This window comes from Zingiber officinale, chromosome 5A (assembly GCF_018446385.1).
Source record: "Zingiber officinale cultivar Zhangliang chromosome 5A, Zo_v1.1, whole genome shotgun sequence".
Lineage (NCBI taxonomy): Eukaryota > Viridiplantae > Streptophyta > Magnoliopsida > Zingiberales > Zingiberaceae > Zingiber > Zingiber officinale.
In genome coordinates this window covers 68,515,864-68,587,952 of record NC_055994.1, presented here as the reverse complement: position 1 = coordinate 68,587,952, position 72,089 = coordinate 68,515,864, and the positions used below count along the sequence as shown (strand labels likewise).

Sequence of the window (72,089 nt, the reverse complement as noted above, 5' to 3'; positions counted from 1 at the left end):
CCCTCTCTGACTTTGCGTGCCAAGTATCCGTACTTGGACTTTTCCTCTCCACATGATCAACCTTGATCATTAATCAGTCTGAATTTAATTAATATCTGATACAAACTTAAATCAGTGTCAATATCAAAACAATAGCCAGGTCAGACTGTATTAACATTCATGACTAATAAAAATCTGCACTATGAATGTTACAAAATTCTGCATGAAATTCTGCACTATAATACTCTAAAGGCTGTTCGAAAATAGCAAGGAGAGTCTAAGTCAAAAATGCTAACATGAAGAGCCTGTTCCTGCTCATGGAATAGCAAAGAAAACTAAAAACTAAAATACCAAACTACACAAAAACCCAATGTACAACAGAAAGAACTAGATGCTTAAAAGGGATCCAAAATTCTGCACTTAATGGAAGAAATCTGCACTTAATGAAAAACTGCACTTAATGGAAAATTGCACTTAATGGAAGAAATCTGCACTTAAAATTTTGCACCTCTACTAATTATGGTACATGCCTACTGCCAAAACAAAAAGGAAACTAGAAACTAAATTAGAAATCTAACTATATACTTGGAAAATAAAGGGCAGTTCGGGTTTTGTACAGCAGCAAAGAAAACTAACTAAAAATTGAATCTGTACTTGCTAAAACTGCAAATTGAAAGGGTTGTTCTAAACTCTAAACAGAGCTGTTCGTTTCTGCAGCGAATACAAAGAAACCTGGACTGGAATGAGCTCCAAAGGGGGTTGTTCTAAGCTCCAAATGGAGCTGTTCACGCCTCTATCGTAGCGTAAATCAAACTAGAACTCGCTGGAATTTTGGAACCTATATAACTTGTTTCGTTTGTTCAAATTTAAACTTGCTAGGATTTAGAACCTTTAATTTTTTTTACTACAATAGAGATAAAAAGAAAGAGAGCAAAGAACACATGCTACTCATAAACCTCTAGCTATCCCAATACTGTACAGTATAATCCGAGAGCAAAGAAAGCAAAGAAACCCATGCTACTCTTAAATCCCTTCTCATCTTCTTAAAAAAAACTCACGGCAGCATACTCAAGAACAATCTCCTTGTGGGATACATCAAAGAAAACAACAAGAAGAAGCAAGAATTCGAGAGCTACTCTTACTGCAGGTGAGAAAACAACTTACATTGACGTTCTTGGACTTACAACCGAAGAAAGGTGGCTAGGGCTTCGGATAGCTCAAGATTCCGGCTCTCCCTCGTGCCCCCGAGCTCTCCTCAACGAAGAGGTCGTGATGGTGGAGAGAGCCCCTCGAAGAACACCTTAAGCCGACGTCGGAGAAAAACCCTAATCCCGGCTTCGGTTTCGCTCGGGCAGAAACGCCGCGCGCGAGAGAGAAGAAGGGAGGGGAAAAGTTAGGTCACGGAAAAAATCAAGCCCTAAGTTCCTCTCTTTATAACTCAAGTATCCTATTACCAACTACTACTTAAATAAAATTCGCTCCTTCCTTAATCAGCAACGCCCGCTTGGGCACTTGGTCAGCCGAGACAACTTAAGGCTTTGCTTAACCGGAGGTCTCCGGTTCGATCCTTGACCGAACCTCTTTATTTTTTTTCAACTTCTTTCTTTTGGTAAAAATACCAAACGAACTCCAAAAATTACATAAAAATACTCTAAAAATTTCTAAAAATCTCTAGAATATTTCTATGGCATTTCTAAATATTTTTAAGCACTATTAGAACTCGTAATGAGGAAATTTGAGTTGTTATACAAAGTTCTTTCGTGTTCTGGTGCGTCCTACCCGGTTCAGCTCTTCCCTTGTCAGTCCGCATTGTAGCGTGTTGATTGCCTTGTTCTCCGTCGATGCTTTCTTTTTTATGTCCGAAGTTCACTGTTCCGAATCAAGTAGATTTCCGGAGTTGTCAACTGGTGCTCTGTAGGCTTTTGTGACGCTGAGCCATTGGTCGAAGTCCATCTTCAAATAGACTTCCATTATTTTCTTCCAGTAAAGAAAATCATCCCCGTTGAATAGGGGAGGACGTACCGTGCTGAAGCCTTCAATCTGAGACATGCTGACCCTGCACACATAAAGAAACAACAAACAAGGTCCTAAGACTTGGTCTTGGATGAGTAGTGCGGGAAGAATTAAGAATAATAAAAATAGCTAAATTGGTGTTGCACCAAATTAGATTTAATTGCAATGGAAAAATTTCCAAAAAGGTAATAATACCAATTTGGAATTATGTGAAAAATTGAAAGTCGAAAACGAATAAAAGGAAAGTTTCACCCCCTTATTTGATTAGCGGTTGCACCAAATTAAAGCGGTACCTGCTCTGATACCACTTGTTGGATCATGATCGTTTGATAGAGGGGGGTGAATATTGATTTAAAATTTTATTGAAAAGAGTTAAGCACAGCGGAAAAAGAAACGAGCCAAAGACGACACAGAGATTTACTTGGTTCGAAACCTTTGACGACTCCTACTCCAAGGCTCGCATACAAGGGTGCTTTCGGTGGGCAATTACTAATAATTTGAATAGTAATTACAGAATTGAGGTACAGGAATTAATTAGTAAAATAAAAACTGACAAATAGAAAAGGAAAAAAAACAAACTAGAACTTTGTCGGAGAGCTTTCGCAGCATCGCAGGAGCACAAGAGATCGAATTGAGAGTTGATGTTCGACTCTAGCCTTGACGCTCCTTATATATGAGGTTCGGGGCGCCTGGAACCTTCAGGATGCCCTAGTTGTGACGTAGCCGAGCCAACCAACGAACTCTACGTGGCACAACGACATTGAGGATAGAATTTGCCTCCGGGCGCCCTGGTACCTCCCGGGCGCCCAGACCCTGTTTTCTAACGGTTCCCTACCTGCAAGAAAACGTTAGTCCGAGGTAAATATATATCTTGCAAAATATAGTGTTAGCACAGTTTATCATTAAATAAAATATTAATTAGATTTTGTCTCTCCGAGGCCGGAATCTAGTCAAGATCTCGACTTAGAGTTCCGAAATGGTTCTAAGTTGGATCGACACCTAAGTTCCCTTCCCGGGAATGCGTCCTCACAGTCACTCCCTTCCAGTGACTTACCTACTAGCTATCCGGTCAGCTCGTCGACCTAGCTGGACTTCGTGCCAAATGTCCGGTCAGCCCGTCGACCCGTTTGGACTTCGTGTCAGCTATCCGGTCGGCCCGTCGACCCAGCTGGGCTTCGTGCCATATATCAGGTCAGCCCGTCGACCTGTCTAGACTTCTCCTACACACTCGGTCAGAGTGTTAGATCAACAACAAGACTAACTTAAACTATTTTATCATTCATCAAAACTTGGGTTAGACCGTTAGTGCTAACCGCACCAACACCTACTCAAGAGTAGTTGCTACAACATTTAGCAGCTACTGCTTCACGCTGTTGCAGCTAGTCGATAGTTGCTGCTACACAGTGTAGCAGCTAATCAGGAGTAACTACTACAACATGTAGTAGCTAGTACTGCATGTTATAGCAGCTACTCCTGATTAGTTGCTACACTGTGTAGCAACTACTCCTAAGTAGTTGTTACAATGTGAAAGTGACAGAGTAATTACCCTTATGCCCATATAGCTTCCACGACCACTATAACCGATATTAAGAGAAACATTTCAAACCATTCTACATTCCTACTTGGTTATTAATATGTACAATCTATAAGTGCACGGTTATCATCAAGTAATAAAAGATATCGATCCCATAAGGATTTGATATAAGCACTAGAGATTAGTCACGGTGAATTAGCTAAACGATTAATAGTTGAGAATCATGCACTCAAGTGAAGAGAAGTAAGATTAAGAGAAAAGAGAGAGAGAGAGAGAGAGAGAGTAGGTTGAGAGTTAGTTGAGGAACTTGGTTTGCAGGAATGTTCTAGGGGTTTGATTTCATTGTAATGCTAATCAATGAACTAAGAATCACCAATTACCCATCCTCTATCCCTATCTACATGTAGGAAGATTGATTCATTACCAACACTTTTTCGTGGTGGTCATGTTAGAGCGTCATCTCTATTAACAACCAATACTACCTAATGCAAGTGATTTCTATGAAGTCCAGTTCAAGGGTTACCCTTATCAATAGGGCCCCCCGGTCATACATCCACAAGAATACATAAAACACTAGATAACATGAACGTAGAAATAATCTTATAAGTTTAATTCTACACTTCCTTATAGAGAATTGTTCCCTCCTTTCAAGGCGATACTCTAGATGTCCGGTTAAAGGGTTACCCTTGTCACTAGGGCCCCTGGTCATACAATTTAGGACATTCCCTCTATAGAAAGAATACAATCATACAATCATTCAATCATACATGAGATTTAAGCACAAACACATCATACACATATAAGATCGAATGAATACAAGATATAAGCAAGTCATATGGAAAGGAAATTGACAAATCCAAGAGTATACATCTATCTCACGTCATAATTACTCTCTTAATCCTAGAATAATAAGATTTACTCCATAACAAGGAGGAAAAAAAAAATCCAAAGATAATGAAATTGTAAACATCAAACCCCAATATAAAGAGAAGAAGAGAGAAGAAGCTTATCCAAGATGTTGAGTGTTCTTCAGATGATTTATAGGAAAAATGATTCTAACAACATTAACTCTTGATAAAGACAACTCAAACTGAAGCATTTTTTCGAGACTATAAAAAGGGTCATTAAAAGACTCGCTACAACTCCTCAAAACCTATAAAAAAGATAAGATAGAAAATAAAGACAAGGATAACCAAACGTCGTGTCTTAAATCCTATCGTGCACCAACAGTGCAGAAGCTGTTTCAACGTGTCACAACTTAAAATTTATCAAAAGAAAAGATTACAAGCCCTAAACACTAATAAAAAGTATGTAACAATTTATTCTTACAATGGGGTGAATAGTCTTTTATTTTGATAAATTTTATTCTACTACACATTGTAGTAGCAGTTGCACAGTTACTGCTAGAATGTCTAACAATTACAACATGAAGTCTGTGTTATAGCAGTTATGGATCTATAATTGCTACAACATCATCTTGATTATAAATATTAAATTTCATCAACTCCTCTTATTCCATTTAATGCGCTATATAGAAATGATGTTTCTACTATCTGAAATAAATTTCATCACTCCTCGCACTTTACCTCTAGAATTGATGACATCACACCATATAAAGATGACATCCTAAACTCTTTATCATTTATTACCCTAAACCCTTTAATTTTAGATAATGACTTCTCCATTGGGAGCCAAGAAAACAACACCTTCTCATGGTCATGTGATACTGGTTGATGAATCAACATCTTCCTCTTCTTTTGGGTCTTGGGTGTTGGATCGTGAAAACGCTAGAGGGGGGTGAATAGCGATCGAAAATTCGTAGCAAATTCAAGTCAAGTACGTAGTGGAAAAATAAAAGGCACAATGATAACACAAACTAATTTTACTTGGTTCGGAGCCTTCGTCGACTCTTACTCCAAGGCCCGCACTGGTCGAGTGCTTTCCTTGGACAATTCTCTAGCAGTTTGAAGAATGATTACAAATGTAAGTACAAGAACTCTTTAAAAAATACCGACAATAGGAAAATAAACTCAAGTCGCAAGTTGTCGAAGAAGTCTCGTAGCGTCGTAGGAGCAGTGCATAATAGAGCAGTCATAGAAGCAGTTGTTGTGCTTTGCTCCAGGTGGTGGCCTCCTTATATAGGAAGCTCCGGGTGCCCAGATCCCTTCTAGGCGCCTGGAGAGTGATGCCAGTCCAGCCAATTAGTGCGCTCCATGTTGCGTTGGGATAAAATTTGCATTCCTGGCGCCTAGATCCCTTCCGGGCGCTCGGACCACCATTTTCAAGCAACTCAATTTTCTGTAAAAAAATGTTAGTCTGAGGTAAATGTAAATTATACTACCCTGCAAAATAAAGTGTTAGCACAATTATAGAGTAGTAATTAGATTTCATCTCACCGAGACTGGAATCTAGTCATGATCTCAACTTAGATTCCTGAAATGATTCTAAGTTGGATTGACACCTAAGTTCCCTAACTGGGAACGCGTCTTCACCAAGTCACTCCCCTACAGTGACTTACCTTAACTTATCTACCAGACATCCGGTTAGTCCGTCGACCTGTCTGGACTTCGTCTCAGCTATCATGTTAGCCCTTTGACCTAGCTGGACTTCGTGCTAGACATCCGATCAACCCTGTCGACCTGTTTGGATTTCGTGCCAACTATCAAATCAGCCCGTCAACCTAGCTGGATTCGTGCCAATTATCTGGTTAGCCATCGACCTAATTGGACTTCGTGTTAGATATCCAGTCAACCCTGTCGACCTATCTGGACTTCTCCTGTACACTCAGTTAAAGTGTTAGATCACAACGAAACTAACTTAACCTACTTTATCATTCATCAAAACCTGAGTTAGATCGTTAGTGCTAATTGCACTGACAATCTTTCCTTTTTTGATGCAATGACAACCTGAGTTAAGTTAGTAAAAATATACAAAAATAACTGTTACCAAAGAAATGATTTTGATTTACTTTTTAATTAGTTTAGTGTTTGTTTAGTCTAGTTTTTACTAACTTAAGCCACCTAACCCTTCCCCTTTGACATTCATCAAAAAATAACAAGCATAAACAGGTTTAAGAAAAGTGGCTAAGTAAAGGAAAGACAAAAATTTAACAGAAATTTGTCAGGATTACTTGGGGAGTTTAACTTAAAAAATAAGTTAATGGACTTGAAGAGACTAAGTTAATAAAGTGATTTTGAAATTGTTTTCAACATGTACTTAGTTTTCAAAATATAAGATTTTCCAAAGGCAGGAATAACTTAAAAAGATTTGAAGTTGTTTTAAAAAATTACTAATTTTTCATAAGGCTTGCAAAAGAAAAAAGTCTTTGCAAAACTAACTTGAAGATCAGAAAATAAAAAATGATTCGAAAATAACTCAGTTTTTAAGATAACCCTTGAAAACCTTTTTCAAGAAATAGAAATTTGAAAAAGACATAAGGAATGATAAAACTGAATGAAGATTTTGAAAATTGTACTAAATTGTTTTCAAAAATACCTTTTAAATCAATATTTCAAAAAGTTGTCAACCTAATTTTTAAAAGATATATTTTAAAACACTTTTTGAAATTTTTAAGGCTGCAAAAAACTTTACAGCTTTAAAAATGCTAGTAGTTAAAAAATGAAGTAGTTTTTAAAAAAATTAAAGTTATTAATCCTCCCCTTGAATTTATTATTCCCCCAAAATTTATTATTCCCCCTGAAGTTAACACTTCCCCTTAATTTAACACTCCTCCTTAATTTAACACTCCCCCTTAATTTAACACTCCTCCTTAATTTAATACTCCCCCTTAAGTTAACACTCCCCCTTAAGTTAACACTGGATTTGGGTATCTTAAATTTCAAAACCTTAGCACATTTTTCTATCTAAGTGTTTTAGAGGATTTAGTGTTAGTAACACTTATGTTTATTGAGTATATTATTTAAATAAGTATTTCTATATACTTGGTATAATTGTTTGGTTAAAATAAGATTATTGAAATTAATCAATAATAAATTATTCTCAATAATAAGTAATTTGTTTATGTAATACTAAGTAATTTGTTACTAACTCAATAATAGTTAATCATTATCAATGGTTTATTGATTAACATTTATTTTACTTGACTTATTTGATTAGATTTTGTATTAATTGATTTCATATTAATTGATTGAAAATATTAGTTATAATTTACTTTTTCATTTACTTAATCTTTAAGTTTTGATTAAGTTTAATTTAAGTTACATTGAATTAGGATTAGCTAAGTTTAGAATTAATATTAATTTATTAAGTTATTAAACAAAGTTAAATAATGTTAAGGTTCAATTTGAGTCAATCTTTAATTATGATTTAATTATATTAAAGTTAAGATTTTGATTAATGTTGAAATTAAGATTGATTGAGTTAAATTAAGGTTAAGTTTTAATAAACCTTTTAATGTAAGGTCAAGTCTAATTTAAAGTGCATTCGAGTATAGTTAATGTTTGAAGTTTTTACTTCAATTATTTACTTTTTAATTATTTAATTCAGTTTAGAATGTTAAGTTAATCAAATTTTAATTATTTGTTAGGCTCTTCCTTTTGATTTGACTCGAGTCTAGATTCGATTTTGACTTGATCGTCTAACTCCAATGGTTCCTCATGAAGGTTGGTCAAGCAGGTCCAAAACTCATGGGCATCCTTGACCTTTTCTATCCTACAAGTAACTTTATTGGGTAATAAATATGAAAACTAACTTTATTATCTTTTGGTTTGCTTCTGAGTTTTGTGTTGATCTTCTTAATGTCATGCCACCATCAAAGTTGTTTATGAGGATAAAAGTTTCCATCTGCATCCTCCACAGATTGAATTTATGTCTCTTGTACATCTCATATGGAGGTGGTTCGTGAATGTTTCGTCATTCGACTTGAGTCATTAAGCATTGAAGATAGAAAACTAAAAAGAGGTGCCAAGACTTGGTCTTAGATTAGCAGTGTTGGAGAAAAAATATAGTATTTCACTAATTTCAAAAAAATAAAAAAATATTATTTCAAATTTTGGTAAATGCAATATTTTACTAATACTAACCAACTGTGAAAAGATGACAATAAATTTTTGAAAAATAATTTTTGAGGGAAAAAATGAAAGGCGTAAAGATATTTTTTAAACACAAACGATATCTATTTTTCTTTTAAAAAGAACCCCTCTTGCTCGATTGGTGGTTGCACCAATTCAGAGCGGTACATACTCTGATACTACTTGTTGGATCGTGAAAACGCTAGAGGGGGGGAGGGTGAATAGCGATCGAAAATTTGTAGCAAATTCAAGTCGAGTACGCAGCGGAAAAATAAAAGGCACAACACTAACACAAACCAGTTTTACTTGGTTCGGAGCCTTCGTCGACTCCTACTCCAAGGCCCGCACTCGTCGAATGCTTTCGTTGGACAATTCACTAGAAGTTCGAAGAATGATTACAAATATAAGTACAAGAACTCTTTAAAAAATACCGACAATAGGAAAATAAACTCGAGTCGCAGGTTGTCGGAGAAACCTCGTAGCGTCGCAGGAGTAGTGCAGAATAGAACAGTCGTAGAAGAAGTTGTTGTGCTTTGCTCCAGGTGGTGGCCTCCTTATATAGGAAGCTCTGGGCGCTCGGATCCCTTCCGGGCGCTTGGAGCGTGACATCAACCCGGCCAATCAGCACGCTCCACGTTGCGTCGGGATAGAATTTTGCATTCCTGGTGCCCAAATCCCTTCTGGGCGCCTAGACCACCATTTTCAAGCAACTCAATTTCCTGCAAGAAAATGTTAGTCCGAGGGAAATGCAAATTATTCTACCATGAAAAATAAAATATTAGCACAATTATAGAGTAGTAATTAGATTTCGTCTCACCGAGACTGGAATCTAGTCATGATCTCAACTTAGATTCTTGAAATCGTTCTAAGTTAGATCGATGCCTAAGTTCCCTAACTGGGAACGCATCCTCACCAAGTCACTCCCCTCCAATTACTTACCTGTCAGACATCCGGTCAGCCCGTAGACATGTCTGGACTTCATGCCAGTTATCAGGTCAGCCCGTCGACCTAGCTAGACTTCGTGCTAGACATTCGGTCAGCCCGTCAACCTATCTGGACTTTGTACCAGCTATCAAGTCAACCTGTCTGGACTTCGTGACAGCTATCAAGTTAGCCCGTCGACCTAGTTGAACTTTGTGTCAGCTATCAGATCAGTCCGTCGACCTAGCTGGACTTCATGCCAGATATCTGGTCAGCCCACCGACCTATCTGGACTTCTTCTGTACACTCAGCCAAAGTGTTATATCACAACGAAACTAACTTAACCTAATGTGTTATTCATCAAAACCTGAGTTAGACTGTTAGTGCTAACCGCACCAACATTGGGAAGACTCTTCGACCTCCCTCCCTTCTAAACCACTGACAACCCTTCAGCAAAAGCGAGATCAAGTGGTGAGCCAGTTAAAGGGAACCCTTCAAACATTGGTGGAGACTGAGGCAGCTGTGAAAGCAACCATCAATCTGTTGGAAAGTATGGAATGCTAGTGGCTTGCTTTAGAAGTCCGTAGGTTAGAGAAGAGTCATTTTGTAGCTCTTCCTTTTGTTGTGTTGATGTTCTTTTTTTTTTTTATTTTGTTAGTGTCTTAAAACAACTATCTTCTATATTTACCTGATTGTTAGCAGCTAAGTAGCTAACTGTTCAAGTAGCTACTACACATTGTAATAACTAACTATCTAAGTAGCTGCTACACGTTATGGTAGCTAGGACTTATACGTTGTAGCATAAATTTTAATAATATATATTAGGATTAGAGGAAATTATAACTTAAATTGAAACAACTTACCATCGAATGAATTGTGGGAATTGATGTTTGACACGTTTCTTGTAAATTATATAATCAAAAAATGGTAAGAAAAGGTTGTTTGGACTATTGAAGTTAATGTATAACAGCTAGTTGTCGAAGTAGTTGCTACAACGTGTAGTAGCTAACTATCTAAGTAGTTGCTACACATTGTAACAGCTAAGGATTTTACGTTGTAGCATAAATCCTAATAATATATTAGGATTTTAAGGGATTTCAACTTAAATTGAAATGATTACCATCGAATCAATTGTGAAAAATTAAAATGACTTAAATTGGTAAGTTTCTTATCAATTATATAACCCAAAAAAATAAATTTTATAAAAAAAAAAAATTATTAACATTGTAAGATTATACATTATAGGCTTCAAAAGCTCTTATTACATCATCTTTACTCTTGAATGACTGGTGCATAGCGCCCTTAAATCGATTAACTTGTGTAGATGTTTCTATCCAGGTGTCATAAACAACCGGTTAACGCCCAATAAAGACAAACATATGTTTTCCCCTATATAAATTAAATAAATCATTTCGAATCACGTATAAACAATATATTAGAATTAAAGGGAATTATAATTTAAAATGAAATGACTTACCAAGTAACTACTACACATTGTAGCAGCTAAATGTCCAAGTAGTTGCTAAAACGTGTAGCAGATAAATGTCCAAGTAGTTGCTACAACGTATAATAGCTAACTGTCTAAGTAGCTGCTACACGTTGTTGTAGCTAAATGTCTAAGTAGCTGCAACAACATGCTGCAGCTAACTGCCTAAGTAGCTACTACACATTGTAGCAATTAAATGTCCAAGTAGTTGCTACAATGTGTAACAGTAGTTAACTGTCCAAGTAGCTACTACACGTTATAACAACTAAATGTCCAAGTAGCTACTACACATTGTAGTAGAAATCGAGCTTGTACGTTGTAGTTTAAATCCTAATAATATATTAGGATTAAAGGGAATTACAACTTAAAATGAAATGACTTACCATTGATTATGAAATGTGAAAAATAATGTTTGACAAGTTCCCTACAAATTATATAATAAAAAAATAGTAAAAAAATATTATTTGAACTATCAAGTAGCCACTACAGGTTGTAGCAGCTAGGGCTTATACGTTGTAGGATAAATTTTAATAAAAAATATTGTATAAAGTTGAAAAACAGATAGTGGAGTGGAAAAGTTTACGATCGAGAATGGAGAGGGATGATAAGCAAAGCAGTGTCAGCTATGTTTGGGTGGCAGTTTGGGGAGTTTCTAGCCAGCTTGAGAATAAGCATGAGGTTGCTCAGCTTGTAGCGCCTTTGCTTTGCTTGCTAGCAGGAGCAAGATGGAGTGGAAGATGGCGATGAAGGAATGAACAAGAGCGAGGAAAATTTAGATTTGGGAAAGTCGAGAGATTAAAAGTCAAGGGCTGGGTTTTGAATAGGGCAGAAGGGGAGAGAGAATAAAAGGAATTTAATAATAAAGAAATTGAGCTGACAATGTCATGTAAGCGCGTCTCTCATAGTCACGTAGGAGGCGTTAGACAACATATCAATTTTTTTTCTCTCTCTATATATATATAGAAAAATTTTAGTATGCATACCCTTATCCTGAATCGGGGCGCCTGGGAGTGCGTCCGAGCACTCAAACATGTGAGGATCACCCATGAGTGTGCAAGATAAGAGTGTGTAGGGTATCATCTCTCTCTTTATATATACGATTTTTTTTTCTCAAAATCCATTACTTATTTTTGTTGATGTTAGGAATATATTATATGGATGTTTATTTTTTAAATTAATTATATATATATAATAATTGATGATAGTTGGATGGAAAGAAGAAAAATTATTAGTATAGAAGATATCCGATCCTTTAATGGATATGAGTATGAGGATGGATATCCAATACCGGATGATTATGAGGACAAAGGAATACAATCTGATCCTAACTCGATCTATATATTGTCATTCATAAGTGCATGATTGGAGTCTTGTGTAATTTATTAACGCGATGTTTTCGACCAAGTTATGTTCATGGACGGAACTTCTCGAGTGGACCATGTTCTTGAACGAATATACTTTGAAGTATATCACGAGGAATGGAAAAAAGAGTTAAGGTATAAGTGACTAGCACTAACACATGCATAACACAATGGTTCTTGTGATAACACAATCTTTTTTTTCCTTTCATTTTTTTGATAATCCAGGTGCATGGACTTTCAATCCAACTAGTTTGGACGTAGATGGCCCCGATCCCACAAACAATATGATGGCATAATTTTAGTTCCTTGTCGAGGATGACTTTGATGTGAGATGACCAATCTCTACTTAAGGACAGGTTATTAAAAGTCTAGTTTTAATCCATTTGATTTGATGCTAAGTTCCAATGTGCACAAGCACCCGAATTCAAGGTTGCATCTACATTTAATGGCAGTACTGATGAATATGATGCATCATTGGACGTTAGGGATGAGAATGAGTTTGAGTTGGGATAAGTTTAGGTAAACTCATAATCCGTCTCGCCTTCTTTTGGATCTGTCTTATCCTGTCCTGTGAATTTGGTGGGACGGATCCGGATTAGATTCGTTAGACTCATCATATTTTATTTTTTTAAAATATAAAATAAAATTTTTTAAAATTAATTAAACATTAAATTTAATTTCAACATTTATATTAATAATATTTTATAATAAAAAAATATTATCACAAATTAAAATCTATTAATTTTATTCAATTTAAAATTAATTATGAATTTTATTTAATTAATAATTAATAAAAATAAAAAAATATTATATGACACGGGTCTTGGGCGGATCCGGTTAAACCCATGATCCGTCTCAGATCCACCTTGAGACTCGTTTAGATGAATCTAAACTGACCACACTAAGATAGATTTATTACAGAGCTAAATTTTAACCCATCCTATTACCATCTCTATTGGACATCTTCTGTGATTAACCCCACTTGAAACAAGCTATCATGGTAGAAGATATTTTTATCAGTTGAATCAAATTAAGAATTGATCTTTACTCATTTTTATAAATCTATTACACAGGACTAACTCGATTATGTCCTAGAGCATATGATGTATCATGCATGTTAGATTATGGCGTTTTGCAATTGTCAGTCACTTTCACCTTTAGTGAATTCTTAGTTAATTTATTTAATAATTTTCTAAAATATATTTTTAGAATGGGCAGAAAATTTAATAGTTTAGAACTCTTTATTATATTTTAAGAGTAAATTTAAATAGAATGTCATTAGTTGCCTAACAATTTATCTATTTTTAAAAATAAACTCTCCTTGGTACCGTTCTGCTAAAAACAGCAAGTAAAATGACGTTAGCCGTAATAAAAAACAATTAGCAAAAATGGAATTTATTAGGGTACTTTATCGTCTTCCTTCCATGCTCTAATTCCAACCACCGGTCCTTGATGTGCTACTGCCAACCGAACCATGTATAAAGCTGCGTCCCTCGGACTCTTTCGTGCTCATCATCCTTCTCCTGCGTCTTCTGCCCTTCACTTTTCGTCGTCTGTTTCCCCGTCCCTGTTCAGATCCCTCGCTTCTCCACGGAAGCTTCGGTCGTCGCCCTCCGCGGCGAGATCCGTCGCCTTTTCGAGATCCTGCAGCTCTTTCTTCCCCAGATCGCGGGTCAGCTTGACCGCAGGTTGGCGTTCCCGCGGGAGTACCCCGTTCGTTTCCAGTGCTCAGATCAGGAATTCTGCTTAGGAAGATGGCGACTGTCGGTATGCAGAACCCTCGGATCTACTTTTACCCGCAAGAAACTTTTGACTTGGTTAATCGGTGTTCCGAAGGAATCTTACACATAATGGGAAGTTTGATACTTGGTGGTTGTTTGCAGTTTCGAAGTGGTCGGATTTTTTTATTTTTTATTTTCAGTTGGAAAAGTGATTACTAACCATGTCATTTTATGTTATTTTATTTGAATAGTAAAATAATGACGCTGGTCCGATAAAAACTTCGACTGGAAATTGGGTTGTAACGGACTCATGAAATGACATGCAACTTATGCGAGTCAAAATAATTGAACTTTTAGATTTGTGATATGATTGGGAAAGGAATATTTTATTATTATCCTAGGGAGGTCTAGTTTTTCATCCGTTTAGGCACGTAACAGTTTATTATTATTTTTCAAGTAGCTTATGCTCCAATGCAGTTGTTTACATGTATCTGAAATTCTAAATGCACACCAACAACATTAACAATCAAGCTTTATACTACTAGGTTGGAGTAGTGGGGCTAGTTATATAGATACTTCTACTCCATAAGATTTTATCTCCTACTATATCATCATTTATATTTAAATAAATTTTATCTTATTTTATTATTGATAATTAAATCTTTTTTGGTCTTCCTCGTTTGATGTGTATATTTGTCATAATTTCACATCGTCTAATTAAAACATTTATTGATCGTCTAAGTATATGCCCATATCCCTATCATCTTAAACGTGTCACTCAGAGTTTTTCCTCAATAAGTATAACCTCGACTTTCTCTTTAATATTTTTATTTCTTATCCTGTCTATCCTTATATCTACACATTCACTTTAACATTTTCGTTTCTACAACTCTTATATTCTACTCGTATGCTCGAGTCATAATCCAACATTTAGCTAGTCTTAGAGATACTTTACAATCACAAATAATACCTCACATTCTCCTCTATTTCAACCATTTTGCTTGTATTCTATGTAAGACTTCTCTTTCAATCCCTTCATCCTTTTGCAAAAATGATCCTAAATAGTTAAATTCTCAGTTACATATAACTTGTCTATCTCCTATCTTAACAAATATCTTATTACGTCTAATGTTACTAAATTTAAATTTCATATTCTATCTTCACTCTACTAAGTCTAAAACTTTCATTTATAGCGTTGCTAAGATTTGAGTTTAACATTTACTCTTTTACGAGTCTTATCTACCAAAACCAGTGTTGTAAATGGCGGAAGGAGGTGGCAGGGCGGTCAATGACCGCCTACCACGTTAGTTGCCTAGGAGGTTGATTTTTTTTTTTTATATTTTTTATATATAATATTTTAAATAATCATTATTCTTTATAATATTTATTTTTAATAAAATAAATTATATATATATAATTACTGACATAATTTTATTAGTCTTTGATTAAGTCTATTTAAATTATTTTAATCATAGCTAGGAGTTGATTAAAATTATTAACCTAAAGTTATTTAATTAAACCCTAACTTACAACTTACTAACATACCTTGTTTCGACCGGGCGATGAGTCTAACGCCTCGTTGGGACCGTGTGATGAGTCCAGACTCATCGTCGGGACTGCGCAACGCCTCTAGATGCGTCGCTGGCCGAGCGACGCGTGTGAACACGTCGCTAGGATCGCACAACGCGTCCAGATGGATTGCAGGGTGCATTCAAAGGTGTCGCAGGGTGGGGCGTTGCGTCCGGGCCATCGTTGAGCTTGGTTGCCACTTTCGGGATGGTGTGACATGTCTGGACTCGTCGCTGGAGCTGATGACGCCTTTGTGCTTGTCACGGTGGCGAAAAAGCGGCGACGACGGTGGAAGAAGGTGAGTTACCGCCTAAAACACTGCCTGGGAAAGGCCTTGTGGTTGATGCCCACCTCCTGCTTAGGCGGTTGCCTCGACTGACATTTAGAACACTGACCAAAACAATGTCATCTACAAACAACAAGCACCAGTATCATATCTTGGATGTGTCCAGTGAGTTCGTCTATGATTAGTATAAAAAGATAGAGACTTAGATCATTACACCCTTATACATATTTTTAATTAATTCAATATATGTTATGCTAGAAGGGGAGCCTTGGCGCAACGGTAAAGTTATTGCCATGTGACCAAAAGGTCACAGGTTCGAATCCTGGAAATAGCCTCTTGCAAAAAGTAGATAAGGCTGCGTACAATAATGGATCCTTCCCCGGGACCCCGCATGGCGGGAGCTTCGTGCACCGGGCTGCCCTTTAATATATGTTATGTTAATATCTCTCTTTTTTAGAATTTTCCATATAATTTTCTTTGTGATTTTATCATAATTTTTTCTAGATCGACGAATACCATGTGTAAGTCTTGCTTTTATTTCCGATACTTTTCAATTAGTTGTTTGAGAAGATATATAACTTCTATTGTCGACTTTCGAAGTACAAATCCAAATTGATTTGCAATCACTGTGATTTCCTTTCTTAATATTTTTCTATTATTTTTCCAAAAATTTCATAGTATGACTTATTAATTTAATACTCCTATAATTTGCATAATTTTGTACGTATCCTTTGTTTTTATATAAGGGCACTAGAATACTTACCCTTCAAACCTTTTTTTCGTTTTCAATATTATGTTGAATAACTTTGTAAGACATTCAATACCCTATTTCTCTAAACACTTCTATACCTCTATTAGAATATCATCTGGTCCAACTACTTTCCATTGTGCATCCCATTTAAAACTTATTTTACCTTTGAAGTTTGAAATCTACAATAAAAATTTAAATTTCATACTTATTTAATCTACTTAAATTACCTAAGTTAAGTTGCCTTAATTAAAAAGTGTTATCGTAATTTTATTTCCTCATCATTTAATAATATTATATTGCATTTATCTTTAATACATCTTATTTGATAAGATTTTGTCTTCCTCTCTTTCGCTTTAGCGATTTTTTAAATATCTCTTTCCTCTTCTTTTTTATTCAATTTTCGATATAAACATTCAAAAGTTTCATTCTTGGCTTTATTCACTTGTTTTTTGGTTTCTTTCTTAGATACTATATACTTTTAAAAAATTTTCTGAATCTTACCAGTGTATAATATCTTATAAGTTATTCATTTTTCTTCACTTTCTCCCCTACTTTCTCATTCCACCGCCACCACCACCAAGATTCTTTATTTGATGGTACAAGTCCCTTTGACTCATCTAGTACCCTCCTTGCTATTATTTTTAAATCTAATGCTATCTTATCTCATCTCTAATTCGAGTTGCTGTGTTTCTAATACTTATACTTCTACCCTCTACTTAAATATGCTTTGCTTTTCATCCTTTAGCTTCCACCACTTAATTCCAGGAGTCATGCACATTTTCCTTTTATTGATACTATACTTGAGGCGCATATCCAACATTACTAACCTATGTTAGATAGTTAAGTTTTATTCAGGGATGACCTTACAATCTTTATAAATCTTTTTATACTTATTCTTAATCATAAGAAAGTTAATTTACGACTTGTTATTCTCACTTTTGAAAGTGATCAAGTGTTTTTTTTTTCTTTTTTGAAAAACGTATTAGCTAGTACAAGGTCATATGTTATTGCAAAATCGAATATAATTTTTCCTTCTTTATTTCTTGATTTAAACACATAACCCTCATGCACCTTATTATATTCCTCATTTTTTACTCCTACATTCCATTTATATCTTCTATTAAAATCATTTCCTTTGTCGGAACATTTTGTAATTCCTCATCTAGGTCATCTTAAAATCTAGATTTGCTATCTTCATCTAATTTTACTTGAGTTGCATATATATTAATTACGTAATAGTTTCTTTCTCCACTATTATTTTGAGAGTTATAATCCTATCTCCTTCTATCTACTCCTACAATTTCATCTTTTAACGAATTATCTACAACACTATCTATTCCATTTCTTGTTTTACTCATTCTTTCTTGTCTTACTCATTCCTGTATGTATACCATAACCTAAAACCTAAGTTCTCTATCATCTTTGTCTTCTCTCCTATCCATTTTGTCTCTTGTACACATAAAATACTAATTCTTCTTTTAATTATCATATCTACTAGAAATTGGGTCGTAATGGACTCATGAAATGACATGTGACTTATGCGAGTCAAAATAATTGAACTTTTAGATTTGTGATATGATTGTGAAAGGAATATTTTATTATTATCTTAGGAAGGTCTAGTTTTTCGTCTGTTTAGGCACGTAACAATTTATTTATTTTTTTCAAGTTGCTTATGTTTCAATGCAATTGTTTACATATATCACCATAACAGTGTTGAAATTCCAAATGCATATCAACAACATCAACAATCAAACTTTAGACTACTATGTTAGAGTAGTAGGGTTAGTTCTATGGATCCTTCTACGCCATGAGACTCTATCCCCAATTATATCATCATTTATATTTAAATAAATTTTATCTTTTTTTATTGTTAATAATCAAATCTTTTTTGATCTTCCTCGTTTGATGTGTACATTTGTCATAGTTTTACATTGCCTAATTGGAGTATTTATTGATCATTTAAGTGTATGTCTATATTCGTACCATCTTTAACGTATCTCTCGGAGTTTTTCCTCAATAGATGCAATCCCGACTTTCTCTTTAATATTTTTATTTATTATCATGTCTATCCTTGTATATCTGCATATCTACTTTAACATCCTCATTTATGCAACTCTCATATTCTGCTCGTATGCTCAAGTCATAATCTAATATTTAGCTAGTCTTAGAGATACTTTATGATCACAAATAACACCTGACGCTCTCTTCCATTTCAACCATCTTGCTTGTATTCTATGTAAGACCTCTCATTCAATTCCTCCATTCTTTTGCAAAAATAATTCTAAATAGTTAAAGTTCTCAGTTACATATAACTTGTCTATTTCCTATCTTAACAATTCTCTTATTACGTCTAATATTACTAAATTTAGATTTCATATTCCGTCTTTAGTCAAGAAGGGGAGCCTTGGTGCAACAGTAAAGTTGTTACCATGTGACTAAAAGGTCACGGGCTCGAATCCTGGAAATATCCTCTTGCAAAAAGCAGGGTAAGGCTGCGTACAATGGATCCTTCCCCGGGACCCCGCATGGTGGGAGCTTCGTGCACCTGGCTATTTTTTTTTTTTTTAATTCCGTCTTTACTCTACTAAGCCTAAAACTTTCATTTGTAATGTTGCTTGCCAAGATTTGAGTTTAATATTTCCTCTTTCATGGGTCTCATCTACCAAAATCAGTGTTGTAAATGACGGTAGGCGGTGGCGGAGTGGTTAGTGACCGTCTATCACCTCGATTGCCTAGGCAGTGCCTAGGAGGTACTTAGGTAATGCCTAGGAGGTTGAAACTTTTTACTATTTTTTATATATAATATTTTAAATAATCATTATTTTTTATAATATTTATTTTTAATAAAATATATTAATTAAAAATTAATATAAATATTTAAAAATAAAAAATAATTTTGCAAAATTATATATATACATAATTTTATTAGACTTTAATTAAATCTATTTAAACTATCCCAATCATAGCTAGAAGCTGATTAAAATTATTAACTTAAAGTTATTTAATTGAACTCTAACTTACAACTTACTAACGTACACTGTTTTGGTCGAGCGATAAGTCTGATGCTTCGTTGGGATTGCGTGACGAGTGCAGACGTGTCATCGGGATTGCGCAAAGCGTCCGAATGCGTCGTCGGGCTCAGGCAACATGTTGCTGGGATTGCGCGACATGTAGGATGCATCAATGAGTGTGTTCGGACGTGTCGTTGTGCCGGGTGATGAGTCTGGGCCCGTCGTCGAGCTCGGGTGACACTTCCGGGATGGTACGATGCGTTTGGACTCATCGCTGGCCCCGACGATGCGTTCGTACTTGTTACGGTGGAGAAAAGGAGGTGGCGGCAGAAGGAGGTGAGTTACCGCCTAAAACATTGCATCAGGCAAAGAGCTTGCGGTTAATGCCCGCCTCTTGCCTAAGTGGCCGCCTCGATCGTCATTTAGAACACTGAATAAAATAATATCATCCACAAATAACAAGCACCATAGTATCATATCTTGGATGTGTCCAGTGAGTTCGTCTATGATTAGTATAAAAAAATAGAGACTTAGATCATTACATCTTTATACATATTTTTAATTAATTCAATATATGTCATGCTAATATCTCTCTTTTCTAGAATTTTTCATATAATTTCCTTTGTGATTTTATCATAAGTTTTTTCTAGATCGATGAATACTATGTGTAAGTCTTGCTTTTATTCCCAATATTTTTTAATTAGTTGTTTGAGAAGATATATAACTTATATTGTTGATTTTCGAAGCATAAATCCAAATTGATTTTCAATCACCGTGATTTCCTTTCTTAATTTTTTTTTCTATTATTTTTTCAAAAATTTCATAGCATGACTTATTAATTTAATACTTCTATAATTTGCATAATTTTGTACGTATCATTTATTTTTATATAAGGACACTAGAATACTTACCCTATCAAACCTTTTTTTTTTTTGTTTTCAATATTAGGTTGAATAACTTTGTAAGCCATTTAATACCTTATTTCCCTAGACATTTCCATATCTTTATTGGAATATCATCTGGTCCAATTACTTTACATTGTGCATCCCATTTAAAGATTGTTTTACCTGAAGTTTGAAATCTATAATAAAAGTTTAAATTTCATACTTATTTAATCTACTTAAATTATCCAAGTTAAGTTACCTTAATTAAAAAGTGCTATCGTTATTTTATTTCCTCATCATTTAATAATACCATATTGCATTTATCTTTAATACATCTTATTTGAATAAGATCTCGTTTTTCTCTCTCTCTCGCTTTATCTATTTTATAATGTCCCTTTCCTCTTATTTTTTATCCAATTTTCGATATAGGCATTCAAAAATTTCATTCTTGGCTTTATTCACTAGTTTCTTGGTTTCTTTCTGGATATTGTATACTTTTAAAAAATTTTCTCAATCTTACAAGTGTATAATATCTTATAAGTTATCTATTTTTCTTCACCTTCTCCCCTACTTTCTCATTTCACCACCATCAAGATTTTTTACTTGATGGTGCACGCTCCTTTGACTCATCTTGTACTCTCCTTGCTACTATTTTCAAATCTAATGCTATCATATCTCATCTCTATTTCGAGTTGTTGTGTTTCTAATACTTATACTTCTTCCCTCTACTTAAATATGTTTTGCTTTTCATCCTTTAGTTTCCACCACTTAATTCTAGGAGCCATGCACATTTTTCTTTATTGATACTATATTTGAGGCGCATATCCAACACTACAAACCTATGTTGGATTGTTAAGTTTTCTTTGAGGATGATCTTACAATCTTTACAAAACTTTTTATCCTTATTCCTAATCATAAGAAAGTCAATTTGCGACTTGTTATTCTCACTTTTGAAAGTGATCAAGTGCTTTTCTCTTTTTTTTGAAAAATGTATTAGCTAGTACAAGGTCATATGTTATTGAAAAATTCAATATAGTTTTTCCTTCTTCATTTCTTGATTTAAACCCATAACCCTTATGCACCTTATCACATTCCTCATTTTTCACTCATACATTCCATTTATATATCCTTCTATTAAAATCATTTCCTTTGGCAGAATATTTTATAATGCCTCATCTAGGTTATCTCAAAATCTAGATTTGGTATCTTCATTGAATCCTACTTGAGTTGCATATATGTTAATTACATAATAGTTTCTTTCTCCACTACTATTTTGAGAGTTATAATCCTATCTCCTTTCTAACTACTTCTACAACTTCATCCTTTAATGAATTATCTACAACAATATCATTTCCATTTCTTGTTTTACTTATTCCTTCTTGTTTTACTCATTCCTATGTACCATAACTTAAAACCTAAGTTCTCTATCATTTTTGCTTCTCTCCTATCCTTTTTGTCTTTTGTACACACAAAATACTAATTCTTCTTCTAATCATCATATTTACTACTTCCATTACTTTACAGTAAGTGTTCCTATACTCCAAAGCTTAGACTATTAGTTTACCTATAATATTGGTTCTTACCCAACTTATTGTGTGAGAATTTTTACATATTTAACATTACACTCAAGTTCTCATGGAGATGTAGTGATCCTTATCGATACGTTGTAGTCGGACCTTGTAATGCATTTCTTCCGAGAAACAACCTAGCATCAATATAATAGTTTAATGGATCCATTCATTGAACATTTGCTTAAAAGCCAACATCGACTGACAACCTAACACACAATCCTCATCCTTTTTCATCCAGATTTGGGACCGACATTGGCGGGTTTAATTGGATAACTAAGATATATTGGATTTAAATCGGTAATAAGGGACTAACATTTTTTTTCACCCTAAAGACATCATTCCTTTATGATGCAATGCATTGATCAGTTGTGCAATAAATTCTCTTAGAATTATCATCATCATAATCTTCTTCTTACCGTGTCTGCCTAACCTATTTGGGATTGGATACAAGGATTTTGTTTCTCCATTAAACTAGTTACAATATCATTAACCATGATTATTAAATTTTGAATTTTAAATCACTACTTGTATCTAAGATTCCCTTTTTTGTTTTTTTTTGAAGATTGGACTATGTTCAACTTGTTTTCAAGTCTAAAATTATGGATAATGTTTGTGCTAACAATCAACTTGGTTATAGTTATATTAATTTTAATGTCATACATTCAAGTTTGAGGGATGGATTCCCTATATTTAAATCTACAGTGCCTAATACAAAATCAATTTTGGAAGAATATATGTTGGTACATGTAATTCTCCTAATATTCAATGTTGGATTTTCTATGAACTTACCTATTTCTTTTCCATTGCTCCTTTTGATTTGAGGCCACTCTAGATAGTTGAATTTGCATTACTGTTTGTTTATTGTTGATGCTCCCAAATATTTATTACAACGCATATATCTTACTCAGACTTGGCTACGACCATCGGGATATGGATCTTAGTGACTGGCGCATGAGGGAGACATTTACCTCGGTTATGTTGAGAATCGAATCCTAGACCTCAAGTTGTCACCCGTGATTTACCTCGGCGGAGGTGCTGGGGGCAAGCGCAGTCTCCTTTTGCTAACTTTATTTCTGACATCTCATGTTTTAAGTCTTTTAATAGGAGTGCATTTTTCTGATAGAATGTCAGTGTCAGATTGTTGGGCGTGCCATCAAAGTGTCAGTGCCATATTGTTTATGTCAGAATGCTATCTGATTTAGTTATGGGGTTTTAGATGACGCATCTGATATTAGAGGAAGCTTCAATGATGAAATCCATGCTTCATATGCTACAATAGTGCATCTCCTTGGTAAAGATATACATGATTGGTGCTATCTAGGCATACATCTAGGAAGGATTTGTCAATAAATGTGACAATGCAAAAGGTTCTTGCATTCTTCAACTAATATTTATATGGCTTCTTAGGGAATAGGATGACTTTGTCCAATTGTTGTTTTGTTTGGTGGTTGTTTTTGCACATTTTTTTGGCACTCTGCACGCACATCTTTTTGATGGCATATATTACAACTGACTATAAATCATTATTTTATGATAAAATTGTCTTTGCCTCAACTAATGTGTTCTTATACCTCTATCTCTGTATGCAGCTACTGAAAATGCCTTCAATAGTATCCTGACGGGCCTTCCAAAGCCTAATGGTGGCGAATATGGCAAATACTTCAGTTTACCTGCTCTAGATGATCCAAGAATAGGTATTATTGGTTAAATATGTCAGTGATTGATACCTTGATATTATGTGCAGCTATTTTAATTTATACTGCTGCTTCCAAGTTTCAAGTTCTGACTTTTGTTTATGACTAAATAATAAAACAAAGAGAGCTAGAAAAACAATATCTCCTTTAATTGGGGTTTCATCTTATCATTAAAGAAACAAATGGATATAACAAGTAGCAATTATATAATCTACATAGTTCTTAATTTAGTAGATAATTATAATTTGTATTTTGTACACATAGAAATGAAGACCTAACTAAACCATTGTTAGTGATTTAGGGCTACAGGATACAGTTTTACATGATTGCCACTAATCTATCTGATTTGTTTGGTCTATTAAGAAAAATTGTGTATTCTAAGTAAGATACTTTATAAGGTTGGCAAGATCTGCTTAAGATATATAAATAAATCAAATATCAGCTTATCTTCTCTCTAAGTTATCTTTTGATCATCTAATCTTTTTCTTTGCTTTGTTTTTTTAGCACAAGTATTTTCATTTTTAATGTTCTTTCCTTTTTCAAAAGATTTGACTCTTCATAGAGTTATTATTGGTATTTATCAGTAGGCTGATCTGTAGGCCTTTGTTGTCAAATCTTGTTATTGTTGTCTGACTAAAAGCCAATCATTTTTCTGGATAACAGATAGACTGCCCTACTCTATCAGAATCCTTTTGGAGTCAGCTATCCGGAATTGTGATAATTTTCAGGTCACTAAGAAAGATGTAGAGAAGATAATTGATTGGGAGAACACTTCCCCAAAGTTGGTAGAGATTCCTTTTAAGCCTGCTCGTGTTCTTCTGCAGGTTTGCCAAGGTTATATGCACCCTACTTTCTGATTTTTGTTGTCTTCTATAACTTTTTTTTAAAAATTATATTGACAGGATTTTACTGGTGTCCCTGCGGTTGTTGACCTTGCTTGTATGCGTGATGCCATGAACAAGTTGGGTAGTGATTCTAACAAGATAAATCCCTTGGTGCGTGCTGGATTACATTGTTTCTCATTCTCTAAGAATAATTTTACTCTTTGGTCGATGTTAGGTAGGTCATTGTACTTTAGATGGTTTTGACATCTCATAACTGGCAGTAGTTTCTGGCTATGGAATTTCCTCTTGGATTACCCTCTTGCAATGCTTATCCGTGTAATTCTCATCTAAATCAAAGTTATTCGGACATGCTTGTATATGTTGATTAATTTCCACTTGCAAGTTGGTTCTGAATGTTATGGATTTCAGGGTAAATTATGCTACCAGAAGTTGCAAAAAGTATTAATCTCTATCCTTTGAGTCAACATTTGGCAAATAACTGATTTTTCTTTATCATGAAATATTGATGCCTTTTCACATGCAGCCAAACTTTTTTTTTTCTGACCTTTTCAACTCGTCCTTCTTGTATATCCTTTATCATGGTAATCAATCTTTCCATAGAGATTATGATAAGCATTATGATTTGTCATTTGTGCATACCTGCGTTATTTTCCATTGATATTATTTGCCTTCGCTTTTAGGTTCCCGTAGATCTTGTAATCGATCATTCAGTCCAGGTGGACGTAGCAAGATCTGAGAATGCAGTGCAAGCGAATATGGAACTTGAATTCCAAAGGAACAAGGAAAGATTTGGTTTTTTGAAGTGGGGATCTACTGCTTTCCAGAATATGCTAGTGGTTCCACCTGGTTCTGGCATTGTTCACCAGGTTGGATTCTTTTTGTTAAAACTTTTTGGCAAAACCTCTTGGCGATTTGAGTAAATAACCTAGATCCCCTTATTTGGCACAATTGAACAACGTTGTCTTTATTTTAACTGCACACACATATATGTTTCATGTTCTGTTCCAGGTTAATCTAGAATATCTTGGTCGTGTCGTTTTCAAGACCAATGATATTCTATACCCAGATAGTGTGGTAGGAACTGATTCCCATACCACTATGATTGATGGACTGGGAGTAGCTGGTTGGGGAGTTGGAGGAATTGAGGCAGAGGCTGCTATGCTTGGTCAGGTAATATTAATTAACATACAAATCAACTTCTTGAGCTTGAGATATACCTGACTTTTTGTTGTTTTCTCAAACCCGCACTGTACCTTTGATTTGTCAGGGCATTCAACATGTCAAGCAATTTCTTGTGCTTGAGATGTAGTTGATCATTGTTGCTTTCTAACCCAACTTTGATAACACTTTTATAGGAGTGTTATTTTAAAAATGTGAATTCTAATTTATTTTTGTTAAAGTTGATTAGTTAACCACTTATCCAAAAACTCAACGACTAGGAAAAACATTAATTTATATTTATATTTAAAATGAATTATCGCACTTATCCATGTGGGATTAATGGACATGGAGCTTCCTGGCTTCAATGTGTTTCCTCACGCCCATCATGACTTACAAGCACAAGCTTTTCTTTGGACGCAGATAGAATTTGAATCCAAAACCTCAGCCATGTTAAAGTTGATTGGCTAACGGCTTATTTCAAATGAATTAGCCAGATGGAAAGAGGCTAATTTATATTTATTTTTATAATGAACTACTGTACTTGCCTATGTGGGACCAATGGCCACCCCAAACCTCAACCATGCTAAAGGCGATCGGCTAACCACTTGCCTCAAAATCTTGAGCTAGAAGGAAACAGACTAATTTATATTTATTTTTATAATGAACTATTGCATTTGTCCATGTGGCATCAATGGGAACGGAGCCTTCTAGCTTCAACAATTTTTATTTTTTTTTCTCAATAATTCTTCTATATAGTTTCAAATATATTCAAAAATTCATCTATGTTTTGTTCCTATTTCTGCAGGTGAGTTAGCTATTGCTATGCAATCTAATGAGTGATGTTTTCACAACTAACAATATACCTCCATGTATAGCTATTAATGATGCTATGCTTTTTCTGAAGGAAATCAAACAAGGACAGATACCTATTGTTAGCAATAGATGCTCCATTACGTACTAACAGCAGGAGTATTGCCTACAAACCTCCAGCAATAAAAACATACTTCTGTTATTGCATTCCCTGAGTATTAATTTATTCTAGGATCATTCTTGGTCACTAGTATTCTAAATTGTTTGGAATTATATTTACTTAGAACACGGGGTTCTATCATTATCTCAACAAGAAGCATGTCAAGAAATCATCTTATTGATCGAGGATAAACGTCCAGATTGCAATTCCTTTTTCAATAAGAAACCATTTCTTTATTGTGCAGGAAAAACACAATTTGTATATCAAACAGAACTTGTGAAGTTGAATTTTTAACAGACTAAATACAGCTAAGTAATATTTAAAAATAATTATCAGTCAAATCAAGTTTGCCCAACCTATGTCTGGATGGTTTTATTTATATTGTGGAGAATAATTTTGTTTGGAGGTATAATTTATTGCAGGAGTTACACCTAATGAGTAGGATACTTAATATAAAGTTACTCTCACTGACGGCGGGTCTAAATGTTTAGCCTCTAGCTGACTCATTTAGACTGAGTTGCCAAATTGCTCCCACTTGGACTTGTTTGCCAAGCCTTCAGCTCCCAGCTGACTCCATCTGGACATGAGTCACCTAACACCCAGCTATGAATTTGTCTACCAAACCTTAATCACTTAGACTTGATTTACTTACCCTCCGGTTAGAAATTTGTCCGCCAAGCCTTAATGACTTGATTCACCTATCCTCCAGCTAGAAATTTATCTATTTGGTCTCTAACCAAGTCTTAGCTCTTGCCTGATTTCAATCAGGACTTCAGATGCCTAGATCCACTAAGACTTAGTCACTTCACAATTAGGATTTTAACATCTGTCAAGTATCCTGCACCTATAAACTTGACACAACTAGTTAGATCACAACTAATCTAATTTTAACTTTAGTCATATATCAAAACTTTGGGTTAAATGTTATGCACCCAGTATCGACAATTTTCTCGTGTTGATAATATGAAAGCTATGTTAAAGTTAGTAAACAATAATCAAAATAAGTTGGATTTATATTCAATGTATGAAAGGAACAAAAATTGAGTTAGAGTTAGTTCAATCATACATGAATAATAAAATATAACTTCCCCTTAAGAAATAAAATTGGGAAGTTTAAAGAACCAAGAACAATTTTATATTTAATCCTTTACTTTTCTCCCCCTTTTTCATAGATCAAAATGAGTTAAACACTAAAAAGAGCAAATAATGACTTAAGGCATATGATCAAGTATAGAATTTGCAAAAATTAATTAAATGAATCAGATAGAGAATAATTAATTTGCAATTAGATAAGTCAACTATAAATAGAGTTTAAGTCAAATCACAGTCAAATCATAGTTAAAGAGTCTGTAAGTCAAAATAAAAGTTAAGCATAGTCAAAAATAAAGTCAAGTATATTAACTAATAAATGCTTAAAATAATGAGCAAGATTGTATAAGTGTAGAAGCATTCTGAATGGTTAGATAAACAGTCTTTAAGCACATAAGCTTCAATGACATTAGATAGGTGATGAATTAATAAGCTTGAATTTAAGTAAAGTAAGCTTAACAACTTTGAAATCACATGAAGTCTAAACAAGTAGAATTGAAAATAAGTAGACTAAAGATATTTAGTAATCAGTAGGACTTGCAAATAGAGTAGTCAACATAAGTAACATTAAAAATAAGATCAAACATTCTCCAAGTCAACTAGTCAACTAAAAGTCAATGCGAGAGCCAACTTTAAGAATTAATCAAACACGTAAGCATTAGACTTATAACAATGCAAGACTTAATAACTTAGGTTTTAAATGATAATTAACTAAAGATGACTTGAATAATTAATAGACTTTTGAATGGTCATGTAAGTATAGATAAGTAAGCTCTAAGTAAGCAATAGACTTAGAATCATCTCAAGTAGGCTCAAATATCTACTAAGTAAGTCAAGCGTAGTAGGCTTAATGAGCATGAAATCTTTGAACAATGATGAGTATAGCTTACAAATTAGTAGGTAAACAAGTGAGTATTTAACCTAAATAAAGTAAGGGTTACTTAGACTTTGAATGAATTAGTGCATAATTAAGAAAACTTTTAAGTGAGTAATTTAAATCTTTTAAATAAATTCTTATGCAAGTAATTAAGTAAAGTTAAGTAGGTACATGGCTTTGAAATCAAATGACGTCAAATCAAAATAAAATATGTAATCATGTATCTTGACAAATAAGCTAAGTATCAACATTTGAAGTTAAGTTTAACTTTAAAGAATTTATTCCATAGTCAAAACAAGTCAAACTAGCTAAACCTAACAAGACCTAATCCTAGTCTAAGTAAAATTGAAAGTTATCTCCCCCTAAGTTGAAGGTTTATTTATTTTTGTCCAAAAGTCGAGAGTTGACATGAGTTGAACATGATATTTGGGGATCCAATACGGTTTATATCCTAAATGGTTATGACTTAATTTCTTACATTATTCAAAAGTGTCTTCTTGTTGTGTTGTAGGACACTCTTGTGAGTAATAAGCAAGGTTAAGTGTGCACATGGCATTTTTCTTAGTTCCTAATGGGTCAAGTTTGGTTCTTCAATGTACTTAGTTGAAAGACATTTTATTTTATAGCTAGTATCGCACCACTTATTCATGCTAAGCAAATTAGACAAGGAATTTTCAACATACAATTTTTTCAATAAATAAATTCAAATTTAAAGGGATGTTATCTGACTCTATTACCTTTAACTTGCCTTGTCCGGATTTTGACTTGGGTTCGAGTTTCGATTCGGGCTTTGATATTGACTTGGGTTGAGCTTCATTGGTTGAGTCCTTGGAATTTGATTCAGCCATAAGAGCGGTGCAGTTTATTTGTTTGGCACTTAGTTTTTCCCAAAGTTCTTTTTCTTCTTTAAATGGTCCAACTTTCTCAAGTTGAGCTTGAGTTAGACCACATAGAATTATGTTTGTTGCCTTTGCATTTGATTGAGCTGTTTGTTTCATGCTACTTGTCCATGCCTCAAACCTGCATAACTACCCTTTTGTGTCTTTTGCTAAGTCAATTCTATTTTGGATGCTTTCCCAACATTTTGAGTTTTCTAAGAATGTCTTCCATCTTTCTCCAATTGGCAAAACTTATGCCATTATAAAGAGGATAGATTGTGCTGAATCCTTCCTGCAAAGACATATCTCAAAAGAAAATTTGTTCAAGTTGTATTAAGTTTTAAGACAATTATGAGTTTGGTATGGTTGTAATTCGGGTTGAATTTAGGTTCAGGCTAGGCTTGGATTATTAATTTATTTGTTTGTTCATTTTCTCAAAGCACAAAGTTCGCCTAGATCCAAGTTTTGCTTTGAGCTAATTGAGCAATAGTTTTCGAAATTGTCTTTCAGGTCGTGGCGAGACACAGAGGTCCTTGAGTATCAGAATAACGACCACTTCGTAGATAAAGCTTTTTAAGAAATTGGAGCTAAATTAACTTTAATACAATACCTTGGTCTAACTAGTTTAGTGTGAGGTGAGTTAGCTTCTTTAATTCCACTTGACCCAACCCAAACATGCACCTAACCAGGCTTTCCTGGCTTACTATCAGCTCAACCCTGATAGTAATAAAAGCAATTGAATCTATCAGAGTTAGCACACCGGAAATAAAATTTACTTAGACTAATTCAATCAAGTAAGACAAGGCAATAAACATTCAATAAGTTTAGCTAACAGTTTAAGTATGCAAGTAGTTGATTAACCAAAACAAAAGTATAGACACGCAACAGTTATAAAATATGATTTTTATTTCTAAATTTCTCCTAGGTGGAGACACTTTACATAAAAAGAATCTAAAAAGTTTAAGACAAATAAGTCAACACTAAAACAAATAAAAATGTTACTTGCACTTATGTTGGGTCTAGATGCTCAGCTTCCCGCTGATTCATCTAGACTGAGTTGCTAAGCCACAACTCCTAGCTGCTTCTATTTGGATTTATTTGCTAAGCTTTCAGCTTCCTGGACTTGAGTCACCTAACACCCATATAGGAATTTATATTCTAAGCCTTAATCACTTGGACTTGATTCACCTAGCATCTAGCTAGGAATTTGTCTGTTAAACCTTAATCATTTGGACTTGATTCACCTACCCTCCAGCTAGAAATTCATCTAGATCATGCCTAATTCCCATTCATGACTTCAGATGCCTAGATCCACTAAGACTTAGTCTTTGCTTAGTTCACAACTAGGACTTTAACATTTGTCAGGTATCCTACGCCTATAAACTTGGCACAACTGGTTAGATCACAACTAACTTAATTTTAACTTAGTCATTAAATGTTGTATACCTAGCACCAACATATTGACTATTCCACCTTTAGTTTTTTTTTTGATATATCTAGTTTCGGGCATTATAGTTTGTCTTCTACAAGCATTCACATAAAGTTCTTGCTATTTTTTTTTAACAATTTTAGCACTTCCAAAGTTCCAGTTAATTTTTCTATTGTAATAATGTATAGAAAAATGAATGCAGATTCATGATCAGTACAAAATTCTTATTTATTATTAGTATTGAAGGGGAGCCTTGGCGCAACGGTAAAGTTGTTGCCATGTGATCAAAAGGTCACGGGTTCGAATCCTGGAAACAGCCTCTTGCAAAAAGCAGGGTAAGGTTGCGTACAATGGATCCTTCCCCGGGACCCCGCATGGCGGGAGCTTCGTGCACCGGACTGCCCTTTTTTTTATTGATAAAAAATTCTAATAAAATTTATTGCCTACTGTATAGTGCATAGCCTTTTCTTTCCCCGGTAAACAATTTTATGTTTTCTGTTCCACATTTTGATACTGTGTTAATGTATTCTTGTACTTTCAGCCCATGAGTATGGTCTTGCCTGGTGTAGTAGGTTTTAAGTTGACAGGGAAGCTACAGAATGGTGTAACAGCAACAGACCTGGTTTTAACTGTCACCCAAATGTTGAGGAAGCATGGAGTTGTTGGCAAGTTCGTCGAATTCTATGGTAGCACATCTTGACTTTCATGGGAATGTGAAAAATTATATCCTTAATTTTTTGCTTAAACTATTTGGTTTGATATTACAGGTGAAGGTATGGGCGAGTTATCATTGGCTGATAGGGCAACAATTGCTAATATGTCACCTGAATATGGAGCAACTATGGGCTTCTTCCCTGTGGATCATGTGACCCTGCAATATCTTAAGTTGACTGGAAGAAGTGATGAAACTGTAAGTATACTTAAACAACAAGCTTATAATTGTTTGCATTGGAAATAATGCTGCCGCATGATTATGTTGGTTATTAATATCTTTCATTGGCACAGAATGCATATTACTCTTACCTAGACTTATCTAATAATGAATTGATAGGAATGCACATTTCATGAAAGTGGACGACCTTTAATGGGATTATGGATTATCAGGTGGCTCACTGAGTGGATATTGAAGTTCAGAAAGCATTGTATGATACTCAAATGAATTTAAACCCCTCTAGTGTAAACAACTAAGTTGATCCAAGTGAGCTAAGTTGGAATTCAAACAATATAGGTTGCATTATCCCATATTCATATGTTGTGGTGAAGCACTATATATGCATATTTGGGTGCTTATGTGGCCACAATTTATTTTAAGAACAATGGTAGCTATGGTGGGTCACTTTAGTAAGTTTAATATTAATGCAGAAGATTGTTCTCTTTCTTTGACTTTGAATCAAAGGCATCTTACTAAACTCTAATTCCACACAGGTGTCTATGATTGAGGCCTATTTGCGTGCAAACAAAATGTTTGTTGACTATAATGAGGTAAGAGACTAAATAGTTCCTTTGTGTAATCACACCAATTTCTGATGCATGCAAAATTGTTTTTGTTTGACTGTCTAAGCAGCCTCAGAAGGAAAGAGTTTATTCATCTTATCTAGAATTAAACCTTGCAGATGTTGAGCCCTGCATTTCAGGCCCTAAAAGGTAGATTTCTATTGTTTTTTAACCCTTCCTTGCTATCTATTCTTTTTTTTTTCCTCCAAGAAGCCTGATGCTATTAAAACTCACCTTTTTCTATACCAATCATGATAGACCTCATGATCGTGTACCCATAAAAGAGATGAAAGCAGATTGGCATTCTTGTCTGTGCAACAAAGTTGGATTCAAGGTGAGAGGCCTTGTTGGGCTGAGCAGTGGTTATTAAATACAAATTTGATTTGTTTCCTGGATAGTGGATAGTTGCTAGTTCCATCATTTAGCAAGATCATGGACAACCTTTGTTAAGTAGTTTACTGCTGAAGCGTAATATGCATTTATGTTTGTTCTTTGTTTTCTTTGTTTTTCTTCTTTTTTTTCCTTAGGTTCTTATCACTTTCATTATTTAATTTATCAGTTTCTGGCATCAATTTCCAACAAAAAATTTAGGCTAAGTGCTGCAGTAGATGACAACTAATATATTTTTTGAAAGAATAAATTGCAACACTGAAAAGAAGAAATTGTTGCCTATATTTTTTGGAGTTCAATTGCTTGTATTAGGAACCTATCAGTATTTGGAGTTGGAAGTGTCTCATTAATGCCCTATTTTGCAGCACAATCACTGTCATCATACTGATTATGACCAATTGCTAATTACTTCTGGCTGTTAACTTGATTATTGTTTAGTTCTTATTCGTTTTTATTAGTTGCTAACCAAGTGCTGCTTTTTCAGGGATTTGCAGTGCCCAAGGAATCACAAGAAAAAATTGTGAAGTTTGACTTTCATGGACAACCTGCAGAGCTCAAGCATGGTAGTGTTGTCATAGCAGCAATAACAAGCTGCACAAACACATCAAATCCAAGTGTCATGCTTGGTGCTGGTCTTGTTGCAAAGAAGGCGTGTGAATTGGGTCTTCAGGTTAGTTATAATGGGAGAAATATGCCTTTTTCTTCAAATATTTTTTCTGAAAGGAAAAGGTGGAGGCTTGATAGCTAACTTAAATTATGTAACAATATTGTGAATTTGGATAAGACAATAGTTTGTTGGTGTTGCTGTGTGTCGCACTGTTTCAGTGCTCTCATTATATCACATACCTTGCACTGTGTTTTTGTGGTAGCAGCAATGTTCATTTGATGAATTTTCTGCCTTAATTTTCAGGTTAAGCCTTGGGTGAAAACAAGCCTTGCTCCAGGTTCTGGAGTTGTTACCAAGTATTTGCTCAAGAGGTATTACTGATTGGACTAGTTGGCTTTCTCAATTGCTTTTTTATGTTTCTTGAGTATTGATGAAATTTGTGTATAAACTTAGTGGCCCTTATTTTGTGTGTCTTGAGTATTGATGAAATTTGTGTATAAACGTAGTGGCCTTCAAGAGTATTTAAATCAGCAAGGATTCCATATTGTCGGGTATGGTTGCACAACTTGTATTGGAAATTCTGGGGACCTTGATGATTCTGTTGCTGCTGCAATTTCAGATAACGGTGAGTTGAGTTTAATTGGATGATTGACAGGATGAGAACATGGTACGCATGCTTTTTCTATCTATATGTCTAAGTCTAAATACAATCCTTTCTTATAATAGATGTTGTTGCTGCTGCTGTACTTTCTGGAAATAGAAATTTTGAGGGTCGCGTTCACCCACTTACACGAGCTAACTATTTGGCCTCACCTCCACTAGTTGTAGCATATGCGCTTGCTGGAACGGTACTTTTTTTCTTTCTTTTTATTGGTGCTTGTTTCTTTTCTTGTTAGTGTATTCACCAACTTACACTAATTCCAGTGTTGTAGAATGTGAATCAGTAAAAAATATTGTTAAAATACTTATAGTAGTAAAGAAAAACTCTTGTTTAGCTTTTCACATATCAAATGATATATGGGAACATGCACATTTAAATATAATGTCTATGTTATTATTATTTTCTTCCCTATTACCAAGTTTTAGCATAATCTATCAGGAATGTCTTATTACTTTTGTTTCTTAAAGGAAAAGATTTGGAGCTATAACATAATGCTTAGAAAATGAAACATTCTCTATTATCTCATGGATCAAACATGTGAATCAAGACTAGATCCATCAGACCATATCCTTTGCTGGGAAAATAAATGACGGTCCAGGGAACTTCTCAAAAATGGTCAATGCTTGTATTCTTCAATGATATGGAAATTTGATATGAGATGAAGCTAGACTAATGAAATTATTTGTCGATTAGTTAGTCTTGTTGACATAGGATACACATAACAGTGCTGGTAAAATGGTACATCTTATAATTGAAACAAGTTTCCATAAACTATATCAAGATGACAAAGGAAGCCTGAAATTTATTTATCTGAATATACAGGATATTTTTTCTTATCAAGATGACAAAGAAAGTCTGATATTTTTTTATCTAAATAAACAGAATGTTAGTTTATCTTATTTAATATTTTATCTTACCTTGCAAGTTATTTTCTAGGTTGACATTGATTTTGAGAAAGAACCGATTGGCACAGGGAAGGATGGGAAAAACATATATTTCAAGGATATATGGCCATCTACTGAAGAGATTGCTGAGGTAGATAATTGAATTGCCTTCATCTTTCATATGATTGTGCATAATTTGCATTTGATGTGGGAAAAACTGACGGAAGGGATCCTATACAATTATTGTGATGGGATTTTAGAAAGAAAAGCAGTATCTAGTAATTACACATACAATAAAGAATATTTATGATAATGTAGTTACTAGTGCGATAACTATTAATAACCAGGACAATTGATTCTTATGACTATAGGTTAATGTCACTTGTATGGCTTTATTTTTTAAATTAGTAATAATGAGCTTGTTATATCCAGACAAAACCTCTTTATTTATGCTGTTGGTAAATGATCGTGTTAATCGATAAGAGTTTAGCTAGGATAAGTCAAATTAGAGTAGCAGAGCAGCTGAAGGTTTAAGCTAAGTAAAACTAGATTTTTAGAAAGTAAATAGGGTTAAGTTGATTTTTCACAAGAATTTTTGATATTATAGATCTACCACCAAAGAAAGATTGTGGAGGATGCCGTTTTCAAAGGATAACTGTTTGGTTAGTTAAAATGTAGAGGATCATTTGTGTCTTGTGTGATTTTCTATGTAACTTAAATTGAATGAAAATATTATAGGTCCATATAGATTTATTTTGTTTGTAAATTGCAGTTATGCTACAAGAGCAGCAATATTGCACAATAAAGAAACAAGGTAACTCTTGCATAGATGAGAGTGTTGAGATGGATATTCGGAGATTACTAAGATGAATCAATTAGAGGTCACATGTGAGATGTAACCAAAGAAAAGTAATTTGAAGTCATTTGAATGACCTTTCGTTGTAAGATAATTTAAATTAGTCCCTCTATCAATATATCATATTATATAGAGCTAATTGCGATGTAAGATACATGTGCTTCCAATTAGTTGCACACATTGATTGATGCTGTATGTTTTCATATGGTCATCTATTGACACTATTATCACTTTATATCTTGGAAAATTGTCTCGTGATCATGGAAAAGAATTCATGATTTTTTTGACCTCTCTAGTCATCTTAGCAAATTTTCTTTCACTTCTATGACGCTTTCTCTCAAACACCATGGACTAGAATTTTTGTTGCTTAGCGTACTCCTTCGTGGATAATTTTTGAAATAATTTTGGTAACTAATTTTGAGAAAAAATTTATAGGTTGTGCAATCAAGTGTGTTGCCTGAAATGTTCAGAAGTACATATGAAGCAATTACAAATGGCAACCCTACGTGGAATCAGTTGACTGTCCCAGTGACAACCCTTTATTCATGGGATCCAAAGTCTACCTACATTCATGAACCACCATATTTTAAGGGCATGACTATGGCTCCGCCTGGATCTCATGGAGTGAAGAATGCATATTGCTTATTGAACTTTGGTGACAGCATCACAACAGATCACATTTCACCAGCTGGTAGCATTCACAAAGATAGTCCTGCCGCAAAATACCTTCTTGAACGTGGTATAGACCGCAAGGATTTCAATTCATATGGAAGCCGGCGTGGCAATGATGAAATAATGGCAAGGGGAACATTTGCAAACATTCGTCTTGTCAATAAATTCCTGAATGGAGAAGTGGGGCCAAAGACTACTCATATTCCAACGGGGGATAAACTCTATGTCTTTGATGCAGCAATGGTAATTCCACTGGTTCATATAGTTTAGATTTTAATTTCAAATTTTTTATCTTAATAATAAGTTTAATGCGCAACTAGGACAGGAGTACCTAGTCTAGTTGCCTTTTAAATGTGTTAAGTTTAAGATGAAGATTCTGAAGTTTGTTGAATGTGAAAAGGCACTTTCAATATTGAATAACCATTTCCTTTTTCGCTTCTTATTGTTACAGGTTACATTTATGATTTTGATCCCATATCATTGCCACTAAAATTGTTTATCTTCTATGACCTTTTGGTGAATTCAAATATATTCTAATAACTGTAATTGAAGCTAATATCCAAGTTGCCAAGTCACAAAAGGTTTAAAAAATGAATTGGAGATGTCTTCAAGGTTTCACAGTGAAACTTGGTACTACACTAAGGCTCTGTTTGGTAGGGGTCATAGGATTAGGATTGGCTTGATTAGGATAGGATTGGGGGTAGGATTAATAATCACTCCTCGTATTGTGAATCCTACCCCTAATCCTACCCCTAATCAACCCTACCAAACGGCATATTAACAACTTTTTGAAAACATAATCCTAATCCTATCATCCCTACCAAACGAGCCTTAATGATTAGCAGATTATTTTCTTGTTAAATGAAAATTGGTATTCATCTGTGTATCTGCTGCATTAAAATTGTTTTTGATAGTAGTCGTGCTTTTATTTAATTAATAATGTTATAATTTCATGGCCTTTTCTTTGCATTCAACTCAAAAATTCCAATTCAAGATACCATGACAGGAAAAGATTCAAGTAGTTAACCCCTCTAGTAGTTTGGACATTAGAACAAATAGGTTGGTAGGGCCTTGTAGAGAAGCCTTTTATGCCAAGTTTGAGCTCAATTTATACTTCTTCATAATCGCGAAGTGATTTGAGTACATCCTATGCTCTTTCAGAGATACAAGACTGAAGGTCATGATACCATTGTTTTGGCTGGAGCAGAGTATGGAAGTGGAAGCTCACGTGATTGGGCTGCCAAGGGCCCAATGTTGTTGGTATGTTTCTGCTGACATATGCATCATCTATATTTGGGTTTTTTGTGGTCTTAAAAATATCTAAATTTATGTGTGCACTTGCTCTAGTGAGTGTATACAATTTCATGTGATTTTTCTATTTTCCTTCTTTAGGGAGTGAAAGCTGTGATTGCTAAAAGTTTTGAGAGGATCCATCGCAGCAATTTAGTGGGAATGGGTATAATCCCGCTCTGCTTCAAGCCTGGCGAAGATGCTGATTCACTGGGTTTGACTGGACATGAGCGTTACACAATAGACCTTCCAAGTAACATTAGTGACATAAGACCAGGACAAGACATTACTGTTGTAACAGATGCAGGGAAGTCATTCACATGCATTCTTCGATTTGATACTGAGGTAATACTGACTCTTAAAACCTTCCTTGATGAATTTAGAATAAAGCTTCACCTGAGTTATTGCTATATGAACCTTGTTGATGATTAGAAGCTTGAGAATTGCATCATTCTTCTTTTGATAAACAAAGGCTGTGTTGATATTCTCTGAGTTCTTCGAGCACAGTTTGAGGTGCACCTACAGATGATTCATGATGTAAAGCCACAGGCGCTCTCACGGGTTGACGCAGTTAGTACATGCATGAGTATTTGTTCCAATAGGTTTTAGGATCAATTTCCAACGGGTGCAAAATACCTCGTTGGGAAGGGCATAGGGCAAAATTTTCCTTGTGATTTATTATTTGTATCTTGCCTTGGGGCCGGCAATACTGGGCTGCTTGGGATGAGTGATATCACATTTTTGCTCCAACGATGCCGAAGGCCTCAACAATCTTCAGATTTTCTCAAACCAAGTTCCCATTTGATCTTATTGGATCTGCTAATTTTTGAAGAAAATTACTTTTACTCATTCTCACACATTTCTGTCAATTTCTAGCAAGATACCAGTGACTACTAGCTATTTTTCACCATTCGTGTCTCCCTTGGACGTATGTCTGAGATATTGGCTAGAATTGGATTGGCTCTTACTGATCCCAATTCAACTATAGGCAATCATTATCAAATGCAATTGAGTTTGACAAGTATGATATAGGCCTCTATGCCTTCCTTTAAGTGGTTCAGAAATTAACTTCTGTATTGAACATGCTTGAACCAGCCTGGTGTCTTAGAATCTTTATTTCATCCCTTTTCACTTGTCTATCTACAATTCCGTGTACCTCCAAAGTAATTCACTATACCGATACTTGACTCTGGTATGTGGAAATTGTTATAATAGACGTAAGTGGATCCTGATTCATAGTTTTCCTTTAGTGAATGGAAGCATCCTCATTCAATTTTCTGTTTCAATTGAAGCCGTACAATGCACTCAACTATAACTTAATTATCATGATGCATATAGATTGAAGAATAACTGTCAAAAGTTATTGTTAATTGTTGAATAAGAACTATGCTCGTATCTTAGTAGTGAAACCAGCATTTCCTCTTCCTTGAAATGCTTCAAGGTTCTTATCTTGTATTTGAATTGCTCTGCAGGTGGAGCTAGCATACTTCAATCATGGAGGAATTCTTCCATTTGTCATCAGAAGCTTGATCAGTTCCAATCATTGAGTTGCTTATTTCTGTCGACGAACTTCAGCCGTTAGCTTTGCTTGTTTTCTTCATGCCACTACAACTCTGCTCAGTCAGAGGGCATTTTGAATAAATTTCAAATAAAGGAGTTGGAAAGGGAGACATTTCTGTGCTAGATTTATCAATCTATGTGACAATCACCAGTTTGCCCAAAGGATTGCACGGTGATATACTGATATAGTTCATTTGCTGTAAGATCGACACTTGATGGTATGGACATATCATTTTGAACTCCTGATGTCAGATAACGCTCATGCAGTTTGATTTTGTAATATTTTTGACACCGAAAATTGAATCCTAAATTATTGATAAACTCTGCTGAATAAAGCTCCTATTCTGTTCTAAATTTATCGACTATCATGCTGCACAGTATGTTATATCTTACTTTCAAAAATATTTCTTTTGTTTTTGCTGCTCAAATTGACGTTGCCTAGGTCGGAAAAGAACTTGCGAATGTGTTATTTGAATTAAAAGTTTTGGCATTTGGTGTATTAAGTTCTTATTTCGGTTGACCTTTTGGCAAATTTTTGTTAGATGGCATTGGGTATTCAATTTAATTTATACTGGTTAATTTTGAGATGATCCATTTGATCTTATAAAAATTTTCTATTAATCATCATGATAAATTAATACTAAATTGATTAATACTCATCAATTTAGTGTTCTTTGATGAACTATTAGATCAACTATTGTCAAGAACAAATTATCCTTGATTTGTCAAAACTGAAACTCCACGGTAGTAGGTCTAAACATTTGAAAAGACGCTGAGGGTCTAGGTTTATTAAAATTTCTTTAATTATTTTATATAATAAAATTACAAACATTGGGAATAGAAACTAATAGACTATACTAATCATTTTGTAAATTACGGATTGCCTTCTTAATCCTCTCCCTAATGACCTAACACTCAACACTTTTACCGGCGACGGCCGTCATTGCTTCAGTCACCTTATATATCTCCGCCAACGACCGGAACCGCCGCCCCTTCCTCGGCTGTTGGCTTTCCTCCTCTTTTGTTTCTTCAGCGATGGTGTCGTTCTCCATCCTCCTGTCCACCCCACCACTCTTGCTCTGTGTTGTCGCTGATCCTTCACACTCGTCTCCCTCGCCGCCGCTGCTCTGCGGAACCAGCTGCCTCCCCACCTCAATTTCCGACTTGTTGTTCTGCTCCATGGCGAAAGCAGAGCGATTAAGAATGGTTAATTAATTCCTCCCCTTGTTGGTCGAAGAACGAAGAGGAGGAAGAGTGAGAAGTGTGGCGGTTTAAATTGGCGAGTAAACGTAGGAAGAAGTCTCGGTCAAATAAGCGCGTTCTCAAAGATGAAACAAGGAAGAAGAAGGATGACCCGAAGACTTCGTAGAAAGTGAAGGTTAATTTCGAGGCGTTTGCTCACTGAACCGGTCTGGGGAAGTTTTTTTTTTTTGTTTGGTTTTCCCGTCAGCAATGAGAACAAATCCATGTAAAGATAACGTAAACAATTTGGAGCAGTGATCAACGGAAGGAATGACATTTTTTTATGTATGTATTTGTTTGTGTATTGTGAGTCGGAAAACCATAAACAAATGCGAGCGAGAGCAATGAACAGCCGGTCTGAGCTTGGAGAACAAGAACTCAATAAAATGTGAATGGAATTTGTTCTTCACTTGGTAAGAGAACCAAAGGGAGGACTTAATTGTCAAGTCAAGAAATCAACGTTGCAGGTACAACATGCAAGACCAACAAAAATTAACAGGATGTTCCCGTGCAGCGGTAGAGAGGGACATTCATGGATACTTAAATAATAATTTTTACATTTTTAAATTGTGATTCAATTTAAAGTAAATCTATTGTCGTAAAATTTCTAATGTGGGATTATTCCCGCAATTAATTTCATCCATTTTCATTCATTGTTCTGACATATGTAAGAGAAAGAGACTCTCTAAAAGATAGAAAAACAAAATGCTCCTAAGTTGCAAAAAGGCGGGTCCCGCCGCCCAGCGGCCCCCTCACCCCTGCCCCACGAGTATGAGAGGGAGTAAATCACGGTGAATACGGGCCCGGCGATGACATGGCGGTCGAAGGTGTTTAGCACGGACAGATATTGATGTTATCGCAATTGCTGCCGCAGACCTTCGACCTCCCGACCCATGTTGCAAGAATACCATGTCATAACCGGTTGATCCCGCCCGTGGGGGCAAAACAAAAAACAAAATGCTCCTAAGATGATTATATTGGTTGCTAAGGAATAATAATAGATGAAAGTTTTTATGCTATAATACGAAGAGCTCTCTATGATTGTGAAGACAGTTGACGAAGATAGTGAAGGATTAAGTCTAGTGGGCTTCAATCTCTATAGTATAGATTTACACTCAGTTAATATATCACGACTAATTATCATTAAGAAAATTAAATCTGTATCAATTTCAATTTTGTATTAACTTATTGCTAGATGATAACTAGATCTTTTGCAGCATAGGTGATTATGCTCATCCCAAGCGTCCCTCACAACCCGTTTCTAGGTTATGTGAAGGGAGGTAAATCACGAGGTCAGCTGATAGCCGACAATCAAATTGGCTAGGAGGTGGGAGGAGTTTTTTTTTCAAAGGGCGTGCACTTGCTAGTAATTGATCCTTTGCCTCATTGTAACAAGTTTGCCGCTCTCTAGCCAACTGGGCATCCCTTGAGGACGATAACTAGAACTTTGGATTGATGCATCATATGGATTATTTCTATGTATTTATTATTTCTTTCAAATGATATCAGAGTTAAGGATTAACTTATTGTCGATTTTTAAGGCATAAAAATTATTTTCAATGATTAAGAAATATACATCATTTTTCATTCAATTCCATATGGATGAGCAGTTGGGTGCCTCTATACACGGTTTAAATTTTGATTTCAAAAAACATGCAGCGAAAGCATAATAATTTCCTAAATTATTACGACGCACTTCACACAAATACATAGGAACACACATGCGTAGACATAACCGTAGAATAAAATTTCATAAAGAAATTATACATACCAGATGATGTTTAGAGGAAACAACATCAACTAGCAAACTTTACCAAGTTTGTCTTTATTTGTATCCACACTGAGATGCCTTCGAGACGACTTCATTAAGCCACAAGTTTTCATCTATGATTTAGTACTAGTCTAAGGGAGGAGACAACATGATCCAAGAGAGAGATCTCAGCTCAATTTTGTGTCCGACGATGAGGGCAACCTCAAGGCACAAATCGAGGGATGGAGAGAGGAGACCCACATTGCAATGTGATGGCCGACGACCAAAGTGAACCAGCAACAACCAAGAGGATAACAACCTCTTGTTGCTATTCAGCTTGCACAACAACAATTCAGCTACTGTCTAGTGGCTGGAAGGTCGGTGGGAGTCTGGGTTGGTGTTGGAGATCCGACAACAGGGGTAACTGACAGTAAGGCTTTGGGAAGTGGCGGTGGCAAGCAAGGTGGTGACCCCTTGCGTGGTGACGACACAAGAGAGGGTCGGAGAGGAGAAGAGGAGAGAAATCTAATCTCAATTAGGTTGTCCTTAATTCTCTTAATGAGATTATTGTCTCTTGTTCTATAAAGGGGTATTTATATACCTCTTCATTATGACTTGGGAAGCAAGTCATAACCCAAACCCAAAACCAAATTCAAGTCCACATCATATGTGTTGGTTCAATCCATTAGCAATAAGCTTGGTTAAAAAACCAAACCATCTTAGTTTACAACCAAACCAATTTTGGTTCATAACTAAATCAAACCAATTTAGTTTATTACTAAACCATAATGGACCCAACTTGTCTACAAGAGGTGCGGATCACCATTGCTTCCAATACAATAAATATCTTCTATATTTTTCCTTCGTTTGGTCTTACCAGACTTAGTCTCTCTCAATTTGAGAATCTAATTCTCAAACTTGTTTAAGTCTTTCGGAGATACTCATAGTGTATGTGACCCAATAGATTCTTAGTTATGTTGACTGTTCATAATTAACCATTAATTATGATTCAGTAATGAGTGGTACCTAATAGTACATTATGACCCCCAATTGACTAAAAGATTATAGTTGATCCCAGAACAATTCTAAACCATTCAACAGTTATAGTCAATAATGTGTCTGTTCCTTTCATTCATCTTATATTCATTTGGTTCAGGATATGATCTATGTGTCAGTTTCCACTAGGCTAACTAAGTCACATCTATCCCAAGTAATAGTTTATTATCTTGTGGATTCAAATTACTCAAAACACGAGTCTAAGAAGACCATCCTCTTGGCATATTTTGCTTTAGCCAAAGATTTATCAGTAGTAATCTTGACAAGTGGTCGTAGGGTATACGTCTCCTTATAAAAAGGAGTGATAATCCTTTGTGTGTTATTCAAACACCTTCGGACATATTGAATTATATCCAATTATCTCAGACTTGTACCTCCTAGGAGATGATTGTCAAGATATCAAAGTATAAGCCTCCATTATCAAGATGACTTGAATACCTTAAGTCTAAGGAAACTTGCACTTGAGTTGTAATGAGATCTTCATTGACATGTAGAGAACCACATAAAGTGTCATAGCAAGTCACATCCAATGAACTAGTTACCCTTAACTAACATCTATATGTTAACTTTTAAGATCCCAATATTTTCAGCCAGTGAAGTCTGACTCCTTGGATAAACTAAGGAGCATAACATATGCTAGTCTTACATAATTGATGATATCCAATCTCATCAATTCATTAACTAGGAGATATTTTAATATGCACATAATTACACATGGAGAGATATCTACTAATTGTGATCCAATCATAATTTTTCTCATGCTATGCATTGTATTGTGAACTTCATTAATTGAGTTTAAGATCAATATCATATACATATAGAATGGACACTCAAATAAAGAATTTTTATTTATCTAATAAATAATACAAATCTAAGGTGATTGCCTTAGGACACTCTCAAATATAACATGAGCAAAATGGATGCATATCCATTGAATGTAGCATGAATAGGTTAAGATTTAATCTATGAATTTAGTTTTTTGCATATTATCTATGAACGCAATTGACGATGCGATTTTAGGGTTTTAGAGCTTACAAAATCGTGTTTAGAAAATCAGGTTTTCTGATATCAATTGATTGGTGAGATCACCAATCGATTGGTAAGCACAAATTTGGGCACATAATGTTCCTAAATCGATTGAACGATCAATTGGTGTTCACAAATTGATTGTCATAAGGACCAATCGATTGAGATACCCAGAATTGCGCATAAAAAGGCTTAAAATCAATTGGATGATTGATTGGTGTTCACCAATCGATTGCTATAAGGACCAATCAATTGGTAAACTTGGGATCGTGCACAGAAGATCTCCAAGTCGATTGGGCAATCTATTGGTTAATACCAATCTGTTGGGAATTATGGGAAACAAAATATATGTTTTTGATAAAACATGCAGAGGAAGTGAAACGATTTTCTTAAAAAATTTTACACATCTTATAAAATAAGATCATACATGTGCAAGACATAGACGTAGATAGAAAAGGTTGTTTAGAAATTATACCTTTCCGACTAAGTTTAGATGAAAAGAAATCACCTAACAAGCTTCACAAAACTTGCCTCTATCAGTGTCCATGCTAAGATATCTTCAAGACGACTTTACAAGTTACAAGTTGTGTCTCTATTTGGTACTAACCAAATAGAAGAGACGACACAAAGGGAGAGAGGTCTACGACACAAGAGAAGAAGTTGACAACACACAAGGGAAGCTGACCAACCAATTAGGCCACACAAGGGGAAGGTTGGCCAAACCTTTTGATCGACACAAAGGGAATTGGCGACAGCAACTTGGGCGACAACTCTTGGAGGTGGGTGGCAAAAATAAAAACACTTAATGCCTTTGTTCCATAGAGAGGTCTTTATACCTCTTCATTAAAGCTTGAGGAACAAGTCCAAGCCCATATCATATATGTAGGCCCGACTCACTTACAAGAGGTGTGAACAAAAACTCAAATCCATGTCACATGAGTAGGCCCAACTCACTGACATGAGGAGTGGCTCATAAGAGCTTCCAACATGATAAATACTTCCATACGTATCCTTTGCAAATCGATTACTTGTTTTTATGCTTTAAGATATACTCGTAGTGTGCGTGACCCAATAGGTTCCCAATTATGTTGGTCATTCATAATTAATCATTAATTATGAATAGATCATGAGTGACATCTAGTAGTATATCATAACTCTCAATTTACCAAAAAATCACAGATGACTTCAAACTATATTCTGAACCATTTACTAACAATAATTATAAGTGCTTCTATTCCTTTCACTCATTTTAAACTCACTTGGTTCTTGACATAGTCTATGTATTAATCTCTACTAGGCTGATTATGTCACACTTAGCTCAAGCCGTATTTTCTTGTCTTATAGATTCAAATTAATCAAAAACACTTATCCTAGAAGACCATCCTCTTTACGTGTTTACTTTGACCAAAGACTTATGAGTAATAATCTTGACAAGAGGTCATATGATCTACGTTTCCTTATAAAAGGAGTGGTGAAATCCTCTGTGGGTTATTTAAATATTTTCAAATATATTGGCTTATACCTTATCATCTTATATCTATACTTCATAGGAGATATCTTACTAAGATGTCAAAGTATAAGTCTCCATGATCAAGATAACTTGAATACCTCAAGTCTAAGGAAACTTTCACTCGAGTTGCAATGAGATTTTGATCTATATATAAAGAACCACATGAAATCTCATAGTAGATCACATCTAATGAACTAGTTATACATAATTAGTATCCACTTGTTAACTCTTAATATCCCAATATTTACAGCCAGTGAGAATAGACTGGTTAGATAAACCAAAGAGTATAACATGTGCTAGTCTTATAGAATTTTCGATGTTCAGTCTCATCAATTTATCGACTAGGAAAGATTTTAATATGTACATAATTACACATGATGAGATACCCACTAATTATAATCCAATCACAATTTCTCTCGTGCTATGATTTGTATTGTATACTTTATTAATTGAGTTTAAGATCAAATCAAATACATATAGAATTTATCAAATAACTAAGAAATGTTTAAGATGATTGCCTATAGAATACCTCTCAAATATAACATAATTGATTGCCATAAAGGGTCAATCGATTGGAGAACCCTGGGTCGAATATAGAAGGTTGTTGAATCGATTGGATAACACCAATCAATTGCCATAAGAACTAATCGATTGCCATAAGTACCAATCGATTGTGGTTCATTTGGTTGCCCACAAAAGATTTTTGAATCAATTAGTGGATTAATCGGTGTTTACCAATCGATTAACGTGGATGAACTTGCGAACAATAGCCTTTCGAGTTGATTAGGGAACTCGACTGTTGTTACCAATTGATTGCCATTGATGTGTTTAGGAATTGATGCATATGAAGTATCAATAGATTGATACCTGTTGGTAATCGATTGAGTAGTGTGTCAATCGATTGGTAGTTGACACCAATCGATTGATAACTCAATTTAGTTAATTTTTTAGATGTTCTTTTTTCCTGTTTTCTTCCTCAGTCTTGCTGCTTATAGAACATATATTATCGTTAGAATGAGAACTATTAGGGAGGCTACGAGTATTAGCGTAGAGGAATGTATATCCATGCTAATAGTGATTGATCCAACGGAAAATCATTCTTATGCCGGATATATGTTTAAGGAAGCCCACAAGTCTAGTTTGGCTTCTAAGTCATGCACATAGTGTGTCAACCCACAGGAAGGGGCACTATGTGACCAATTAGAAGTGTTGTGAGTGGTGTTGAAACTAGAAGCTAACTAAGGAAGCTTATAAATAAAGTATCATGCACATAATACGTCGACCCAAATAAAGGCGAGTTATATGAAAGATGAAGGTAATTATCAATTGTTTGGAAAGTACCAATAACAAGTTATAATTTAGTCTAAAGACTTAATGTAATATTACACTAAGTATCTCAATTAATGCCTATAAAGTTACATTGAGCTATGCTCATTGCATTTTGTTACTACATAACTATAAAGATACATGTCTTATTTATTAAATTAAGCTATGTTCTTTTCTTTTATTACGGAGTGCTCTTAATGTCTGCTATCTAAACAATATCCTTGTGCTTACTATCATAATCTTTGGACAATAAAAGGAGTATATTACGATTTTATTAGATTGCATGAATATAGACTTTGCATTTAGGCATGATTGCCTACACCTTTAACTAGTGATTCCACTGTGGATCAAAATGTGATATATAATAAGTGGGAGTAATTAAATCATGAGTCTTATGATCACAAAGATGCCCATTTCGGAATCACTTAGATGTTCAATTACTGAGAACACGGATGATAACACCTTCATTAGGGAGTTAGTAGACTTATTCACCTTAAACGGAAAAGGTCAAGACTATTATACTTCTCATGAAGTTAGTGTCTATGCAGTACCATGGGAAGGGTAGCATTAGAGAGTATATCATGGAGATGTAAAATTTGGTTATAAGGTTTAAGACACTAAAGTTATATATGTCTGAAAGTGTCCTGGTGAACCTCATCCTAATCTTTCTTCCTACATAGTTCACTGCCTTTAAGATAAGTTACAACACTCAAAAGGAGAAGTGGATATTAAATGAGCTCATAGCACAATGTGTACAAGAAGAGGAGAGATTGAGGCATGATACATCTCATAGTGCTTACTTTGCGCCGTCATCTTAGTATTAGAATAAGAAGAAAAAAAATAATGATAAGAGTAAGGGTAAACAATTTGTAATGACTGAATTTCAGGGCATAAGGTGCAAAAGCAATAAGATTTAGACCTAATTTGTTTCTTTTGTGAAAAAAGGCCATCCGAAGATGGATTGCCTTGTTGGTGCAAGAGCACTTGTTGATCGAAAGCGCTAGAGGGGGGGTGAATAGCGCTCGCGACTTTTTCACGCGTTTCGAAATTAAAAATGTATCGAGTAATGCAGTGGAAATAATGACAAAAATAAGCAATCACACAAACGAAATGAAGGTTTTACTTGGTTCGGAGACTAGGGCGACTCCTGCTCCAAGGTCCACGATCGATGATCGCTTTCTGTGGGCAACAACTATATCGCTTAAAAGAGAGTACAAATATGTATTACAATAAGTGCAATAATGAAAAACAATTATACTGACGATAGAATCGAAATCTCGGAGCTCCGGGTCATCAGGGACTTGTAACAGCACTTCATAGCGTCTTTTGAAGCAGCACGTTGTAGTAGAAGCACTTAGAACTTGTTGTCTTGAGTGCTGCCTTGAGACCTCCTTTTATGCACTATTAGAGGCGCCTCCAACACCATCCAAGGCGCCTCCAAGCCTCCTGAGTCGCCCGCGTGGATCAGCACAGAACAGGTCGCACCTCATCCACTCGAAGGCGCCTCCAAGCCACTCCAAGGCGCCTCCAAGATCTGGTCCAAGGCGCCTCCAGCTCAGTCTGAGGCGCCTCTAGGCCTACTGCGCAGCTCCCTTCAGCCTTGCACCTAAGGCGCCTCCAAGCTCCATGGAGGCGCCTCGGGCATTGTTCATTCGAGGCTTAAGGTTGCTTCTTTGTTCCTGCAAAATGTGTTAGTCCAAAACATATACCCTACAAAATAAAGTTAGCACATAATAGTCATAAATAAAATATTGACAGTCTCCGGACTGTCCAGGTTTGACTTCAGATTTCCGACCGAAAACTTTAGGTCGACCCGATGCTTACTGTTTCCTCTGCGGGGAACGCGTCCTCACCTACTCCACTCAAGAGATTTACCTGTTGCCAGCACGATCCTCAAAATTGACTGGACTTTTGCTCGGCGCTCGATGCTTCCGGACTTTTTGTTGGACGCCCGCTCCTCGACCCGTTCAGTCTTCCACCTGGTTTGCGACACCAGGACTTTCCACCTAGGGTTACCACCCTCTAGGACTTTTGCCTGAAGCTCTCGACCCACCAAGACTTTCCGCATAGGGTTACCACCCCCTATGACCTAGGGTTACCATCCCCTAGGATTTTCCACCTGCTTAACCACAGTTAGGACTTTTGCCTAAGTACACTTAGGACTTTCTTGCAAGCTCATTCAAACTGTTAGATCACAAAACAACTTAACTTTGAACCCTTTGCCATTATCAAAACTTGAGTTCGATCGTCGGATGCTTCCCGCACCAACAATCTCTCCCTTTTTTATTATGGCAACCGAAATTTAAAGTTAAGTAAAAGACAGTAAAGAAAAGGTAGAGATAGCACAAGTATAAACAAATTGACAGCACAAGCATGAGAGAATAAGGCTCCCCCTTAATTTTTGGTTTTATGCTCCCCCTTAATTTACTTTTGTTATGCTTCTCGCACTAACAATCTTTTCTTTATTTACTTTTCTTTATGAATTTACTACTTTTGCCCTTTGCCATACATCAAAATACAAGGAGAGTAAAACGAATCAGAGTACTTGGATTTGAAAAAAAAAATTGAAAAAAAATGAAAAGTACTTAGCTTTTTAGAAAAAATGTTCTTGTAGGATTTTTTTTTTTTGGCTAAGAAAGAACAAGAATATAAGTTATTTCGGCGAGAGGACAATGTGGAGCGAACGTTCTGTTCGCTGCATATTTTGATATTGAAGGTGCCTTCAATCTCATTGAATGCGCCTCCAAGCGACGTTTAGGGCACCTCGGACCCAGTTTGAGGCACCTTAGTTGTTTTCGGCGGGAATTTTCCCGCCGACGCTCGAGGGCGCTGTTAGGTTTTTTTTTAAAAATATTTTTTAAACAAGTTTTTAAAAGATTTTTAAATAAGTTTTTAAACCAATTTTTAGATAAGTTTATAAAAGATTTTTAAATAAGTTTTTAAAAGATTTTTAAATAAGTTTTTAAAGGATTTTTAAATAAAATTTTAAAATATTTTTAAATAAGTTTTTAAAACATTTTTTAAATAAGTTTTTAAATGATTTTTAAATAAGTTTTTAAAATATTTTTAAATAAGTTTTTAAAAGATTTTTTTAAAATAAGATTTTTAAATAAGTTTTTTAAAACATTTTTAAATAAGTTTTTAAAAGATTTTTAAAATAAGTTTTTTTTAAAACATTTTTTAAATAAGTTTTTAAAAGATTTTTAAATAAAATTTTAAATGATTTTTAAATAAGTTTTTTAAAACATTTTTTAAAAACATTTTTTTAAATAAGTTTTTAAAAACATTTTTAAATAAGTTTTTAAAACATTTTTTAAAATAAGATTTTTAAATAAGTTTTAAAAATATTTTTAAATAAGTTAAACTAATTTTTAAATAAGTTTTTAAAAGATTTTTAAATAAGTTTTTTAAAATAATTTTTTTAAATAAGTTTTTTAAAACATTTTTAAAACATTTTTTAAAATAAGATTTTTAAATAAGTTTTTAAAATATTTTGAAATAAGTTTTTAAACCAATTTTTAAATAAGTTTTTAAAAGATTTTTATATAAGTTTTTAAATAAGTTTTTTAAAAGATTTTTTTTAAATAAGATTTTTAAATAGGTTTTTCTAAAAACATTTTTTAAATAAGTTTTTAAAAGATTTTAAAATAAATTTTTAAAACATTTTTTAAATAAGTTTTTAAAAATATTTTTAAATAAGTTTTTAAAAGTGCTTTAATTTAATTTTAATTTTAATTTTAATTTGATTCAATCATTAGTCATCTCACCCGATCTAAATTTCGAATCAGGGAATCCTATAATTTTGTGAGATAAATTATATTCAATTATAGGGTTTTGTTTAACTTTGTGTTAGATTCAGGTTCAGCTTTGGGCTCAACAAATAGGTATTTTTCGGATAAACTTCTGGGCTATGGTGAGTCACTTGGACATCATTAAAGTAACCATGCCTTCAAAGTTTTCCAAATAGTCCTATCCACTGAACTTAGTATAAAACCTTGGTCTAACTGGTTAGGATCCATAAAGGGTAGCTTCGGTTAGTTCCACTTAGCCAAATGCACTAGGTCGAAGTCATATCTTCCTAGACATGCATAGACTAAGCTTCCCTAATGTACTATCATCCAAAATTTCACCAGTACCATATGTCAAGTTAAACTTATTCTCTTTCTAATTAGTTCTAATTATCCTGCCGGGTAGCTTGGTTTGGGTTACCCTGTCGGGTAGCTTAGTTTTGGAGATGCCAGTTATTCTGGAGCCTCCACCTAAATTATTGATAATTTTCTATATTTTTATTTAATTTCTAGATTAGATTTAAGTTTTTAATTATATTCTTTTAAATTTATTTATTAATACACTTTTTCTTTTGGCTCCCCCTAGATCATAGCCTCGATATAGTCTATCAAGGTAATATACTTGATCTTTGGGAACCCAATATTGACCAAGTCCAACTTGATTAACTAAGTTGGACTTGGGTGCCCATGCTTGGACTGTCTTAGTATTTGGTCTGTTGACTAAGGTTAGATAGGATCGATATTTCTTTTTGGTTTTAAAACATAATCCAGATCAGTTGTAAACGGCTCTTTGTGTCCCAAGAATTATATCAAGGTTCTTGGAGCCCAAAGAAAACCGTTCCAAGGTCTTCTTCAAATTCTTGACTTGAGTTTTTAGACTAGATTTTATTCCTCAAATTTTTGGACTTAGTTGAATTTCCAGTCTGAATTGGGTCAGGCAAGGGTTTGGAGTTAGTCACTTCTTTAAGGGCTGTTACCTCCTTTAGAAGTGACTTGACCCTAAATATTGGATTTTGCTAATTTTTGAATTAAATAATTTACTAGATTATGTAAACACGAGATACTTACAGCGGAGTCAGGACCTTCAGAAACCAATACGGATCTGTTGTCACGCCCCAGAGGAGTCTCTGTCCGAAGAAATTTCGGCAGCATCTCCCCTGTACGGCGGACAATCTGAAACTTTTCTACAAGCACTATATACCTCAGCCACATGCGGCTGGAATAATAATAATAAAAGAAAACAAACACCACGCAGTTAATATCAAATTCAGCCTACTCGGCTGTACCAAAACCAAAACACAAAACTGCTAGCCGGCTAGACTGACACAACCAATAACATAAATACAAAATACCACATATCAACGTCAGCACTCCAAAAATAAAACCAGAGTACAGAGCTAAACAAACTGATACATAAAACAAACAAAATATACGTGAACCGATAAGTCTTCTGATGTGACGTGGGGACCAGCAGACAGGATACTCCAAGCGACACCAAAACCAACCTGGTACCTGAAAAAGATAGTATCAACGGGAGTGAGTTCAACAACTCAGCGAATACCAATGGACATGAGTAGTAAGATATATCTAACAGCAACAAACATAAAACTTCCTAATCATATATAGGAATACGCAAAACCGAAAGGTAACGAGGAAGTCAGACTCACCAGAACTCCTATCCGGACAAAAAGGTCGCCAAACCGAAGTGTCAATAATCAGATGCAGTCAAAGTATGTATCCAACCAAAATGCAGAACCAAATGCAGCAAACACAATCATAAAATATAAATGCATCAATGCATATGATGCTAATGATGCGTCCTGGTCACCCCGACAGTCAGTCATCTCACACACAAATGGTGAGACCGAATACAATCATGCACTCTGTCGTCACTACTCCCGATGAGTGACCGAGTGGATGGGATGTTGTCGGAGTACTGTCCCGTGACCCCAAATCATAAATGGGGAGCTCAATGCTCTCATCTCCGGTACACGATGACGGGAGGTATCTCACGGCTACCACGCTGAGTCACCTGACTAACGGAGCCAAACAGAGTCCACCGTCTGCCGGCTACTACGCTGCTACACTAAATGCCAGCGGAGCCAAACAGAGCGGAACTGCCTGCCGGCTACCACGCTGAGTCACATGACCAACAGAGCCAAACAGCAGAACCGCCACACACCTGCCTGATATACCACTAAACCATGAGTGGGGGTGTGTGCAGTACATGTAACTGACGATGGGCTCAACCATAGTGGAGCCGACAATCGCACAGCATGCAATCATGATGCATGTCACTATGCATAACAAAAACTGATCAACATAACCATATCCATATATATACAAAATGGGTACTACAGTATCAGTAGGTCAATCCACGGATCTAGGGCATACAGGTCCTCTATGGTATAGCAACCTAGATCCTAAACATATCTCCTTCCATAACATATGTACCAACAATATGCACATATCAAGAATCAAGGTCTAGGTACACGAACCATATATAATATACAAATAGAGGTACACAAGTCAGGTATGATATAAAAACCTAGGTATCAGATAATCTAGATACACATGTCAGAAAATAAAATCCAGAACCTAGTCCGAACCTCAGTAGGTATGGTATGCCACTTACTCTAGGAACTAAGGTACTCATGGCAACAATCACGAGGCATAAACATGGATACCTAGCAAGCAACAAAATAGAACATGCTATGGATATCAAACTGACATACCAAAGATAATCATGATTATTGCTTGTAGCTATAAAATACTATGCATATCCATATGACAATATCATAAAAGATAAGTCAAGAGGTACCCGCCTTTAACTGTAGATCCAATCCAGTCAAATCCAACGTCGAGATGCTCGTCTCGCGTCAACGTCCCGTGTCACCAATAAATATATATTTTATTTAGCTACATTCCTATAAATAGCTAAATAAAATCTCGTACACTAAATTAGGGCAAAACTCTAGTCAAACAAAATCAGTGGGTCCACTAGGGTTAGTTCCTTAACCCTAATCATCCTAGCATAAGGATTAAACCTAACAAACGGAATATCACTCACCTGAGTTGAATACCTCAGTAGAACCTCACAGCCACTAGTTTGTACTGATATCAAGAGTTGCTGGCTGGAATTTCTGTCGTTAAGGGCTGTTAGCTGCTGGAAACAAAACAAACAAATCAAATCAACAATTCTTCAAGATCCTTGAACTTACAGAATTTCCAACCAAAACCCAACCTTACCGTGATTTTGATCCAGACAACGGGCACTAGGGCAACGATGTCGGCACTGTGCAGAGGTGCGGCGGTCGTGAGCACAAGGAGGAGAGAAAGTCAGGAGTCGGCCTGACCTAGGGCAGAGGAAATCACGGCGGTGTAGGCTGTGGATAGAGCTCGAACACCAGAAGGAAGCTCGGACTGCCGGCGGTGGTGCTCGGGTCAAGGGTCGGCTAGGGCAGGGAGAATTCTCGGCCGCGTCGCCGCTGTTCCGTGTGGTGGGGGCGGCAGTGGAGCAACGCTAGGGAAAGGCGGCAGTGGGTCGGCGGTGGCCGGCGCTACGGCTCGGCGGTCGATTGTAATGGCGTCGTCGCTCGGCAAAAATGGCGAAGCAAGGTGGCTAGGGCAGAGGAGGAGAGGGAGATAGCCGGCACCGGTTAGATCGAGAGGAGAAGGAAGAGGCGTGAGGCTTAACCACTGCTCTCGTACCGGAGAGGAAGGGAAAAGGAAACTGCCGGTGTCGCATGGGTTAGGGCACGAGGTCGGGGGAGATCGGGAGAGGGAAACGGCGTGGGAGAGGAGAAGAAATTAAATAAAAAGAAAAAGGAAAAGAAAAGGAAAAGGAAAAGAAAAAAAAATTAACTTTTCCTCACTTAAATGGGGTAGCCTAAACAGGCTTTACTGGACCCCACTTTTATCCCCGTAAACTCATCCGTACGAGTTATGAAAAATTCCCGAAAAATTTCTAAAAATTCCAGAAAATTCCCTTATCAATATTTGCCTATTTTTCGGTATTTTACATTCTCCCCCACTAATAAAAATTTGGTCCCCAAATTTCGTTATCTACCATCAGCAAACACTAATAACAGGTAAAGCGTATAAATGCTGAACGGTAAATAAAATCACATACCTCAAGGAAAAGATGGGGATATCGAGCTCGGATAATATCCTCGTGCTCCCAAGTAACCTCCTCATCCAAATGATACTGTCATCCGACTTTAACCAGCCGGATAGTCTTGTTCCGCAACTGATGCTCTTTCCGATCCAAAATCCATACCGGAATCTCCTCATAAATAATGTCAGGCTGAACTGGAACTGGAATATCTGTCAGTGCATGTGTCGGATCGAGTAGGTATCTGCTTAACATAGACACGTAGAACACATCGTACACGCCTACCAAGGATGCTGGTAGTGCTAACCAGTAAGCTACCACTCCAATCCTCTCCAAGATCTGAAAAGGACCAATGTATCGCGGAGCTGGCTTACCTCTGAGGTCAAATCTCTTCACCCCTTTCGTGGGTGGAACTCGCAGAAATACATGGTCGCCAATAGAGAACGCTAGTGGTCTGCGTCTCTGATCAGCATAACACTTCTGGCGACCCTGCGCCTCTAACATCCTCCGTCTGATAATACGGGCCAACTCTGCCTCATACTGAGCTCTATGAGGTCCCAATAACTAGGCCTCCCCAACCTCGTCCCAGAGGATGGGTGTCCAAACAAGACCTACCATATAACGCATCAAACGGTGTCAACTGGATACCCGAATGAAAATTGTTGTTGTAGACGAACTCTACCAAATGACAGGTGGTCCTCCCAACTGCCCTTAAAATCCAATACACAAGACTTCAGCAAACCCTCTAGAGTCTGAATGGTCCGCTGTGTCTATCCATCTATCTGAGGATGGAAAACTGTACTGAAACAGAGCTGCGTGCCAAGGTCTGCTGCAAACTCTGTCAAAAACGAGACGTGAATCGGGGTCTCTTTTCGAAATAATAATCAACGGGACACCACGTGATCTGATGATCTTCCGGCAAAACAGATCTACCAATCGATCCAGGAAATCTGTTCTCCGATTAGCCAAAACGTGCGCGGATTTGGGTAATTGATCAAAGATTACCCAAATCGCGTCATAGTCTCGTCATGTCCTCGGCAAACTCACCACAAAGTCCATAGTAATATATTCTCATTTCCACTCGGGAATAGGAATCCGCTGAAATAAACCGACAAGTCTCTGGTGCCCGACCTTCACTTGCTGACAGACAAGACATCTAGCTACAAAATTCGCGATGTCTCCATTCATGTCGTTCTACCAATAGAAACACCTCAAATCTTAGTACACACGAGTACCGCCTGGGTGGACAGCAAATCATGAATGATGAGCCTCCGGAAATAACTCCTATAAGACCGGATGAGACTGAAGTACGCAATAATCTGCCTCGGAAGTGTATAACACTCCTCGTCACGTGTGAACTCGGTCTGCTACCCGGAAGCCGGATCCTCGTCCTGATCGACGACTGAGCAACCATGGTAACCAGAGTACTCTGCCCTGTCTGTCCTTATTCCTCAAGGCCCAACTCGAAGAAACCTTTAATCAAGTCTGTGACCACAACTCGGTGGCAAGCTAAAGTCTCTCTGGACTTCCTGCTAAGTGTATCGGCAACCACATTAGCTCTCCCTGAGTGATAGCTAATGGTACAATCAAAATCCTTCAGGAACTCCATCCATCTCCTCTGTCGGAGATTAGGTTCCTTCTAAGTAAAACAGATATTTGAGACTCATATGGTCAGTGAGAATCTCAAATGTAACGTCATATAAATAATGTCGCCAAATCTTCATGGCAAAAATAATGGCGACTAGCTCCAGATCATGTACAGGACAGTTCTTCTCATGCTTCTTCAACCGACGAAAAGCATAGGAGAATACTCTATCGTGCTGCATCAGAACATCTCTCAAACCCTGAATAGACGTGTCGGTGTAGAGCACGAGTCCGTCATCTCCAGAAGGTATAACCAACAATCGGAGCCGACACTAGTCTCCACTTCAGCTCCTAGAAGCTGGTCTTGCATTCCACAGTCAAGTAAATAACATATCAATCTGTGAGAAACCCTCAACGTATCTCCGGAAATATCGAGCCAAACAAAGGAAGTTGCGAGCCTCTTCTATAGACTCCGTCTACTCCCAACGGTAACAACCTCGATCTCCTGTGGAACCACGGTATACTCCTACTGGTGACCGTGTGTCTAAAACATCTCACAGAAGACAACCAAATCAGTACTACAGATAATCACATATACATGTTCTCGTCGAAACATCTTTAGATCTATGCAAAGGTAGTGTACGTGACATCACCTCAGATCCGTAATAAATCACCACATCGTCAATAAAGACAATGGAAACCGATCCAAACATTCCAGGGATACCCCAATCATCGAGTCCATGATAACATCTAGCGCACCACAAACACTAATGGTAAAACCAAGACACATAATGTCCATATCACAGACATTCTTAACCATAAGATCCCCAACAATAAACAGATCTAATCACCAACGATATATAATCACCAAAGAATAGCTCCTCCAGTGTGAGAGCAATGCTCCATCACACGAAATACTACATATGTGGGAGCAACGCTCTACCACAAGAAATCCTCCATATGTGGGAGCAACGCTCCACCACAAATAATCCAGAATATATATATCCACAATATATATGGAAGCAATGCTCCGCTACAAACAATCCGCAATATGTAGGAGCAACGCTCCACTACAAAACAATCCCTAAATATGTGGGAATCCAGAATATGTGGAAGTTACGCTCTACCACAAACGATCCATAACATGTGGGAGCTACGCTCTACCACAACAATACAAAAGTGCCCAAAGCACCTAACTATCTAGCTAGAGACTGCACAAGATCTCTCTACCACAGATCACTGTGGGTAGCCTAGGGTATAACCACCGTGTAAGCAAATCAAATCCATAGACAACTCTATCGTCCTCCTAGTGGGTCGGTCACCCACTAATGAGAGAATTAGTTGACAGGGTAAAACAACCAATATCATAATGTAGACCTTTAATATTCTACATTTAACATAGGTAGAATCATCATGATGCTACCAACCATACATCTGACATACATGCACACACCACATATGTATGATCGACATAATCCTCCAATTGGTTCACACCAAAAATACTCACATCATAGGTATAAATCACCGTGATACCTCCAACAATGCATACCGAACCCGTGTGCACATATCAATATAGGTATAATCGACAATACACCTCAAACAATACTCACCTGACATATATACACATATGCCAAGAGTATAATTAACGTATACTTCCAATAAGGCATACTAAAACCCAGGTGCATTCACAAATCACACAAAATCAACAAGATACCTCAAATACCACACCAAACACATATGTACATACCACAACACCGATGTAGTCGACAAGATACTTCCAACATGACATTCACACCCATGTGCACATACCACGACACAGATTTTAAATCGATAAGATACCTCCAACATGTCAATCAGGCACGTACAGCTAACTAAATAGCTATAATCCACAAGATACCTACAATAACCATATCTAGATGGGAATACCCACACTATCCACAAATGAACTATCCATCATAGAACTCCTTCAACTCATAACAATCATATGTACACTTCATAGATATGCATGATCAGCATATTTAATCCAATCTATCACACCAACCCTATGCCATCTTCGAAGTTATCCAATTAGGTACAAACAGTCTAAAATTACAGTACCCATGGAATAGGATACTTCGATCCTCTATCGACTGACCAAATCATCAATAGTATATGGCTAATCCAATCCTTTCCCACGTCAGGATAAGCTAGATACTCGATGTGCTCAAGATATCCAACTAACCACGAATAACTCAAGATTCAAACATCTAGAAGTAAAGTAGGTCAATCCCCTACTGTTCGGGTCAACAAAACTAATTGGTCATCTACTAACTAATCAAGAATAAATAAAGCCTCTACAAGCATCTAAGGTAAATCGATCACGACTACCCAAGTCAACAAATGTAGATCAGTCTTCTACTGACCGATCTAACAAAAGTAAACTAATTATCTGCTAATAAAATTAACTAAGATAACATGGTATTCTACGGCTAAGTCAACATGAATATATAGATACTATCCATTACCCAACTAATAATAGCAGACACTAAAACTACTGGTCCATGATATGAAAAATCACTAGAAACTGTAACCTAAAATATTCAGTAATCCCTCACATGTAATATGGCTACAACATCAGACAGATACCAGATACAAAGTGTCATAACTATCACATTCAACAATGCATACTCTAACTAAATAGTAGGATAACAGTATACCAACATACCTCCTATAGCTTGGAGATGTCCTGCTGCTGCCAGGTCCCAAAACCCAAAAAGTAACATCGAGAAGACCAAAACACGAAATCCGAAACACCGGAAAAATAAGACACGTAAGTCGATCTCTGATACCAAATAAATTGATATCAGATAAATTTTGAAAATCCAGAACACATAGCAAGTATCGTATACCTGCTCTGATACCACTAAATTGTCACGCCCCAGAGGAGTCTCTGTCCGAAGAAATTTCGGCAGCATCTCCCTTGTACGGCGGACAATCTGAAACTTTTCTACAAGCACTATATACCTCAGCCACATGCGGCTGGAATAATAATAATAAAAGAAAACAAACACCACGCAGTTAATATCAAATTCAACCTACTCGGCTGTACCAAAACCAAAATACAAAACTGCTAGCCGGCTAGACTGACACAACCAATAACATAAATACAAAATACCACATATCAACGTCAACACTACAAAAATAAAACCAGAGTACAGAGCTAAACAAACTGATACATAAAACAAACAAAACATACGTGAACCGATAAGTCTTCTGATGTGACGTGGGGACCAGCAGACAGGATACTCCAAGCGACACCAAAACCAACCTGGTACCTGAAAAAGATAGTATCAACGGGGCTGAGTTCAACAACTCAACGAATACCAATGGACATGAGTAGTAAGATATATCTAACAGCAACAAACATGGAATACAGCTTCCTAAACATATATAGGGAATACGCAAAACTGAAAGGTAACTGAGGAAGCTGTACTCACCAGGAACTCCTATTCCGACAAAAAGGTCGTCAAACCGAAAGTGTCAATAATCCTGTATGCAGGTCAAAAGTATGTATCCAACCAAAATGCAGCAATCAAATGCAGCAAACACAATCATAAAAATATAAATGCATCAATGCATATGATGCTAATGATGCGTCCTGGTCACCCCTGACGCCAGTCAGTCATCTCACACACAAATGGTGAGACCGAGTGGGTAGGGCTGTGACAACGTCGTCACTACTCCGGATGAGTGACCGAGTGGACGGGATGTTGTCGGACTCCTATCCCGTGACCCCAAATCATAAATGGGGAGCTCAATGCTCTCATCTCCGGGTACACGATGACGGGGTATCTCTGGCTACCACGCTGAGTCACCGACCAACGGAGCCAACAGAGTTCACCGTCTCGGCTACGCTGCTACACTAAATGCCGGAGCCAAACAGAGCGGAACTGACTGCCGGCCACGCTGAGTCACATGACCAACGGAGCTAAACAGAGTCCACACAGCCTGCACGATATACCACTAAACCATGAGTGGGGTGTGTGACATGTAATTGACGATGGGCTCAACCATAGTGGAGCCGACAATCGCACAGCATGCAATCATGATGCATGTCACTATGCATAACAAAAACTGATCAACATAACCATATCCATATATATACAAAATGGGTACTACAGTATCAGTAGGTCAATCCACGGATCTAGGGCATACAGGTCCTCTATGGTATAGCAACCTAGATCCTAAATATATCTCCTTCCATAACATATGTACCAACAATATGCACATATCAAGAATCAAGGTCTAGGTACACGAACCATATATAATATACAAATAGAGGTACACAAGTCAGGTATGATATAAAAACCTAGGTATCAGATAATCTAGATACACATGCCAGAAAATAAAATCCAGAACCTAGTCCGAACCTCAGTAGGTATGGTATGCCACTTACTCTAGGAACTAAGGTACTCATGGCAACAATCACGAGGTATAAACATGGATACCTAGCAAGCAACAAAATAGAACATGCTATGGATATCAAACTGACATACCAAAGATAATCATGATTATTGCTTGTAGCTATAAAATACTATGCATATCCATATGACAATATCATAAAAGATAAGTCAAGAGGTACCCGCCTTTAACTGTAGATCCAATCCAGTCAAATCCAACGTCGAGATGCTCGTCTCGCGTCAACGTCCCGTGTCACCAATAAATATATATTTTATTTAGCTACATTCCTATAAATAGCTAAATAAAATCTCGTACACTAAATTAGGGCAAAACTCTAGTCAAACAAAATCAGTGGGTCCACTAGGGTTAGTTCCTTAACCCTAATCATCCTAGCATAAGGATTAAACCTAACAAACGGAATATCACTCACCTGAGTTGAATACCTCAGTAGAACCTCACAGCCACTAGTTTGTACTGATATCAAGAGTTGCTGGCTGGAATTTCTGTCATTAAGGGCTGTTGGCTGCTGGAAACAAAACAAACAAACCAAATCAACAATTCTTCAAGATCCTTGAACTTACAGAATTTCCAACCAAAACCCAACCTTACCGTGATTTTGATCCAGACAACGGGCACTAGGGCAACGATGTCGGCACTGTGCAGAGGTGCGGCGGTCGTGAGCACAAGGAGGAGAGAAAGTCAGGAGTCGGCCTGACCTAGGGCAGAGGAAATCACGGCGGTGTAGGCTGTAGATAGAGCTCGAACACCAGAAGGAAGCTCGGACTGCCGGCGGTGGTGCTCGGGTCAAGGGTCGGCTAGGGCAGGGAGAATTCTCGGCCGCGTCGGCTGTGGGGGCGTTGCCGCTGTTCCGTGTGGTGGTGGCGGCAGTGGAGCAACGCTAGGGAAAGGCGGCAGTGGGTCGGCGGTGGCCGGCGCTACGGCTCGGCGGTCGACTGTAATGGCGTCGTCGCTGGGCAAAAATGGCGAAGCAAGGTGGCTAGGGCAGAGGAGGAGAGGGAGATAGCCGGCACTGGTTAGATCGCGAGGAGAAGGAAGAGGCGTGAGGCTTAACCACTGCTCTTGTACCGGAGAGGAAGGGAAAAGGAAACTGCCGGTGTTGCATGGGTTAGGGCATGAGGTCGGGGGAGATCGGGAGAGGGAAACGGCGTGGGAGAGGAGAAGAAATTAAATAAAAAGAAAAAGGAAAAGAAAAGGAAAAGGAAAAGAAAAAAAAATTAACTTTTCCTCACTTAAATGGGGTAGCCTAAACAGGCTTTACTGGACCCCACTTTTATCCCCGTAAACTCATCCGTACGAGTTATGAAAAATTCCCGAAAAATTTCTAAAAATTCCAGAAAATTCCCTTATCAATATTTGCCTATTTTTCGGTATTTTACATCTGTGGCTTCTCTCGGACTCGGCTTTCGATTCGTCCTCACTTCCGGATTCGTTAGTGTAGTCCCGGGTCGTCGACGCGAGAAAACTCGTTTGTTCGAGCTCTTCGCCATCGGACTCCTCCGAGGATGACTCGTCCCAGGTAGCCTTTAGAGCCTTCTTCCTTCTCGATTTCTTTGGATTCTTTTGGTTCTGACAGTTCGCCTTGATGTGCCCCTTCTGATTGCATCCATAGCATGTTACCTCGAATTTCACCTTTAAGCTTGGTTGGGCTTCTTTGGACCGGAGAACTTTTCTGATATCCTTCTTGTTGAAACCTTTCTTTTTCTTGTACAGTTTCTTTACCAGGTTGACGAGCTCGGTTGTGATTTCGTCGTCATCATCGTCTGAAACTGGTTCTTTTTTTCTGATTCTGGTTCGGCTCTACGCTTTGATTTAGTCTCGCGCGCTTTACCTATAGCTGCAACCAAAGCCAAACCTTTCTCGGCCGAATGTGAGTTAACCTGTTCATGTAATTCAAACTCGGCAAATAGCTCATCTAATTTTATGGATGAGAGGTCCTTAGAAACCTTGTAAGCATCAACCATGGATGCTCACAAGGTGTTCCTTGGAAAGGCGTTTAAGGCATACCTCAAAATATCCCGGTTCTCTACCTTCCATCCGATTGCGTGTAGACCGTTGAGTAGGTCTTGTATCTGGGCGGAGTTTGGTAGCCGTCTTGCCTTCCTGTAATTTAATATTATACAATTTATTGAATAATAAATCCTGTTTACTGTCCTTGGTATTGGAGGTTCCTTCGTGCAGCTCGATGAGTTTCTCCCACAATTCCTTGGCGCTCGAAAAAGGGCCGACGCGGTTCAACTCCTCCTTCGTCAGCTCGCATTGTAGGGTACAGGTTGCCTTTACGTTGGCTTCTACCTTTTTGATGAGTGTCGGTTCCCAGTCCTCGTACGGTAGTATCTTGCCGGTGGCATTAGTCGGTAGTTGGAATCCGATTTTGACGATCATCCAGACTTCAAAATGAGTCTGGAGATACACCTCCATCCGACCCTTCCAATATCCGAAATCATCTCCAGAGAAGAGCGCGGGGGGTGGGGGGATGGGGGCGAACAGTGCTAAATCCTTCTTGGAAAGCCATTTAGATCTAGCATGGAAAAAGACGAGAGAAACAACATCCCAAGACTTGATCCTGGATTAACAGTGCGGTATGAAAATAATAATAATGAACTCGAGTGGTGTTGCACCGACTTCAAGCAAAAGCGATTCGAATAGATAAAGAATTGGAATGTAGCAACTATACTAATTCCAATTGACTCCGAAAAATTGAAAACACTACGAAAAAATTGCTTGATTGGTGGTTGCACCAAATCAAAGCTACCCCACTCTGATACCAATTGTTGGATCGAAAATGCTAGAGGGGGGGTGAATAGCACTCACGGCTTTTTCACGCGTTTTGAAATTAAAAACGTATCGAGTAATGAAGTGAAAATAATGAAAGAAATAAGCAATCACACAAACGACACCAAGGTTTTACTTGGTTCGGAGCCTAGGGTGACTCCTACTCCAAGGCCCGCGATCGATGATCACTTTCTGTGGGCAACAACTATATGCGTAAAAGAGAGTACAAATATGTATTACAATAAGTGTAATAATGAAAAACAATTATACCGATGACAAAATCGAAATCTCGGAGCTCTGGGTCGTCGGGGACTTGTAACAGCACTTTAGAGCGTCTTTTGGAGCACCACGTCATAGTAGAAGCACTTATAACTTGTTGTCTTGAGTGCTGCCTCGAGACCTCCTTTTATGCACTATTGGAGGCGCCTCCAACACCATCCAAGGCGCCTCCAAGCCTCCCGAGTTGCCCGTGTGGATCAGCACAGAACATGTCGCACCTCATCCACTCGAAGGCGCTTCCAAGCCACTCTAAGGCACCTCCAAGCTCTGGTCCAAGGCGCCTCCAGGCCTGCTACGCAGCTCCCTTCAGCCTTGCACCTGAGGCGCCTCCAAGCTCCATGGAGGCGCCTCGGGCACTGTTTATCCGAGGCTTAAGGTTACTTCTTTGTTCCTGCAAAATGTGTTAGTCCAAAACATATACCCTGCAAAACAAAGTTAGCACATAATAGTCATAAATAAAATATTGACAGTCTCCGGACTGTCCGGGTCTGACTTCGGATTTCTGACCGGAAACCCTAGGTCGACCTGACGCCTACAGTTTCCTCTGCGGGGAACGCGTCCTCACCTACTCCACTCAGGAGATTTACCTGTTGCCAGCACGATCCTCCAAATCAATTTGCTCGGTGCTAGATGCTTCCAGACTTTCTACTGGACGCCCGCTCCCCAATCCGTCCAGTCTTCCACCTGGTTCATGACACCAGGACTTTCCACCTAGGGTTACCACCCCCTAGGACTGTATGATCGAAAAGAATTTAGATATCTCCACATTTGGCATGATATTGTCCACTTTGGGCCTAAGCCTTCATGGTTTTGCTCTTGGGCTCTACCCAAAAGGCCTCATGCCAATGGAGATATATTTTTCTTATAAACTCATGATCTTTCCAATGTGTTTTCAATGTGGGATTTTGTTTGCAACCTTGAAACTCCAACAATCCCCCCCCCCTCAAACAAAGGACCACATGCTTTCCATGTTCGATCCTCGACCCACCAAGTCTTCCTGCCCCTCGGTCGACCCGACCTACTAGGACTTCCTTGCCTAGCCGCAACTAGGACTTCCTGCCTGGTGTCTGGTCCTCTTGATCCGAACATAGGAGCCCCCCACTTTCTTTGTTCGAGGTCAATATTATACCCACATAGCTCAATCAGACCATAGCTCTTGTGCACAGTCGACGGTTAAACCTTCTGGCAGTCCGGGCTCTGATACCAATTGTAGGATCGAAAAGAATTTAGATATCTCCACAATGGCATGATATTGTCCACTTTGGGTTTAAGCCTTCATGGTTTTGCTCTTGGGCTCTACCCAAAAGGCCTCATGCCAATGAAGATATCTTTCTCTTATAAACCCATGATCTTTCCCATGTGTTTTCAATGTGGGACTTTGTTTGCAACTTTGCAACCCCAACAAGGACTTTTGCCTGAAGCTCTCAACCCACCAAGACTTTCCGCATAGGGTTACCACCCCCTATGACCTAGGGTTACCACCCCCTAGGGTTTTCCACCTGTCTAACTGCAGCTAGGACTTTTGCCTAAATACACTTAGGACTTTCCTGCAAGCTCATTCAAACTGTTAGATCACAAAACAACTTAACTTTGAACTCTTTGTCATTATCAAAACTTGGGTTCGATCGTCAGATGCTTCCCGCACCAACAACACTAGATGATTGAACTTGAATTTTGATATTGGCATAAGGCTCAAAGTCAAGTATTATTGTGGTTCTAATATGCTTAACTGAGTGTGTAAGAAAGTCTTAAGGGAGCTTAGGCAAGGTAAAGTCCTAGTGAATACTAGACAGGTGAAAAATCCTAGTTGTGGTTAGGCAAGGAAGTCTTGGTTTGAGGGATTGGGTGGAAAGTCTTAGTAGGTCGAGGACTTCAGGTGAAAAATCCTACGAGTCTAGGATAGTAGGTGAAAGTCCTAGATGTAGCCAACTCCAAGTGGAAGACTAGGCGGGTCAGGGATCGAATATCCAAAAAAAAGTTCTGAAGTTTCGGATGTTGAGTAAAAGCCCAAATAGTTTGGAGGATCAATTTGGCATCAGGTACACTCTCCCGAGAGGAGTAGGTGAGGACACATTCCCTATAGTGAGAATAGTAGGTGTTGGTTCTACCTAGGGTTTCACGAAAAATCTAAAGTCAGAACTAGACAGTCCTGAGACTGTCTAAATTATATTATGTTTGTCTTTTTCTAACTCTGTGATGCATTATAATGAAGTTGGAAGGTGGCTGGAAAAAGACGGTCCAGGCACCTGGACTGGGTCTAGGCGCCTGGGAAGGAATCAAGCTGACAACTAGTAGGCATTGAGGTGGCACATGCTGATTGACCATCATACACACTGATTAGCCATCATATGTCACAATCTAGGCACTCAGACGGGTCTAGGCGCCCGGACGGGTCTAGGCACCTAGAGATGGATAAAGTTCATCGGATAAAGTTTTGATGATAGCACACCGCGTCAACCTCGTGGGGGTGCTTGCGATCGTTCCAAGCACTTGGACAGGGCTATAAAAGGAGGGCTCAACTAGCACCTCAAGGACATCAATTCTAATGATTTTCTCTCTTACACGTTGCTCCGAAAATGACTTTAGAATGCTGTAATGCTACTTCGACGACCGAAAGCTCAAATATTCAAATCTATTGTTATCAGTATAATTTCAGTTATAGTTTTTCATTCATTGTCATTCTTCACTTATAATTATTTGGATATATTAGTGGATTGTCCAACAAAAGCGATTGATTATCGTGGGCCTTGGAGTAAGAGTTGTTATAGGTTTCGAACCAAGTAAAAAAAATTTGTTAGCATTGTTTCTCTTCTTCGTCTCTTTCTTTCTTTTCGCTGCATTTTCTCTTTACTCGTATTTTTAAAAACGTGAAAAAGTCACGAGCGCTATTAACTTCCCTCTAGCGATTTGATCCAACATGCCCCACATATGTTAACTGGTGTGTCAAATAAGGTAAACTTTTGAACTTTGTTAGTTCAGAAGTTAACTTAGCTACTGTATCTAATAATACTTGGTAGATAGATATTGATGCAACTACTCACATAAGTGTAACTATGTATGATTGCCTCAGGAGTCAAATGCTAATTAATACTGAATGATTCATCTATATGGGAACTAACAAGAAGTCAAAAGTAGAGACAATGAGTATCTTTAGAGTTTGTTTAGAGAGCACTTTGAATTTAAAAAATACATTTGTAGTGATGTCATTTAGATGAAACTTAATTTCTATTTCATGTTTGGACAAATCTAGATACACTTATTCATTTAGAAACGAAAAGTTCAATATTTTTTGAAATTCTATCTTGTGTGGGATTGTCCCCTTGATTAATAAACTATACAAATTGTACACTAAAACTCATATAGATAATATTATGATGGATAGTATAGGTGTGAAGCATAGTGTGACAAATGAGAATTCATCCATGTTGTGGCATAGACATTTAGAATACATATCTAAATAACGCCTAAAGAGGTTAATGTCACTAGAAATTCTAGATTCCCTTGATATGTCAAATTTTAGAATCTACATTGAGTGTATCAAAGGGAAAATGACTAACAAGAGTACTAAAGGTTCAAGGTGGAGTAATAGCATCTTAGAGTTTATACATACAGATATATGTGGACTATTCCCTAAGTCTTCTTGGAATGGTCAACCATATTTTATAAGCTTTATAGACGACTATTCTTGATATAAATACTTGTACTTTATTCATGAAAAGTTGCAATCTTTGGATATGTTAAAAATTTTCAAAGCTGAAGTTGAAAAATCAACTTGTAAGAAGATTAAGGCCGTAAGATCATATCGTGGTGGTGAATACTATGATAGATTTAACGGATAAGGTGAACAACATCCTAGGCCATTTTCGGATTACCTTACAAAGTGTAAAATTGTGGTGCAATATAACATGCCTAGGACTCCTCAGTAGAATGGTGCAGTCGAGCAATGAAATCAGATATTAAAAGATATGGTGAGAAGTATGATTGCATTTTCTTCTCTACTAGAGTCTTTGTGGGGTAAAGCACTGAAGACTGCGATTTACTTATTCAATAGAGTTCCTAATAAGGTGATGATAAAAACCTAATACGAGTTGTTGATAGGTAGAGCACATAGTCTTAGGCATATACATGTCTAGAGTTGTCCAGCTAAGGCTAGACCTAACAAAAGGAAATTGGACTCCAGAATGGTTAGCTGTCATTTTATAGGATACTCTAAAAATTCAAGAGATTACAACCCTTTGAGTATATCCTTTTTAGAGATGGTTAATGCTAAATTTATTAAGGATGGTGGGAGTTATAAAGTTAGGGAAATATTATTTGAGGAGAATATTGATGATCATATTATGGTAACTACTGATGCAACTGATAGTGAAATAATCACCATTCCACATACAGTTGAAGTTGCACAATCAGAAGGGGTAGTTGACTATGATATTTTTCATGTTGCCTTCAATACAATTGGAATGAACATTATCTCAGATAGAGGTATTTCACAAAGCGGAGACAGGTCTTCTGATGTGATGTGGGAACTGGCAGGCAGGATACTCCAAGCGACTCCATAAACAACCTGGTACCTGAAAAAAATAATGTCAACGGGGGTGAGTTCAACAACTGAGTAGATACCTAGCTGACATGTATAGTAAACTATAACAAATAGTAATAACTATGGAGTACAGTCTCCTGAACAAAAGCTGGAAAATACACAATAGAAAAGGGTTCAAGGGAACTGTACTCACCAGGGCCTCCTATCAGAATAATCAGGTCGTCAGACCGAGAGTATCACAAATCTTGTATGCATATCAAACATATGCATCCATCTAAATGCAGCATATAAGTGCAACAAACACAATCAGTAAATGCATCAATGCATATGATGCCAATGATGGGTCCTGGTCATCTCTGATGACAGTCAGCCATCTCACACACGATGGTGAGACCGAGTGGATAGGGCTGTGACAACCGTGCATTCTGATATCACTACTCCTGATGAGTGACCGAGTGGACGGGATGCTGTCAGAGTACACCTATCCTCCTACTCTGAATCATAAGTGGGGGAGCTCAATGCTCTCATCTCCCGTTACACAATGACGAGGAGGGATCCCGACTTGCTACCACGCTGCAGTACACTACACATGAGTGTCCTAGCAGAGCACCACTGAGCAAACTGATGTGCTACCACGCTGGGTCACACTACCCATGAGCGGACCAACGGAGCATCGACAGAGATGAAACTGGCGATGTGCTTAACAATAATGGAGCAGACTATCGCGCAGCATGCAATCATGCGAATGATGCATGACACTAAGCATGACAAAATCCTGAACAGCATAGCAATATCCATATATATATAAAATGTGTACCATAGGATAATGAACCAAATCAAAGGTACACAGACCATATAAGGTATAAAAACCTAAATCCTGAACATAATAAACACATGGTTGTGTCACTACCCCAATAAGCATGTATAATCAAGTAGGTACTATCATGAAGTGCATAATAAGTAAACGAAACAAGCATGTAACAGGTATCGGGTAGTAACCAACCAAAGCAAAGACGAACATAATCATTACGAAAGGTTATAACCTACTAAACATATCAACATGACATTATCAAAGATAAGTCAAGGTACCCGCCTCCAATAGCAGGTCCAATCCAGTCAAATCCAACGTCAAAACGCTCGTCTCGAATCAGAGTCCTATAACACATGGTATCCAGATTTAGCTAATTACATATAAATAAATTAGCTAAATCAAATCCTCGAGAAGCTAACATAAATCCAGATCCAATTATAAACCCTAATTGAATCATCTAATTCCTTAATCGATTCTAACTAATCCAGTCGAATTAGGACTTGCAATAAGCATAATCAATTATAGCATCTTATCCAATTTAGCCCTAATTCAACACATGTACCTAGGTTAACGTTAGTTATTAACCTATCTATCAATCATCGACAACATGATCAAAACCCTATACCTTACCTCAATTCACAGCGGCTGACGTTGATCCACACCTAGGGATAGTGCCGCCGAAGGGAGTAGCCGCTCTTGGAGACCGTTGGTTGCAGACACCACAAGCTACTGTTAAATTCGCCAAGAAAGAATCAACAGAAGTATTCCATATCAGGTTATAGTAGGAAGAATTACCTGTCTGGTAGGCTGGCCACAACCAAACCCAGTGGAGCTAGGGTTCAGGTCCGGCAACAAGAGGAAATCTAGGGCAAAGGAAAGGGTCGGCTACCTTCGCTAGGGCGGAGACGCAATGGTGGTGCTGATCCTTCCTTCCGGCGAGCTCTTGTTGACCGTGACCAGGAGAGGGAGAGGTCGAGTGACTCACGACGACTAGCACAGAGGAGGCGGCCGGTGGTGAGCGGTTTGCGCGTCGCCGAGGCTTGGACAAGAAAGGAGAAGAGAGGAAGAGGGTGTCGGCGGTACGACTCAGATCTAGGGAATAGCGGTGGGCGGTGTGCTAGGGCACAGGCGACAGCGCTGGATTCCAGTGGCCGGTGATCGGCGCGCGGATCAGAAGAGAGGAAAGGGTGACTCTCGTCACCGGCGACCTGGCTTTGGGTGGAGGAGACAGTGAGATCGGAAGAAGGGCTCGGTGAGGAAGAAGACGAGAAGAGGGGAGAAGAAACCACTGCTTGCGGTTAGGGCACAACGTCGGCGGGGAAGAAGACTCGGGCATGCAGCGTCGAAGAGGGAGGGGTGAGGGCACAGTAACGGGAAAAGAAAATAAATGAATAAATAAAATTTGTCCTCGTTTAAATGGGTAGCCTAAACATGTTTTCCCGGGACCCAGTTTAATCCCCGTAAACTGATTCATACGATTTTTGAAAAATTTTCAAAAAAATTCTAAAAATTCTGAAAAATTCCGTTATCATTATTTATCATTTTCGATATTTTACATAGTTACTGAATTAGATCGGAGGTTTTACTAGTACAATGCTGCGACAAAATAGATCCGGAGTTGTGGAAAGGGTGATTCTAAATCGCGTATCGCACTGGAATTTTTAATATATCAAAAGTTTTAATATAATCCATATATATATCTGTATATATACCATATATAAAATTTCTCTATATTTTCCGATCCCAACGACCCGCTCTGTGCACGGTCACAGAGACACAGATTGAAGAGTAAGACGCCGAATATTGAGCTTCCGTTACCGATTGACCTGTGTATGTGACGTTGACTTAATTGTCCGACTCACGGAGGAGGACTTGACTTTCCAGAAGGGTGGTGAGAGGAAGCGTGAGAGTAAATGTTACGGTCAACTATTATTAATTAAGTGGCAAGCCATTGTGGACTGGATCCGTCACCAAGACTTGGTCGTCATTATAAATCCGGTCAACTCACGATCAATCTATAGCTTAGTTAACGTGGCGTGATTCGTTTTAATCTTGTTAATCTAAAATAAACTATGGAGATGAGGAACGGACAAGCCCGGTCAGTATTGCTATTGCTTGTTCTTTCCACACCTCATCTCAACGCATTTATTAGTGAAATGCAAAATTTCATTATAATCCTTTTAATTTTCTTTTTCCCCATTTCAATCTTTCAGCTAAGTGTTGTCACATTATTATGCTAAGTTTCAACGCTGATATTATTCTTTTTTAGTCAAATGTGAAAATCGTCCTGTATGAAAATTTGAGGGATCAAATCGAAAATTGGTCGCCCACTCACTTATCTGAACACGCTTTCCAC

The 72,089-nt window shown here is 37.0% G+C and overlaps 1 protein-coding gene across 1 annotated transcript; it reads left to right on the top strand.

The window, feature by feature from the left end:
• Positions 1-13,765: 13,765 nt before the first annotated feature.
• On the top strand, positions 13,766-39,830 carry LOC121980553 (putative aconitate hydratase, cytoplasmic). The gene is made up of 20 exons (XM_042532638.1): positions 13,766-14,091; positions 23,707-23,811; positions 24,475-24,635; positions 24,714-24,806; positions 25,337-25,522; positions 25,665-25,826; positions 31,602-31,746; positions 31,828-31,970; positions 32,486-32,542; positions 32,625-32,704; positions 32,813-32,888; positions 33,429-33,614; positions 33,855-33,922; positions 34,058-34,176; positions 34,278-34,399; positions 35,149-35,247; positions 36,388-36,867; positions 37,786-37,884; positions 38,017-38,259; positions 39,387-39,830. Exons 1-20 carry the CDS (start codon positions 14,079-14,081, stop codon positions 39,459-39,461), a joined length of 2,712 nt encoding a protein of 903 aa, XP_042388572.1. The 5' UTR covers positions 13,766-14,078; the 3' UTR covers positions 39,462-39,830.
• Positions 39,831-72,089: the final 32,259 nt, after the last annotated feature.

What these genes read in the sequence shown, in the direction of transcription:
- LOC121980553 (XM_042532638.1), top strand. An exon ending in GTTCTGGCATTGTTCACCAG is followed by an intron (nt 25,523 to 25,664) that starts GTTGGATTCTTT and finishes GTTCTGTTCCAG; the next exon opens with GTTAATCTAGAATATCTTGG. An exon ending in TGCTGCAATTTCAGATAACG is followed by an intron (nt 34,177 to 34,277) that starts GTGAGTTGAGTT and finishes TTCTTATAATAG; the next exon opens with ATGTTGTTGCTGCTGCTGTA.